Source organism: Octopus sinensis, unplaced genomic scaffold (genome assembly GCF_006345805.1).
Source record: "Octopus sinensis unplaced genomic scaffold, ASM634580v1 Contig13644, whole genome shotgun sequence".
In the NCBI taxonomy this organism is placed as follows: Eukaryota; Metazoa; Mollusca; class Cephalopoda; order Octopoda; family Octopodidae; genus Octopus; species Octopus sinensis.
The window spans coordinates 53,204-125,292 of record NW_021833024.1 but is presented as its reverse complement, the minus strand read 5'-3'; the positions used below and the strand labels follow the sequence as shown (position 1 = coordinate 125,292).

At 37.3% G+C, this 72,089-nt stretch overlaps 4 protein-coding genes across 4 annotated transcripts; 1 reads left to right on the top strand and 3 right to left on the bottom strand.

Moving 5' to 3' along the window:
* Positions 1–28,780: 28,780 nt before the first annotated feature.
* LOC115229732 (WD repeat-containing protein 5-like) lies at positions 28,781–29,698 on the top strand. Its single transcript, XM_036499325.1, has one exon. It carries the CDS (start codon positions 28,781–28,783, stop codon positions 29,696–29,698), a length of 918 nt encoding a protein of 305 aa, XP_036355218.1.
* A 9,774-nt stretch (positions 29,699–39,472) lies between these two features.
* Positions 39,473–40,279, bottom strand: LOC115229731 (aldehyde dehydrogenase 9-like). The gene has a single exon (XM_036499330.1). The coding sequence runs from the start codon at positions 40,033–40,035 to the stop codon at positions 39,493–39,495; it is 543 nt and encodes a 180-aa protein (XP_036355223.1). The 5' UTR covers positions 40,036–40,279; the 3' UTR covers positions 39,473–39,492.
* Positions 40,280–56,011: 15,732 nt separating this feature from the next.
* Positions 56,012–56,596, bottom strand: LOC115229730 (protein lin-32-like). The gene has a single exon (XM_029800041.1). It carries the CDS (start codon positions 56,594–56,596, stop codon positions 56,012–56,014), a length of 585 nt encoding a protein of 194 aa, XP_029655901.1.
* A 9,941-nt stretch (positions 56,597–66,537) lies between these two features.
* LOC115229729 (bifunctional protein FolD-like) lies at positions 66,538–68,031 on the bottom strand. Its single transcript, XM_036499323.1, has 4 exons — positions 67,991–68,031; positions 67,324–67,490; positions 66,778–67,002; positions 66,538–66,650 (listed from the first exon to the last, which is right to left on the bottom strand). The coding sequence occupies exons 1-4, from the start codon at positions 68,029–68,031 to the stop codon at positions 66,538–66,540; spliced, it is 546 nt and encodes a 181-aa protein (XP_036355216.1).
* Positions 68,032–72,089: the final 4,058 nt, after the last annotated feature.

The following is a 72,089-nucleotide window of genomic DNA, read 5'->3' as shown; positions in this document are numbered from 1 at the left end:
TCTACAACGTGTTAAATATAAATAACGTGACTAAGTGAGACCTCAGTACGTTCTTTCCGCATCTCTTCAGGAAGTAGTTGATATGCTTTGTTTCTAACTGGGTTTGGGCTTTGAATAAATTTTCCTGCAGAATCAATCCACGATTTCCCCTATTATTTTATTCGGGAAAAAACAAACCATTTCTTCGTCTCGGAATAGTTTTTTGATTAATTTATTATTTTTTAAAGCCAAGTTCTGATCTCCAACATATATTCCCTCATCGGCCAGATCTGTAAGAGTGGATATCCCCACAGGAATATCTTTGATTCAACTCTAAGAATATTACTTTTAGGAAGCTCGTAGGGAACCACGGACGATGGTTCACTAAAGAGAACGAAACGGGATTTATAAATCGCAGGAGCATTTGGTTGTTCTTCATCACCTTATTAATAAAAATAAGTAATCTACCAGCAACTTGTACCATATTTTCTGTTTCGATGTCGTCGAATTTTGTTTTACAGAAAAATTCTCGTGCTTCGTTAATTTCCATTCTTTTTTTCTTAATCTGTCATTTTATCAATTCAGAAATGACCTCCTCCATAAAATCCAGAACTATTTGAGGAGATTTGGTTTCCCCAATTAACGTATTGACAATCTAATGTTGAATCGACTGAAATACTCTAGAGTCTTCTTCAAGATTAATAATCGTCTCTTCCTCGAATGAATCATTTTTTGATGCTTTAAGTCGCTTTTTAATTTCTTGCAATCTGGCCATTAAACCGAATGCTGTGGATTTAATTAATATTTTTATACATTTATTTGTTTTATCAAATGATTCATCTGCATCTTTTTTACCTTCGTTTGTTTGAGCAAGATTTTCTGTCTGGGTCTAAAAATAAAAATTCAAGTAAATACATGGACGCGGGAAAGTATATTTTTAATATTAATCTCTTTCGTAGATTTTTCTGACATGATTGAATTATATATCAAGCTTTGTGAGGTGGTTTCTATAGAAATATTTTTAATCACTTATTTAAAATGTGTTTTATTACAAAATAAGTAGTTTAAAAAAAGAGAATGTTTTATGGCGGATAGCTCTGACGATAGTTAGTGAGACTCGTTCGGTCAGATACCGGTCCTCGGATAGGTTGCTGGTAATCTTTTCAAATAGTGACCCGATGTGTCAGAGCAGGCTGAAGTTGAAAAATTGGTAATATATGTCGTCATATGAGAAAGCAAAAATCAAAACATTGTTGAAATTCCCTCTAAAACTATTTTAGCTTCAAAATAAATCGTTTTCAATCCCGAAAATTTTTGTAAATAAAAAAGCAATGATTTTAATAGAAGTACGAGTTGATTCGTTGACAAAACTTTGTTCATAAAAAGATTCACCTCTTATGCACATTTATATTTTCCGCACAAGAGTCTTTGTTGGTTAATAGGTATTATTAATTACAAAAAGTTATCTAAGCTGAATAAAATAGTTTGTTCATATTTCACCCCATTCTTTCCATTTCCGGATAGAATGGCTTTTACCTAGCATTTGTTAAAATGTGGCACTTAAGATTAGTAAAAATATGGCACCTTCTAGGCATTGTTTCTAAAATTCCTTAAAAGGCGCATCATTTGAAAATAAGTGAATTATTATGTTGTAACAATAGACTGAATATTTGAGAACAGGCCCATTTATTTCTACCAGAATACATCAACTTTTATAGTGTCTCGCAATCGTTTGATTAACGCGCTCAACTTTTTTCACAAAATATTTTATTCCTTAATTATCTACAGTTTTGATTTATCTACAGTGTAGATTCTAAACCATTGCATAAATTGCTTTATGACATATTCAATATTTTTTGTTGCGGCTGTCACGGTAGTGCGTAACAGATTTTCATTAAAATTTAAATACTTTTTATTGCTAATTTATAAAAATTAATTAATTTGTAATAATTAATTTGTTAAAGAATAAATTACCCGGCTTATTTTTATGACGTTATTGTGAATAGGTCATATGAATGAACAACTTATAAATGAACTTGATAATTTTTTTGAAAAAGTTGACCTACCAATTATCAAAACAAACATTTTAATTCAAAATGATATCAGAAATATTTTCAAAATAGCAATTAAAATAATGAAGGATAACATTTACTGTCCAATAGCCACCCAAATATGTATCATTCTGGATGAATATGTATGACCCTATCATTAGTCTAGACCTGTGACCTCACTAATGATCAAAAACAGGAGGTTGAGGATCTTTTATGGGAAGTGTTACTGAATAGTGAATATCCAGCCGAAATGTCTTTAAAAATAATATTTTTAGAACGGATTTTGAACATGTTTCGTCACATCGTTGCTTTTCACTGATAAAAATGATAATTAACACAAACAAAGAATTATCCTCCTTTATTTCATTATCAAAGAGTGTTCCTCGGCCAATCGTCGACGAAATAATAAACAGGTTTGATTTCTAAATATTTTTGACTTTCTGTGGCCAATTTAGGGCCTGTGATCAACGTGACTAATAAACTTGGATTATCCGGCGACGAATATCCACAAATTATAGAAAAGGCACTTTGTTTGGTTGATAATATTCCATTGTGTTATATTAAACATGTGATAACAGTTTTATTACAAATTCCGGCGACCGTTTGCTTTTTTTTTACATATTTTAAAGAATAATGCCATATTTTTGCTCAAATCGTTGATTAAAAAACTTGATATGATTTTTGCTGATGATTCCAATAAGTTTATGTTATTTTTATTTTTTAGGGATTTAATGTTCGAGTGTATGGATGTTCTGATAGAAAAGCTTGAATCTCTAAAAATCGAGACATTTCGCATTTTTTGCAACAATATTCGAGTTTTTTTATATTTCATTTCAAGAGCCTTCCAACTTTCGACGAGTCTCTTTTATGCACTTTTTTGGTGGCGTTTATACTTTATTGGAACCTGAAATCAAATCGAATACACGAAAATGTGAATTTCTATCAAAAAATTATATTTCAGATTATAAAAATTATCGCACAATCCATTTTAGGAGTTTTTGATAGTTCTAATCGCTCAAAACGCTGTTTTTGGCTCAAAAAACTACTTCCATCTGCCTCGCCCGTGGAGGAAATTGTTTTAAAAATATGCAGACGCTGGTTTTTGCAGTTTTTAGAATTTTTAGTGACTTTACTTTTTCTCTAATTTCCAGAGAAGTGGTAAAATTGGCACAGGAACTGATTAATTTGTCAATTTCGTGTGAAGACGCCGTTCGAAGACCAATTGTGCGTTTATCAACTCATATTTTCCTCAAAATATTCTCAGTTAAGGTTTTTGTTACTTTAAGGTAAATAACGACGAGTGTCGGGTATTTATGCTTGAAAAAATATGTCAAAATATTGTTCCCTACTCCGAAAAGTTAAGTAAACACTACATCGGTCTGTTAGCTTTATTATTTGTGTAGATATTCTCAATTATATGCAAAAATATAATATTTCTGCAGTTGTTAGGTGTTGTAGTCCTGTTTCAAATTTTTTTGAAAATTTGGTCATTCTTCCTCGTGCTTTGATTAGTCCGTTGGTGCGTTGTTGCCTTCCTCTGCTCAAAGAAGTCGAGCAAATGAGGTCCACTCTTTTTCAAAATCTGAAAAAAATGTTAATATCAAAGTTTTTGATCATCATTTTTTATTTAAGTAATCCTGAGGCTAAAAAGGCAGCGGTTGCTAGTTATATACATATTATACGTTATATGCCGGAGAATGCCTCATCTTTATCCCAATTCAGCATGTCTTTCAACATCACTCGGTCAATTCAGGTTGTAATTTGGTTTATAATTTATAAAAGGCATCGGAATCTAAATTAACATCTCGACAGTCCAGTCTTTACTACGATGCTGTGTATTCAGAGATCTCTGCATATCTCAAATCCTCGATTAGCCACGATTTTGAGGCGAGAAAGTCGCTATATTCGGTTATTTGTGATTTTTGAAAAAAAGAGTCTTCCTTTGGCTGTGGGCAACAATGAGGTTGTCGACGGACTTGTTTATCACATTGTTATGTCTCAGTTGGAGAAATACTACGAAGCAGATGAGGAACTTCTCCCACCTCTGGACTTTGGTTGTGTGTATGACTTGACAGAAACAGGATTGGTCCCAAAAGAGTCATTAGTAATTATTTTGGAATATTTTCAGGATGGGCTCTTGCAGTGTGCAATGCTGGTTCAGACACGTGTTGGGGGCGAATGTGGGAAGTTGGAATCGATGATCTCTTCCATCGCGATTAGAATGGTTAAATGTAGCCCAGAATGTTTTGATTTGGTATTTTGAATTTTTTATTAAAAAAGGTCAAATCAGTGGAATCGAATGAGAATTATCAGCAGAAGGATTTACTTTTAGTGTCGGCGATTTGTCGAGTTTGTGATGTTCTTTTGGAGTGGTCTCTTCTCAGAAATGACCCCGAGGAACGGGCAGTCGAGTTTTTGGAGATGCAAAAAAATATAAAAAATCATTTCTATAACTCACAACAAAAAGTAATGGGCAAAAAACCAATAAATTTATCAATATCCGGACTTTTGACGTTTGAAGGAATGGTTGATATTACAACAGGCAGATTTGGGTGAGAGTTACTGTTTTATTTAGTTTGAAACATGAAAAGTACGATTTTGTGAATATTCGGCTCATAAATTACATTTTGAGTACAATTATTCAACAAGTTGAGGAAATTAATCGAAATTGTGACGTTTTTTACTGTCGACATCAGCTCCGTGAAAATCTTTTGGACATTTCCAGGTTTTTATTGTTTTTGTACCGGTTGGTACTGCTTGGGTTATTTGATGATGTCATCGTCTCTTAAAAACACGCGAGAAAACGAAAAACGTGTTGATTTGCTTGTTTTGGCGACAGAATGTCTTGCTGGTGTGCTTAAAACGATTTTCGAAAATTTAAATTTTGTTTTTTGGGATTTTTTGGAGTCTTTGGCGGATGTCCTTGAGGGGGACGAGTCACAAGATGCCAATAATGTCCTCGTTTCTACATTTCAAGTTATCTTGCGAGCCTCTCAATAACTTAGAGGCTTTTTGTTTCTACACTTGAATTCAGAGCGGGAAGAAGTAGTTTCCGCGAATTACTTGCACTTTTAGCACTCATTAGGATTTTTGTAGTCCACACTGACTTGGCCGGAGACACAGTGACTAAACTTGTAGAATGGTTTTCAAGAATTTGTTCGCAGTATACTTTTAGTTTGTTTTTTATTTCTTAATTTTAGGTGATTTGAGACTTCTCCGTGAATTCTTGTGGCTTTATTTTAACTGTGTTCGTCGAACGGCGACATTTTTTGTCCTGGCAAGTGACATTTCCTCCCATTTGCACACTTTCTTTGGAGATATTGACAAAGCTTGTACTTTGAGTGTTATTTGTTATAGACAGTCGATGTTTCTGACGTTGGAGACAAATTTGGAGTGGTTTGTGATCTTCCTTCTGCCTCGGCTACCTTGAACATTCTCCTGCGTCAAGTTAGTTTGGAATTGGACGAAATAAATTGGCTTTACTCTTCCCTAAAGTCAGAACAAACCAGTCTTTCCTCCGTTGGTAATAACGTAAAATTCTAACAGGCTTAGTACCGTTACTACTATCGAAATTGTCATACAATTTTGGTTCTGTTCTTTCCCTCATTTATGATATTGTACAAATTGCCTTGCCTTCGTCCACTCTGATTTGCTTTCTTCTTCGTCTGATAACTCGGTTTTACTCACAGGCCTCAGATATTATTCGTTATGTATTTGTCATTAGTAAATTTAAACAGGTTTTGAGTTGTTTGGGTGACAATCCGGGGATTATGAGTGATAGGTTTGTCCGTTTTTTGAATGCATTGTCGCACGATTTTACTCCTCGTGTGTATATTTTGCTCACATATGTTCAGGTTTAAAATATATGTTATTTCAGGCATTCGAGAGTGAAAGAATTGGGAATTCTGCTTCTAAGAAGAGAAAATTAAATTCCATTAAAATTCAACCACGTCGGAATGTGGTTTGATTCTAAAATTTATTTTCAGGATTGTTGTGAGTCAAAACTGCTACCAAAATTGGTGTATTCGATTGAATCTTTTGAACACCAACTGTTGACTTTGTCAGTTAAGTCAAAGGTTTCATTTTATGATGAATGGCAGATCGATTTAATAAAGGGAATGAAAATGTCAAAATCACGTGATTTTAAGATTGACCAATCTTTAATCGCAGACGAATTGGATGAAACTAGTTCTGGTTTAGTCTCTGATTCTTTGTGATTGCTGCTTTTTAAAACATATTTTAGTTAGGGATGGTTTTGTAATGACGAGATTCAAATATTGTATGGTTCTGTTTTAATCTTTGTGATAGCTGTATTGAGCATTTAGCGTGAAATAAACAACAGGAAAATAACGAAAAAGACTTTGTCAATGCTTCATCTGTGCTGACAGTACAAAACCTCTTTAATAAGAATTTGGTAATTATCAAGAAAGCGAATTTCTAAAGCAGTTATTTTAAGGCACTTTGTATTATTTTTACCAAGTGTTTTAATTCCAAACTGGCCGTTTTGTCAAGTCATTTGGATTAATTTCAAACAATCATCTTTGGACAAAAAGCAATCTCAAGGTGTTAAAAAGCAATTTTTTATTATAAAAATCTCATGTTGGAATCGATCATTTTATGTGGGCTTGCATTGTCCAAAAGCATCAAAATTTTTATATTTTCTAATTTTATTTTATCTCAAATTTGTAATATGAGGTAACTATTGACCTATTTTTTAAATCATCTTACCCATAAGGGAATTTATCCAATTCAAATTTTGAGAATCCCAATTCTCTAGAACGGCCATAGAACCTCTTTTCTCTCAAAGCTGACCGCAATTCTTTCAGAGCGAGAAAGTAGTTGATATTCATTTTTTTAACCCAAGAATCACCAACAGTTAATTAGGGTAATTAATTAGGTGATTCCAACAATCCTCAAAATCTTTCTCAGCTTTTCCCGATGTTGGAATCTGGACCCAACGCAAGTGCGGGACGGGCGGGGAGCAGTTTTTGTGAGGAATTGGAGTGGGGTGATTTGCTTTTGATTGTTGAAGTCTTTTGGCAGGTGTTTTTGTTGGATAGCTAAGAAACCCTTTCCATCTTTCTTAATAAGTTGGTCAAGCGGAGTTGGGGTAATGTTGTTCAGTTTGGAAATTTTCGTTATGCTAGCCGCGGCTCGGCATAGTGTAGTCTCAATTTTAAGGCGGTTAGACCATGAGAGATTAGAACTCCAAGCGGCGCAGGCATAGCTAATTGTTGGTTCGATGAATTGTTTGTAGAGAGTGCCGAGACCCGGGAACGGTGTTTTTAGTCTACCAAAAATCGATTTGATTAGTCCAATCTTTCTCTGACTGGATCCGATAGCCTTCTCTAAATGGGCAGTAAAACACATGTGGGTGTCAAAAGTGACCCCCAGAATTTTAGGGTTCTTCGAGAATGGGATCTTTTCGTTGTCCAGAAAAAGATCAACAGTAAGGCTTCCAAGTCTCTTGTCCGACGTAAATAGGGTAGTGGACGATTTTTCGGAGGAGATGTTCATCCTGTTTTGATATAGCAAGTTCGAATTTCTAATAAGAGATCTTGTGTTCTTTTGGAAGCCTTCGAGAGGTCTTGGTCACGTGATCCAATGAGTAGGTCGTCAGCGTAGGCGAAAATGATTGAGTCTTCCATTTCAGGGTTAGGGATGTCGGATAGGTATAAATTGAATAGAGCAGAAGAGAGGGGGAGCCTTGGGGAACTCTGTTTGGAAGTAATCTCGAGATTGATTTGATTCCATTCAGCCATACACGCCCTCTTCTTCCGCTGAGGAAATTTGAAAGCAAGAGTTTTATATTCGAGTCGATCGATAGGTCGAATATTTTTCGGGTCAGTATATTTCTAGAGACCGAATCAAAGGCCTTCTGAAAATCGAGTGAGCACACAATTGATTTGAGATGTGGTCTAGTTGCAAAACCTTCCATTCATCTGTTCTAAAAAATTATTATTTTAGTTAATTATTTTGTAAAATGTGACTTTAGATGATTATTGTATTTTGTGAATTATTATTGTTAATACTATTTTAAATTATTATAAATGGAAAACCAGAAAATCTTGAAAACAATAAAATAATGATAAATAGAATGTTGACCTTATTTAGTACTGTTTTGTTAATAAGTGTTCTATTTAGTATTATTCCTCATCAGTTTTGAAGCAGTAACTATTTAGTGAGTTAGGGTTAATATAGTGCACTATGGTTTTGCTGGAAGGTTATCCCAATCCGTTATTCAGGGAGAAAGATGTGTCAGATTTTCACAATTCGAGAACATCATTTGATAAAATATTGTCAAATTTGCCAGAGGTAAGTGAGATTGGTATGAATCTGCTGTCAAGTAATATTCTTCCACAAAATATTTTCAATAAAATTGAAAAATTGGTTTAAATGTCCTTTTAATGAATTATAGAAAAATAAAATAAGTGAAAATCACCAAAAATCCTTACAATTTCAGATTTGCGAGAAGATTGTTGAGATTTTTCAATCTAATCCTGGTGTCGTTGTATGGAATTATGCTTCATTTAAAGGACTTTACGAAAAAGATTATCAGCAATAGCGATTTTTTCGAATACGAGAATCTTTTTGACGAGGCAATTATTATGGACAAAAAAGTCTTGTGTGAAATTCTTGCAAATTAATTATTCGGATATTCCTAACTAATTCAGAATTACTAATAAAGCTTGTTTTCCTTTATTTTAATTGGCAAAATCCATACAAAAATGTGGATATTTAGTTTACACCTGTCCTCCAAACTTCTAAGTTACATTATAAAGGGTACTGTAGGATTGGCTGGCAGTAACTATTACTGTAGAAAAACACGTTTCGTTTATACCTTGGTTATTTTTTTAATTAAATTTAAGTTCTTTTTGTTCAACTATAATTCGAATTCAAACAATTATTTGTTTTTGTAACAAAGGGATCAATGTAAGAAAAGCGAAAATGGAAAAAGGATTTGAATTTTGGTCAAAAATGCATTATTTTTTGCAAAAAAATTAAAATCAATAGTCGGCCGAGAAATGATAATAACATATTATGTGACATGGGCTGCGCGATACCTATGGGCCGCGTGATACCTGACGTGACCTTGAAATGTGCAATTATGAAATTGATGGGATTAAATTATAAATCTTTTAATTAGACCGCGACTCATTCTTATCATTAAATAATTTACTAAATTAGCTAAAGACTCTCTCATTTTGACAAAAAATTATATTTGTAGGAATTTAATTATCAGAAATTAATTTTTTTGGTGGAAAACCTAAATTTCTTGAGTTATTTCTAGCGTGCAAGTATATTTTGCAGCAATGTCCTCGTACAAAGGTTATGTAAAGAATAGTTTGGAATTTCAAATTTTAAAAGATGCTTTACAGGATAGATTTCCTGAACATCTTACAAAGCAAAAAAAATATAGACTAGTTAAGAAAATTGAAAATTTTACTGTAATTAATGAAAGGTATCATACAAATTGTAAATGCATAGATTGTATCTTAAATGTTCGAATTCAGATCACAAGCTAGTGATTTGTCTAGACAATGAACCCGAAATGGAGATCGTTGCTAAAAGTTTGCATTACTTCTCGCATGGAGGAGTTAACAAAATTGAATATGAATGTCGACAACGATATTTCACATTTAAAAATGAGATTATTCGAAAAGTCATTCGAAACTGTGAAATTTGTAAATTTGCGCGACCCTTAAAAGTTTTAACTTTTTTAAATCCTAGATTGGAGATATAAATAACCATGTCTTTGCATCTTGCCCAAATGAAAGATTTCAGATAGATCTTATAGATCTGAAAAGTTTTTCTACTATAAATAAAAATTTTAAATGGATTTTAACGGTCAACGGTCATAACCTCAGATCATTATTTTTCTTAAATGGTCCGTGTCAATTTCTTCAGTCCGATAATGGGACTGAATTCAAGAATCGTGAAATGACCAATCTATGTGAGGAATTCAATATCAAACGAATTCACGGAAGGCCAAACAATCCCCGCTCACAAGGGATTGTCGAACGCTTCAACCAGTCAATTACAAGAAAAATGGCAAAAATGATCGACAATGATAATAAAAAGTGGCTGGAAAAATTAGAAAATGCAGTGTACAGTTATAACATTCATGTCCACTCATCTTCTAATGAGAGCCCTTTTGAAAGACAACGGGGAATAAGTGGAATAAATACAATATTTTATGGTTGTAATTATAAAATTATTCCTTAGATAATTCAAGATTTGTTGAGTCCTGATCAAGTTGATGATGCAAACAATTGTCCGAGTCCAATTGAAAATTCATGTAATTTGAATTTCTATATGTAGATGATGGTAATTATTCGTTTGCAAGTCCGAAAAGATTTCAGTTCGAAATCAACCCCATTGATCCTAATTCTAATTATTACAAAGCGATGAACAGAAAAATGAATGTTCACAATAGTAAGTATGAATTTAGTGTTGGTGATAAAGTATGCATAAAAATTGATGTTTAGGTTCGAGTTAAAAAAAACTTTGGAACAAATTCTTCGTTGCGACTGGATAAGTTTGAATCTCCATATTATCCATCTGCAGAAATTATCAGTATTTTATCAAACAATCGCGTTGAGGTAGTTTAAACATTTAAATTTAATAGATAAAAAATTCGATGAGCGAAATTTCGATTGTGCCAATGTCCAGACTTAAAAAATAATTAACAAGTTATTCTTTGAAGTTTAATATATTTTTTTTTAATTTATAAGTATTTAATTACAAGTTAATTAATTAAAAGCTTCATGGGCGGGAAGCCGACGCGATCGAGAAAGAATTAGAGCGTACTATCGCAAGGGATATCCGCTCGAAAAACCATCTCGATTCGCTGGCGTCGCCTGTGATAGCAGACATGCGGGACCCGATCTCCTGAACGAAGCTGATTGCCTTACTGCCCAAGGAACCGGAAGTCTCAACCGCGAATGGAAGGAATTGGAACTTCTCCGTAAGTGAGGAGTACTTCCGCATCTTTTTGCATTCCGCGGTTGTGACAATAGATCCAGGAGCGGAGGCGGACATCAGCAGGTTCTGAGGCGAGAAAGAGTCCACACACGTAATATTAATTACAATATTGACATTAAGTTAAGCTTCAAGGTCACGTCAGGTATCACGCGGCCCATAGGTATCACGCAAACCATGTCACATATTATAACTATAAAAATATATCTTTCATGAATCAGAATCAAATCGAAATAAATGAAGAAATTCTTTGATTTGAAATTTGTATACAAATGTTTTAGAAATAATATATTGCCTATATTACATTTTATTAACTAAAATAAACTCCAACAGTTCTTTCATGTTCTTTTAACATCTAAAAAAACTTTGAAAACTAAGATAACCAAAACAAATTCACAAGCTAGATTAATTTGAATCAAATTTTATTCAATTAGTAAAACAATTAAGAGAACTTTAACATATATTTCCAAATCAACTAAAAAGCTTTCTCTAATCTAAGCTCCGTGTTACTTTAAAAAACGTTGATATCTTTTTATCAATCAAAAAGTATTGTAGTATGATCTATATCGGAAACTTAACTTAAATTTTCTAATAAAATTTTATTAGAATCTCTCAAATTTGTTTCTAGGGTCACAAATAAATTCAGCCATGTCAATGATGTGAGCGAAGACTTTCCAACATTAACGGTCAGAACAAATGATGAATATAAATGCAGTAAAGACTCTCGATCCAGCCAATTATAACTAATAAATGCTTCAATCCGGCAATTTTTTAAGAAAATTTCTCGAATTCACCAGATTTTTTGATTAACAAATCCACCATGTTTCTCAATTTTAAATATTTTTTAATTAATTTTACAGGTAAATAGTAATTATTAACACGTTTTCATTGTTTATTGTTTTTTTAATGAAACGTAACTGTATACAATTAAAAAAACAAACAAAAATTGCTATTTTAAACATCATTGAATTGAATTACCTTCCATAAAAATTTCAGAAATTTTTTCCAAAAAATATAATTTACTTATATATCGTAGATCTATAGATGATCTGAGAAATAAGAGAGGAAATATGTTGAATAACTTAAGATCTGACATATCTCGTAAAGAATATTTAAAGTTCCTGGAAAATCTGCAACTTTAAATTTTGGCCCTAATTTAATATCAAATTTTATTGAATTAATCAAAAATAAAATGGAGTTAAAAATGTTTACAATACTTATTTCAAAATGGCTTATTTTTCAAAATCATCCCGTCCAAAAGTGTTTGTAAAAAGACAGAGTTTCAGTCATGTTTTGTACAAATGTGGATGGTACAGATAAACGAGCACTCTTACTAATCGGGATATTTAAAAATTAACTTAAAAATGTTATATTATTCACACATTATGCATGGAACAAGATTGATAGCTTCTTAATATTCAAATTCTTCACACACGCAAAATGGATTTAAAACATGGAAACTATAAATTATAAAAATCAGGGTTTTTTTGACGATTTCTCTTATTCATTAAAAAAAAGATTTTGATTTAAAACAAAATCAAGAATATATTCTAAAAAATAAACATAAGTGAGTCTTTAGAAGAATTTATATCGAAATTGATTACAATTAAAATGAATTCACCAGATTCGGCCTGGCCATTGTTCGGGGCAACGCACACTGCGTCCTTGCCGCTGGGACTTAACGATTTTCGTTGTCTTATTTACACAGGAATTGCTAAATGTCAACTTTCAAAAAAAAATTAAAATGAAGAATTTGATTTTAATGATTCCGAGACAATAGAACAAGAAATCGATAGTGAAGAACCATTAGAGGAAAGTAGAAAGGTGTAACTTATAACAAGGCTTTTCAAGCTCTAAATAAATTAAAAGAATTCTATAATCAATAAGAATTCTTCAATGTCAAAAATCTTGAATCCACAAAAGCTTGGATCTTTAACGATCCGAACTCTAAAAAACTAATTAAATTTATTTATTTTTTGTTATAAATAATTTTTTTTCTTTACATTTTTAATGGATGAAAAAATCAGTAAGTCTCTTAAATCCCCAAATTCTCGAATCGGCCAGATTTTTTCAATCCCTGAAATTGGCGGATTCGAGGGATTTTTGGTGAGTAACCTAATTAAAAAATTTAACTAATAATTTAATTTTTTAAAATAGTTACTTAATATAACTTATAATATGTCTACCCATTCTAAGTAAATACATTCTGTTGTTTATCGACATTGATGAGTTTGAGCGGCTTTGTTGGTGTTGGACTTCCCTTTGTTGTGTCATTTCCGTTTGCCAGAATAAGTGGCACTGTTTATGAGCAACACTACAAGACTTTAGCCCCTCCCTGGGCTCCCCCTCGATGGCTGTTTGCTCCAATGTGGAGTTATCTCTACGCAAGTAGCACTATCAATTACCACATATAGCAATGGGATATGCATCCTATCTAATTTGGACTTCCGGAGATATCACATCCCCACCAATCAGAGATGCACTTATTGCCTACGGAGTTCAGTTATTCCTCAATGCTATTTGGACTCCTATATTCTTCGGACTAAGAAGACCGGGACTTGCCATGATTGACATTGGGGCTCTCCTTGCCTCTATTGGAGCTTGCATTGGCCTATTTTATCCAATCAATAGGGTTGCCTCTTATTTGATGATTCCCTACTTTCTGTGGGTCTCATTTGCCTCCACTGTTAATTTCGCGGTGTTTTGGAACGGCCGGAATGCCCGGACTGACTAATTAATATTCTAATACACTAACTAGTGCATTAATTTATATATAATAACTACTTTCACTATGTATTGTTTTAAATATACGTCATAGTAAGTCAATAGGTGATTAGAATGGTCATTGGACTGTCTCACGTTTTCCATTTGATTGATTTAGTTACTTTTTGAGTCATGAATGATTGTTCTAATAGTAGTAGAATAATACCAAGAGAGCAGGCTTATTCCCATTTGAATTAATGGTTGCAGCGTAGGTGGATTTATTCGACATTAGATTAAGGGAGATTTTATAGCCGATTTGACTGTAGTTATTTTGCATTTTTTATTTAATTGGTTTAGTAACTTTTGTGGTATGCGTTATAAATCGACCAAACATTATTATTAGTAATTTGTCATTAAAAATGAAAAGATTTCAAAATACAAGATAAACCAAAATAATATCAAAAACGTGAAATTTCCACGCAAAGTTTTTATTGCATTGGACACTTCCATGGCTGATTTTAGCAATAATAAAAACGTCTAAAAAAACTTGGAAAATAAATCAAAGCCACCAAAAGCCATGCGTAATTTTTGTTCTTATAGACATAATAACTTGGACTTTGTGTCGGACAACGGAGAAAATCTCAAATATAGATATAATATGCTCCCGAACAAATTCGAAAAATGGTTTCTCACTGTGAACACCGAAAAAACCTTAAGCCGATCGGAAAGACGCATTGATGAATCATGGAGAAGGCACAAAAAGTTGGGAACGCTCCTGGGAGACACAGAGGATGTTACCCGAAGGAAAATCCTTTCAAATGGAGCCTTTAGAAAGCTTATATCTTTATGTGGAACTAAAAAGAAGCTAACTGGAAAAACGAAAATAAGGATATACAACTCGTTTTTATTGCCAATCCTTACTTACAACTGTGGAACCTGGGGACTCACAAAACTGGAAAATCAGAAACTAAACATTTTCCATAGATCTCAATTACGTGCAGCACTTAACATCCGCTACCCGCAGAAGATCACAAACGACAACCTATACAAATTATGTAATTCTGAGTAATTTTTAGATTTTTGTATACTATTTTTGAGGTTTAGCGTATCAGCGAATTCAACTTGACCTGCTAAATTTTATGCAGAATTTTTGATAAAAACGCCAAAATCAAATAATCAAAGTTAAAATCCAAGTCAAAAGTGTAACGAGGTAGAATGTGTAATTCAAATAGTTTTCCACATGGATTAATGTAAAAAAATAAGAAAAAAACTGATCGAGGAACACCTACCGAATATGGCATAAAAATAACGAATAAATGGTATTCGAAATTAAAATTTAAGAAGTACTTAACGAAAAATATGTTATCCGTGATTTGATGTCACTCATGACAACAATTAGTACTAATGTCGAAATAAGACAACCTATAAATATAAAATCTCAAAAATACAGTAAAGACAAGCCAAAAAGAACAAATTCATCATCAGAAATCCAAATCTATCAACAATTGCCCCCACTATAACTGTAGCAGTCGAAAGGCCCAGGTTCTGTATTGACTGAAGCCTAAAAATGCGTATAACCAGCACATACACTCCATAAGCGGTCGTAAGGTGGGCAGGCCTGACTACTTTGACTACCAACGGCCATAACGAGCACGAGAAAATGGCATAACTGAAACCAATGCACACCATTAGCCCCATGGGAGGTACAAATGTGAATGAAAAGAGTAAAATTGGAATTATTGTAAGCAGAATAGCAATTAAGAGCCAAATAACATTTTTTCCTGTCTTGTCAATGGCCAGTCCAACAAAAGGCGAAATAATTCCCGAGATCACGTAGATTGCACTGTGGTTTTAAACAATATTATAACCTTGTTAATGTTGTAGCCTGTGTCAGTCCAGTCTGGTATTTTGACTGGAAATAAGCCCTATAAATAAGGAAACGTGGTTACATGGAAATGGATATAAACGGAGTTATCACAACGAAATAACTGGCACAGATTATTGCCAATAGCCAGAGTTTATGACCGAAATGTATCACGTCTGAGAAGTGAATATTATTGTATTCCCCCTCAACTACAACACATCAAACAACTAACCTTTTTGAGGACTAGTCAGTAATAAAAATGAACTAAATAATGGAAATATGCAAATTGATGACACTGTTCTAATAAAAGACGTAAAATATACCAAAAAAGAGGGCAATTCCCAATTGGTGATATCCCGACTGTACTCTGTGTGCCAAATAGTAGAAATATATCATGGTCTTTATCGATGTAGTGCTCCCCTAAAATACTCCTAATGTTACGTACAATTCGAGATAAGCCAAGTTGAAGACCAAAAATCAAGTTCAGTTGAGTTTTTTCAAACATGAGACCGGAATACGTGTGGATGACACTGGTCAATGTTTCTCCACCAATTCTAAGATAAAGAGAATTAAAAAACCCAAAAATAACTCTCCCGAGGTACATGAGCCATACTTTATGGATGTATGCTCCTGTGGAAAATACAAACTGCCCTACCAAGAGTAGAATGCAACAAATGATCCCTCCGAGTGGGAGACCAGTCCATCGGTTGACCAGAAATGAGCCGACATAGCACATGAAGATATTGCAGACTGAGTACCAGGCATATAGTCCCATAAAAGTCTTTGAATTTATGCCCAAGTCATGTTTGATGACTGATTGAATGCCACCCGGAATATCAAAGCAATAATAAGTGACTGCAATCTACCAAAAGTGGTGTACCAAAAGTGCTAAAGCAGATAAATGTGAGAAAAGCATTTCGAGATGATTTTTTGAAGGGATAGAGAATACTGTCAGTGTATGTGTCCATTAATTCAAAATCAAAAAATGTTTTGTTAATAAGTAATTTAGGGTCACCAAACTAAATGAATATTAAGAGGATTATTAATTTAACTATTAGAGATTATTGAAGAATAATAATTCGACAATTTAATCCTTGTGTAAGCACGTGTTTTTATTCAATTTATATTAATAACCAAATTAGAAAGATTTTTCTTAAGATAATTTTTATTGGTTAAAATTAATAAATTAAAAATATTTAAAAAATTAATAAACTAACTTTGGTTTTTACAGATGGGATTAACTGGACTCCTTCCTTATGTGCACGGAATAGATTTTAGTTTTAACGATTTTACTGTATTACTTACTTAAATACTCACTCAATCAGGACCAGACCTTTCAAGGCCGTCTCGACCACCTCCAATCTCTTCGTTGGGTAAATCTAAACAATATGAAGTTATGTAAACTCCCCTCTGACTTGTGGAAACTGCATAAATTGGTTTATTTCTCCATTTTAAAGTGCTAGGAACACCTTTCCGTTGCCAATAATCAACTTGTGAGTATTCATGGAGATCTTTCGAGTCTCGCTTCTCTCCGTTCGATCAATCTGTCCAGAAATAAGCTCAAGGACTACGGAATTCCCCCAGATTTGTTCTCCCTCAAAGACCTGTCTATTCTGGTTTGTTTTCCTTGCTTTGATTAATAGGATTTAAGCCATAACGAGTTGTCCAAGGTCCCCAATAATCTGGAAGACGCCACCTCTTTGTTGGTCCTCAATTTGAGTCACAACGGGTACTCAGATTTGTCCACTAATTTAGAATCGGTGCCATTTCTGGGAATATTTTCAAAAAAGTGAACGGTCTGATTTACCTGAATTTGAGCGGAAATGAATTGGGTCACTTTATGTTTATAAAATGTAGAAAACGTGCCACCACAATTGCGACGACTCCTTAATTTGAAAGTGCTGGTTTTGAGTGGAAATCCACTCGACAAGTCCCAACTGAGGTGGATTGTGTGATGTGTACTTTTCAGGCAATTGGTGGGACTGAGGTCACTCCATACACTCGAATTGAGTGCCACGTACAGGACGGACGACAACCTCCCGTCCAAACTGAGTCGTCTTTCCAATCTGACTAGTATTTTGCTGTTGTGATGTGCCAGAATTGGACTTGTCGTATAATCAACTTACGTGTATTCCCGAATGTGTATGTTTGATGACTCAGTTGGTTTATCTCAATATGTCTGATAATGTTATCCCTTCGATTACTACGTCAATTGGTAGGGACTGTCCTTATTTGTAGAATCCTTGACAAATCTCAAATATTTGAACTTGTCCAGGAATAAGCTCTCACTACTTCCGGTTGATTAGTGTAGTAATTTGAAGAGTTCGATATATCATTTGGTGGAGTTGCATACTCTAGTTTTGGCGGGAAATATGCTTGACCAGAGTGGACTTCCGAGTGGACTAAACCGACTTGTGTCACTCACTCACCTCAATTTATCCGCTAATCATTTGGTCAGTCTTCCCGACAGTCTTTTTCGGTCTAAAATTGTTTATAAACGCAGATGTAAGAATCTTCGTAAACTGAACGTGTCCGACAACCAGCTGACCACACTTCCAGTGGCGTTTCATAAACGAAAGGACATTTCTGTAGACACCTGTCCATATTGTAGATCGACTACTCGGGGAATGCGGATATGGTCCTTCCTCCCTTTCCTCTGACTATTCGACCGAGGGAGGACACCACACGTGGAATTGATTTTTCGTTGTCGGCCCAACTGCAGTCATCGGGGATATTCACTTCCAAACAGACAGAGGGTTGGTGGATTTGGTTATGCAAGTCAAGTCTTCTGGCCCGGAGACAATTCACAAACGACTCAGATTGTTACGTAATAAGAACGACGAGTCCACGTCGAGTGATAAAGTCTTGGAGGTTATTATTGTCCTGCATTGCCAGGGAATGAAGAATGTGGCCAAAATGAGTCAACCTTCCAACACAGAAGTGCAAGTTCAAAAAAAACGGTGGGATGACTACTTGGAACGTCCAAACATTGACTATTGTAGTATTTTCGAACCAGGACTTGGAGACACTGAAGGTATATTGGAGTGATTTACCCAGGGTTGACCATTTTTGAAATCAACGAGTTTTATCCGACGGAATTGAACCAAGGTTGGTGTATTTCCACATCCCAGATCTCCATGGGCATTTCTTCACGGAGGATTGCTACATAGTGCTGAATAATGTGATGAAGGAGAGTGGGGAGTTGGTGAGGGATATATACTACCTCGTCAGTCCCACTGCTACTGTTAGCCCAGTCATGTGACCAATAGATTGATAAAAAATCAGCCGCAGCAATGCATGCGGTTAATTTGAGGAATTTCTTGAACGCGTCGTGTCGTACAGTCAGGGAGGAGGTGGGGGATGAGTCGGCCGAGTTTCGTCTCCTCTTTGAAGATCGGAATCTCCCCTTTGAGTACATTGAGGGGGAAAGGTGCTCATCCGGGCTGTTCTCCGCTATTGATGACTCCACGTTTACTGACCGATGTTACCTCCTTGTTCTGAATAAGAAAAAATCTCGCGCTATTCCTGTATTTTTTTGCCCTTACTTGTTAGATGCCAATGAATGGGCGGTTGTTGAGTGAAAAGGAAGGAATATATTTAGTGGAGTGCAGTGACGTAATATATGTATATATTCCGCCTCGATGTGGTGATTTTGTGGTTTCCAAGTCGAGGTGTGTGCTTGGGAATGATTCTTAGACTTATTGCTGAGAATATTGTCAAACACGAGCATAAGAAGGGAAGGGTGGAGATAGTCCATCAAAGTGATGACAATGCTGATTTCTGGAAGCGTTTTGAAGGAAAGGAACAAGAAATTGTATTTTTATTATTTTATTGTAGACTGAGGAGGAGATTGCTCAGATTGTGAGTTGTGTTCCCAAATTATACCGAGTCAACTTTTCTAATCGTTTTTTGGAGTTACCGCAGGGTGGTGAGTGTGGTCGTATTTTTAGCTGTGAATGGAAGGGTACCATTGAAGAAAGGAGTGTTGGATACTACTCAAATCTATATATTGGACACGATAGCAGTCATTTATATATGGTCTAACAAATTCTCTGATTTATAGGAGTGGAAAAAAGTCCCCCAATTTATTGTACAATGCAGCACTCAAGTTGTCAGAGGAGTTGTTTGTGATGATTCCACGACCCCGACACAGTTCTATCAAGTACTTTCGCGAGGGGTAGACCTGTAATGACACGTTAAGAGATGAGAGTATATTCTTCAAGTCCTTTTTCTCTGATTGGGAAAGTCTCCTCTCGCTTGGTAGTCCTTCCCGTCTCCCACCTCCCGTGGAGGAAAAGACTGCAGAAAAACTAAAGCACGACACGGGGGCTTTATTTCTGCCTCGGAAGAGTGACTTGAGTAGAGAGGAATGCCAAGCTCTGTTGATGGACTCGAAGGAGAGTTGTGAAGTTTTGATTGCCTTTGTCTTTTCTGGACGACGAAAGTTTGTGCAATTGCCCAAGGAAGATTGGGGTAGATTCTTGTTCTCATTTTAGGACATTTTTTTGAGGACACGTGTTATTTGTACATATGTCGGGAGATGTTGTGTGATGGAGAAGGAGAGTTTTCTTATTGGGCTTATTTCTGGCAAGGGAGTCGTGGACCTGTGGGAGCATGGCTGCAGTTTTCCCTCAGTTTGAAGAACACACTCGAAAACACCCTCAACGACTCATTGGAAGTTGTCAGACTCGAACAGGTAATGATTTGGGTTTATTTCGAAGCAAAAAGAGGAGTTTAAATTCCTCGCTTTGTTTGATCGTCGTTTTGTGATTCATTCGACTCCTGAGAGTGAGGTTGTCCCCAGAATGTTCCAACTGCGATGCACGGCAGGACCGATAACTTTGCGGTGTGTCGAAGTAAGTCCATCAGTCTATGTAAGGTCGATGTGAATGTGGTTCATCTCAACCCACGACTGTGTTTATTGTTGAGTATTCCCTTCAAGTCTGAGGGAGACATGAAGGGAATTGTCTACGTGTGGATTGGGAGTCAGTCTGTCGAGGAGGAAGCGGACATTGCTCAAGACATTGCTGAGAATTATTATGCAGTCCGGGGATATGCTGTTTCCGTTATTGACGAGGGGTCTGAACCAGACGACTATTTTTGGAATATTGTCGGACGCGGAGAATATGTTCGGGTATGGCAGATTTGACATTTATTTAAGGATACGTACTTTTTGGGAGGGTTGAGACTATTTCGTGGCTTTACGGAGAACGAGTGTTTCACAGTGGTAGAGAAATGTACTGATTTCAGTCAGGTTGGCAATGATGATGCAAAGGCAGGCTGATTTGTCGGATAAACATGGAATGATTGTGGATGACAAGATGAACGTGTTTGTGTGGCTTCCGAATAATGTGAACAATAAGGATGCACGTCTGTTACTCCATTCTGCATCAGTATTATATTTGGGTCATTTTAGGTGTACATAAAACACTTGGCACGTGTGGAGGCGACCATGCCTCGAAAATTGACGATTCAGAGACAAGGAAAGGAGTCGGGTCTTTTTAAGCGTTGTTTCCATGGGTGGAGGGGATAGTGAGAATGTATAATAAAGAATGACTATATTTATACTAACATGGTTATTATGCATAGCTATGAAGAGGGAGTTATGTTTTGTTAGTAATTGCCCAAATCTAACACATCCCGCAGGTTGCCCTGCAGCGATGTTGGATTGTTTTTGCTGTTGGACAAATGTCTGCTAATGTCGAACAGCGGTTATCGAGATCTTCACATACTACCAATGTCAAAGACTTTGTACTGTTGCAGGTGTTGCACGTTTTTCGACAAATCATAATCCTGGCAATCCTATTTGTTTCACAAAGTCCATATTTTGCTATTTGGTCGCATTTATTCGACAAGTTTTTGCATTCGTTTTCTTTTTATTAATTTAAATGTAAACTTGTTTTCAAAATATTGCAAACATTGCACGACTTTGGACAAATTTTAGAAATCATATTTGACTCGTTACAATATCCTTGTTTTGCCAATTCTGAACACTGTTCATACGAGTCGGCGCACTCTTAGCACTACAGTTATATATTATACTCATTCCAATCACATTTTCCCCCAGAATTAGAAGTACCACTAGTATTTTACAGTGAATGGTTTCCATTGTCGGTCTACATTAAAAAGTGTTATATTTTTGACAAAGGCAACACATTACCACTACGTCATGTCTGTTTTGCATATTTAATTTACAATTCCATCTGTCAACTATAGAAAATCGTTCTTCAACAACTCTAAAATTAGTTCATTACCTTTTGCTGCATTTTTCCAGAATAAACCAAGTTTGAAACTCAGTAAAAATATTTTGACTAGATTTTAGTCAAAAAATATTTTTAAACAAATTAGAAACCCGTTTTATAGTTTTTTGTTTTTTCGTGTTTAATAATCTGCGAAGAATTTATTTATGAGAAAATGTTTTTAATCGTTAAATTAAATATTTCAATCAAGTAAGAATAGTGTTCTACCTCAGTCTTCTCCTTCACGAATTTTTGAACACTTAATAGTGCAATCCGAGCCAGAACTGCGATTGGAAATGGAACTAGTTTTTCTAGTGAGATGTAATTTTAGATATTCGATTGCAGCGGTACGTTTGAACGCAATTGAATTACTTCTAGATTTTGTTGAAAATGATTGACTGTTAATTTAGTATAAACTTTAACACATTTTTTGTATGTTTTCTGCCAAATTTAACGAATTGTTCCAGTTTGAAGTTTTGTGGACTTTACTATTCTGAGCAGATTTATTTTCTGTCGACTGTAAGTCGTCAATTATTAAATCAAAACCTTCATGCATAAGCTATAGTCAGTAATTTCATCGAATGAAGACGACACCGAAGTTCCCAGAGATTCTGAACGTTTTTCAGTACGTCGATCATTGATTTTATTTAAATTGAAATTTTCATCTTCAGAGACTTCAAGAGAATATGAACTGTTAAATGAACAGTCTGAAATTGAGCTGAGATGATCATTTTTTTGTTTTGATATCTAATTTGGTGTTAAATGCACTATTAAATTATCTAAGTGGTTGCTATTCTAAAAGTGCCTATTCAATGCATAAAATTGTGTTTTCACAAAAATAGATTCAAACAGATTTCTCAATTTCTACCTGTCGTGGGATTTTACTCCTGAATAACTCAGATTTGTGTTTTTCGTAGAGAAAACAGACCATTTCTTCTCCGCAGAAAAGACGGTCAGAGTTTGTGATGAGATATTCAACAAAGTCAATCATCTAAAATATTGCTTTTACAAAACAAAACAATTTTTATTGTTTGTCCACATTGGCTTGAAAGCAAAGACGGGGCAATACAAACAGCCAACGACTTTGCCGACATTGAATTGTCTATTTCTCTATTTGAAATCCTCTGGAGAAGACACAAAATGTAGCGCAGCAAGTGGTAATTCTCAGGACGCAGTCTTCCAATAATTCTGAAATGTATAATTTCATGGTTTTGCTGTGGTTAATTTAAGCACAATTGACTTTCACCACAAAACTAACTAAATGTTTTATGCAACGCGCATCTTCATTATACTGCTATCTAACCTTTGAAACTGCAATTCTGTTTCTCCTGATGTGAATTCTACTGCTTTCTTTAAATAAACAAGATTTTCTTCAGTAAAAAGAGTCTCGGGCAAACTCCTGAGATATCGCTAGAATATAAACTCAGCATATTTAACTTTGAAAACAGTCGCGACTGACAAAATGTCGTATTTACTAGAATTTATTGGATCGAATTTAGATAGTTCTAAGTTCAGTATTTCGATGTCTTCTGTCAATCCGGGCTTCCGAAAAATAAATTTCGTCGATGGGCCCCGATGACACAAATCTATCCACAGTGACTATTTAGTGCAGAAATGACATTTACAAGCAGTGGTTGTGACATTTCGTTGTCTAACATGAGCATTTCCAGTGATTGAGCGTCAAGCGAGTTGTGCAAAGAAAATTTTGCTTTTTTTGTTGAAACTTTCTTTGAACCGGATTTGAAATATGAATCAAATAATTTTGATTTTGCAATTTTTTGCCGAAAGTGGAAATATTTTCTGTCTTCATTTGAGATTGAAGAATCAATTGAGGAATCAGACACTTTAGGCGTTGGGGGCATTTTAATGAGAGGAGCTTCAAAGTTTTTATAAGAATTGATACAATTTTCAGACATTTCATTCGATTTTACCAAGTCTCCGCTGTGATTACTTTCTGAATCGCCTTCGTTCTTTATCAGAGACTTGATGTGCTTTAAAATGATTTTTTTCATGTTGGTTTAATTCAAATTAATGAATTAACTTTATTAATTTGGTTATTCAAAATAATCAATAAATAAATTATTAATTAACAAATAATAAATCTGGCTGTCCAAAATTAACATTATTAGACCAAATATGTTTATATTAAAAAATAAATAACTAAAAAATCTATCGACTAAAATTATTTAGATGCCAAGGAGTACGCGAACCAAACAAATTTGACTACCACTGTACTAAAACATCGCAGAACAGACTCAAAAGGAAAAAGTGATAGCAAAAACTCAAAAGAAATATATTACTATAGATGTTTGCAATGAAGCAAATAATTGATCATAAAAACAGTAAAAATTGTTTAACCAACAATACAAGTTTGTCAGAAGACTATAATTTTAGTGGAAATTTAATAAAAATAGGAAAAACGTTTATACGTGCCAGTAAACGTTCTCTGTTAACGAATAAAGTCAAGAGATTTGTTTTGATAATTCATAATATGGTGGTTAGAAAATGTTAAAAAACCATTCAGTTAAATTTGTTACCATCAACGAATTTCTGGAAATCCGAGCTGACACAAACTCTCCTACAGATACTGGTATCCCAAACAACGAATTTGTTTGACGACAAATCAAGCAACACAATTACACTTATCGAGGTGGAGATCACTTGAAATGGAGACGATGCACAGGCAAAACTGAAAATCGTTTCTGTCGTTATGACCAGGGAGGAAATTGTATAAAAATTCTCCAAGAATCATCGCTCGGAGTGGAGGACAGGGTAAAGGCATATATCCAGACAGTGGTGTTGTGGAAGACCTTAGAGAGCATGCAAGCCGAGACGAGGCACGGGTTATCAATGCTTGTTGAGTGGGTAATCCCTGAATCTAGACTGCGCGTCGACATGGATCTGCCCATCCTTGCATTGAACGTGGGCCCTGAGAGGATGAGGCCCTAACAAAATACATCAAACAGAAAGAGAGACTTACAAACTTCAGGCTAATTAAATGTTTGTAAAAAAGTCGAAAAAAGAGAGAGAAAGAGTGGGATGCCGTTATCAAAGACATTGTATTTCTCTACTTTGCTCGTAGCCAAGTTACATCGCTTCCAGTTAAAATTATCAATTTCTACAGGCTCTGAAATAACCGAGTCACAACTATTTACAATGTTTAATGTAATATAAAAATTAAATATATTCCAATTGATTCTATTGATATCATATACAATAAATGAGTTCTCAATGTAATTGTTTGTGGAATGTGGTCATTCTATGTTATTTTTCACATAAGGAAAACCGCACATATTGCTCACGTATAATTATTCAAATAGCCAAATAGCGCAAGCGTATCTCTATTTTTTAATTATTTCAACTGAGGTTGATATTTGAAATTTTTTGGACTTATTTAACTTCAAACAAGAATAGAATTAACGTTGTTGTTATTTTTTTTAACAATTCACAGATAGTCACGAAGTATCTTAGAGTAGATTCCATCCACAATTATCCATCTCCTGATGGTCTGTATCTGCACTTTGACTAACTTACAAATATCTTGTTTAAAAATTTTAAGCATTTTAGTATTTAGGTTCTTTTTTTAATAAATTGAAATGCCAGTTCCAGTTTTAATGAGCTGCATTTTAGAGGCTTTAATGAAACACGGAGGCATGTAAAAATGAACTAGCGGGCATTTATTGACCAGACTTGCTCCCTAAGGACACATCGCCAGAAATAACCAACAAAATTGTTAAGAAACCACCTTATATAGGACAACATTTAATCCACAAAAAAGCCAATTAGTTAGTAAGAAATTAAACAGTACTAAGGAAAATATTATTCTGTTTTGAACGGAGAGAACAGCCTCTAGAAGCATCCTCTGACTTCTATACGTAATTCGACAAAAACAACCAGAATGTAAGAATAAGGACGAAGAATATGAGTAAAGCAACTGTTGTGCAAATAATCGAGCATTCGAGTGTCGGACAAATCAGTGTTTACTATCACAGTAGATAAATATTCCTCCCATTCCCTCGACGTATTCTACCATTCACAGCAGCAAAAAACCGCTTCATTTGCCAAAATCCTGGACATGTCGACAATCACCTTCCCAACTGTAGTCATCACCAATGAAAGAAAGCGCGGATCTCCACCGTAGAGAATCTCATTTGAACAAACTAGAAGCTACGGCTCTTCCAAATCCCTCGACCTGATTTCAGTCCAATGACGTAACTCTTCTGGCAAAACGCGGAGGCAATGGCGACCGTCCAACTCATGTACCTCACTTTGGGGAAGGCAGGCAGATTGGAGTCGGCGAGAGTTTGGACAAATCCCAGTAAATGATCCAACATACCTCCAGTGGGGTCATCCTGCTTTGTTTGGACGGAAATACCGGGACGAGCAAAGTCGAGGACAGGAAGGCTGCCACACAATCATCTGCTCGTTTATGACTATAATCAGTAAAAAGAATCTTCAAATCTCTGAGCATCAACTCGACAAAGGCGTGCCCTGAAATGAAACAACAATTCAACCCTGTCCCACACTCCGGGCCAAAAAGGCGGTCTGAAGACACAGAGAGGACAGACTCAGTCTCTCGCACACGTCGGTGAGGGAGGGGATTGTTATCAGCAGGAAGGACGAACAGGACTTCATCAACTCTTCATCCACCTTCGAACGGACAATTGAAATAAGTATTTTGACAACTGAATGGATTATCCCGACTATTATTCGAGGGAACTTAAAAGCACGTGCTCTTAAATCACCAAAAAATTCAAGTTGTTGACTAAAATCGGCCACAGATGAAATTCTGTGGAGAAATGCGAGAATATCTGCCTCGACAGTCCCCTCGGAGTCACACCTCGAATGATGAGGACAACCCACCTTGTATTCGCATTGACTACACTGATGGCCTCCAATACGGCATCCACCGAACTGCGGTCAAACTCCGTGTCCAGTCTCACATAACGCGACAATACCTTCCCACAGACTTGCAACTCCCCTCCGGAATCCGTGATCATTTGCAACAGAATACGGAAACTCGTCTGAGTTGAAAACCAAAAGGGAACCAGCAGATAACAGGAAATAAAGTCTTGTGAGTATTGGACTACATTTTGGAGTATTTGGGACAACAAAGTCTGGTGGGCGTCTTCAGGGTCCCCCGACAGTCTGTCCACCACCGCGGAAATAAGCAAGTCGATTTGTTTAATTTGGAAATGACGAGCCACAAACTCAGACCAGACGACAACAACAGACAAATATTCCTTAAATATAACCACCAACAAACCGTCAATGAAGAAATGGACTCAACGAACACCCACATCTGTTTGAGGTAGTCCATGTGATTAGAAATATATCCACCCAGTCGAATGAGTGATTTGCCCACATGGACACACCCAATGTACTACAATAACACCACTCCTCTACACTGCTCAGTCTGCACAGAATTGTCGAGTAATTATCCACCACATCCTGGTCAGACACACATCGAATAAGCGAACACACCAAAAAACGACTGCACTCTCTAAAAACAGATACCTCGTCTTGTATTCCATCAGAAGGAGGAGGTACTGTCTGCTCTCCGAGGGGGGACAGTCAGCCAGGAGTGCGTGGACTATCCAATAGAGGGCAGGCACTGCTTTCTCGTAGGGAATATCCATCTGAGACACTTCTTTCTCAAAGTCGCTTAAAAACAACAAAAAATGTTCTTTTTGGTGGGGAAAAAACAAACGGGCGACTCTGGTGGCGTAGTAGCGGACATACAAGGCCAAGAGAGGACAACCAATTCCGCGAATTGACTTGAAAAGGGACACCAAGGACTGATGAGAGTCACTGAAGGACACACAAACAGGACTAACTAGTCAGGCACGATTATTTGGAAGCATTTGAAGATGGACAGTTTTATGAGAATTCTGGCAAAGGGACACTCAAGTGACTCCACTTTGAATATCCAATTCCACCCAATTTCGAACAGAGTGTCCTCTCGGTAGGCATTCCTGTCCAGTTCTAAGCTACAGTGTCGAGTTCCCAACTGTTTTCCAGCAGTGCGGACACCCGATTAGGCAGAGTGCCCAAAGCAAGCATCCTCTCATACACCAAAGAAGAGAATTTCTCCAAAACATCAACAACCATCACAAAAAGTGGTACAAAATACGGAGAATCGCCCATTTCCCCAACAAACGAAAGACACTGCGGTCACCCAACCATTCTCACCTCGTTAAGTTGAATAAATGAGGCGAGCTTGTTGTCCGTCCAATGGAAGAGAATATTATTAAGGACTGAATACATGTAGTCAATGCAGCCTGTCGTGTTCTCACAACTCTTATTGAGTGTCAACAACTCCTAACGATTACTCAACCAGACAAACCGACGGAGGGTTGCTCACCACAAACAAATCGTGTTCGAATTTGTACGGGACGGAATAAGAGCCTTTATATAGACACGGAGAGTACCTGGAAGGGTAGTTTCTAGAATAAAACAGTCCTCTATGAAGGTTTGGCCAGGTTGGAGGAATTGGTGGATTATGGATCCCTTTTGACGAGTCCAATCAGGGTCACGTGTATTCACTGCCTTCTCCAGTTCGTGGATAACCTCAAATGTGAGTGGAAGATTACGTTTCTGTTATTAACACATTCTTTTCTTAGATAGGCCAATGAGAGGGGGTCGTCCATGGTCTTTGTCTCTTCCAGAGTGACTTTCTGGGTATCCAGCGAGGGTTCTTTAGTCAGGTGAAATTCCTAGAGGTAATTGGACTTTTGACTTGTTTTTTTATCAAAGGATGCTGAGTTGTTTTTGTCCCTGGTAGACGGAATGATGAGTTTTCTCGGGCGTAGTTTCTATTCAATGGTTTCCTAAGTGAGGTTAAAAATTAATGAGGACCATTCCACCTGATTCATTTAAATGGGTTATTTATTTAAATTATTTAATACATTTAAAAAAGTATTAATTAATTTAAAAATAAATATTGTCTTGTTATATATTAAATGACTACAAGTAAATATATCAAGAAATATTCTCTATCTGGAATGTTAAAGCCAGTATCCCGCGTTCGGTTCAGTTTGTGCGGAAACTGGCTGGCCGTGGCTTCCGGTGATTCAATTCTCCGCATTTTCAACGCCCACGACGGCAATTTCGAGAAATCCTTCGGGGGACACAAACTGGGACTGTCGGACGTCTGCTGGTCCCCCGACAGTCGTTACCTGATTACAGCCTCGGACGACAACACGTTAAAAATATGGGACTTTATCACCGGGAAATGTCTGAAGACTCTTCGGGGACATTCGAGCTTTGTCTTCTGCTGTGTGGTGAACCCTCAGTGCAATATTATTGCCTCGGGGTCATTCGATGAGACAGTCCTCGTGTGGGATGTCCGCGGAGGGACTCCACTCAGGACATTGCCTGCCCATTCCGACCCAATTTCCGCGGTCGACTTTATAACCGACGGGTCTCTCATTCTGTCGGGCAGTCTTGATGGACTTTCACGGATTTGGGACACTGCGACTGGCCAGTGTCTGAGAACTCTCCTCAGTGGGGACACTCCGCCAGTCTCGGCTGCCCTGTTCTCGCCCAATGGGAAGTACATGTTGATTGCCACGGTGGATTCGCGGATTAAACTGTGGGATCTCTCCTCCTCGAAGGTTGTGAGGACGTTTGAAGGACATGTCAACAACAAATTTTGTTTGTCGGTTATTTTTGGGGGACGTGAGGAGGGGCAGTCAGTGATGAGTGCATCTGAAGATGGGGCATTCTATAAGTGGGATGTTCGGTCGGCCAGGATTTGTGAGTGTATTCCAACCGGCCCCAATCCTCTTCTTTCTCTTGATTTACACCCAACTCTCCCCGTCATTGCCACCTCCGCTCTTGAGCCTAACAAAACTGTCACACTCTGGCACTATTCCTAATATATATTCTTCCTATATGTTTTTAAGTCACGATATCTCAAAGGCGTTTGACCCCGTCCGTTGGTGTGGACTCGACAAAATTTTAAAGGCAGACTCAAACTTCAAATCCTGGCTTGCAAACTTGTTATCGGGTCGAATGGGATACGTCTCTCTTATGGAACACGGTTCAAAACAACGCTGTCTTCTAAATGGGGTGCCGCAGGGTTCTGGGTTGTCTCCGTCCCTGTTCAACTTGTATTTGCATGACTTTGTAGATGACATTATTATTGTTTTTAAACACGCTGACTACATATCAGCTTCTTGTTACATTCAGCAATAGCTATATTCCTTTGAGAATTGGCTCATCGAGAACAGGCTCGAGGCTTTGTCCTCAAATCATCGTTCACTTTATTATCTTTCGATAGAAGACAATCAAACCTACCCCCGAAGTTATCTCTCTTTAGTTCTGGCCTTTCATCCAACTACGTCTTTAAAAAAACATTTCTCAAATATTTCTGAATAGGCAAACAGGCATATAAACATCCTAAAACCAAAAAGTGGTCAAAATATTAAGAATGTTCATAATTTTGTATAAACATATATTCCAGGACAAATCAAAACACAAATCAAACTTCTTTTATTTTTGAAAGATCTTTGAAAAGTCGAAAATGATTATTAAAATGATTTAATTTTATACCCAGAAGGCACTCCTCAAACCAGTTTACACTTTTTTTAATATCAAAAAAAGTGTGTCAGAAAAGGAGAAAGTTTGTTGAAGACTACGCAGTTTAGGACTCCCTCCCAGCCTCAGGGATTGAGAAACAGTTTCCGCGGATTATGGCTTTCGATAAATCGACTATCAACGAGTCCTAAAAAATCGGTCACTACGCTTCTGACTTCAGCAAGGAAGCTTGGGAAAATGGTGGTAAACTTATATCTAAACAACATGGAAATCCCTTTTAAAAAATCCCAGAAAATTCTCGGCGCGACTTACGATAGTCATATGTGTTTCTCCCAACAAGTTGAAAATGTTACAAGTTGGATAATGAAACTGGACATCTTAAAAGTGTTCCTCCGAAAACGCAAACAATGGATCAGCTTCCCTACACGTCAATCAATCTACCGGCAATACATCAAACCCTCCATTAGTTATACTTGTGGGGAGGGTTTGTCAGTGAAACGAACCGTGAAAAAATCGAAAAAACTTAAGAAAGATTTCGGGGAGCACTAAAGGGCCGAATGAACATCTATTCATCGCCTCATTCAAAGAAATCTTGGGAAGGAACCTTGGGCCTACAGGCCCTAAAACTGCATTACTGCGCCCTCATAGAAATTGTGTCGGGACTAGGGAGGAGCACCCGGCAGAGATGAGGACCCTCCTCAAAGAAGCAGCTGATTAATTAGTTCTATGTTCTGGACGGTGATCTTGGTTCTAATAATAATTCCTAGCTGGGCGCCCTGCCTATCTACAAGCTTCACTTAATTATCTTCCGAATGTGCTAAACGAAATCCCTGGTTGACCAACCTCAATAAACTCATAAAATTAATAGAATAAACGTGTCTATAAATGCATTCATTCATCACCAATCCACATTAAAGTGACAAATTCCTCCCCAAAAATCAACTCGACTCCCTGTTTGACTCGTGTTTCGTGCATCTCCAACAATTTACAAGCATTATTCCACATCGTCCTCATCCTTGCTCTACCAATGAGTGCCCCCCAAACCTGTCCTCCAGTTTGATCAACTCATCCCGAATGTGGAGAAGTGGAATGGAGGGGGACACCCCACTACACGCCCGAATACGCCGTTTTTTCAAAAAGTCAGTCATCAAAACTAAACTAACCAACCAATAATCTCCAATGCCAGTTTCTCCACGTTTTCACTCTCAATTCTCCTTCTTCTACTCCAAAATCTAACCAAAAGCAACCCCAGCAATACTAGTAAACATTATTTGCTACTAGTACCCAAAACTAGTATTATAAAGTATGTCAAAACTCGCCAAACTGCGAAATATATTCGACACCACAGCGGTTTGTGGGATATCCTCGATTTGAGAGTCCAAACGTGACTGATTTGGTCAGTTTGGTCTCCCAGGTGGGTCAGACAGCTGATTTTATGACACAACTCGACCTGATTCCGAGACTTCTCTCACTGATAGCCCATTGGATGACTTGATTGAATGTTTCTGTCCCCAATTTGAACTGGCTAATGTTTATAGGCTCATATTCGACACCCCAACATTCCAGGTCTCCTAAATGGTGGAAAAACGTGGGAAAACCGACTTGTCTTCTCAGTTGGTGGATTATTGAGAGAAGGACTGACTTGGCTTCCTCCAAATCGCAGTTCTATATTATTAAAGGGTGGATATACGGGGGAGAGGGAACAGTTCGAGCTGGTCAGACCTAATATTAGGATGTGGAGGGATACCGCGGACAATTGGATCGTTGACTATCATTTTGGTGACGGACGTGGATTTTGTGTAGAAGTAGACTGAAATGAGAATTATAATTCCAATTGATATTAAAAATGTGTCCAGTTTGGTCAATAAGCTATATTTGTTTTCTGCTGCTTTAATTCCAGCGGTTCTTGAATATGATTTCCGCAAATTGTCAAAAAAATATCCGCGGGACCCACGATACATATGTGCCACAAAAATTAAATTAGAACCCGATATTTTATTAATATTTCTGATCATTTAAATACTAATTTGTGATTAAATTAAATTATTGTAATAATTCATCTCACCTTTCAAAGATCTATATGTTTGACTAATTTTTATAAGAATTTTTCAAAAATCAAAAAAGTAAGATTTGTGTTTTAATTTAAATTTGGAATTCATGTAGTAGAATATAATATATATTTTATAAAAAATTATTAACATTATTTTTATAATATTTTCAAATAAAATGGATCAGTTGGTAAAAGAGTTAGTTGAGTGTAAAATCAAAATCAAGCAGACGACCTCAATTTTAGTAGAAAACTGCGAGGTTTTTTGAATTACGAATAGCAGGGGGCCATCAACTCGATCAACAGAATGAATGCTAATGTTCAGGATTTGTCGTTTATAGACAACATTGAAAAGCAATTTAATGAACTTAATTCACGACTTATTTCTTCCCTGGATGCCTCCTCGAGACTATCAACTAAATTTTTTAAACTGACACAGTGATTATTTATTTTTTGTATTATTGCACACGTTTTTGTTAGAATTACCGTGTAGTCGGATGTTTAGGCGATTTTTCGATTCGATCACAAATTTCTTTACATTCAACTAAATTAGTGATTTCTGCTGACCTAAATTGGTATCCCCTTGTGTATGGAAATTTCTCTTTTGCTAGCCCTCTTTCCTTTCCGTTCTTTTTTAATTCTGTTTCATTTTGTAAATGCTGTTCCTTTTCTTAACTTTGTTTCAATTGCGGCAGGGGGTATGATTGGGCGACCTGGAAGAGAATTCTGTCTATAATTGGGAAATTGATCGGAAAGAAGATCTTTCAACACCGGGAAACCAGCTGGCTGTACCATAGAATATTTTGCAAGGTAACTTCTTTGTTATTCGCAGTGCAGCCACTGGCGAATCCTGATTGTTTTCCTGTCCTATCAAGAAACATGTTTCTTAGAATAAATTATTTAGTTAACCTTAATAGATTGTTACGAATTCAAAGTCGCAAAATCAAATTAACAGAATATTGGAGAGATTTCCTGGGTTTATTTTTTCTGCAGGTTGACAGCAATCCCATGCAGAATAGTCAACCCAACTTGAACTGAATGACCATACCAAATAAAGTATCACTCTAATTTGTTCGATTGCAAATATATTTTGATGACTAATCTTACTATAAATTTATCCCTGGTTATTGATAGCATACTAACTACGACAATCCCAGTGGAAAATTGAATATCAAAAAGCAAGCGGAAAATTCGTTTTATTTACTTTATTCAGAAAAATAAAACGCGTTCTCTCAAAAGATGGAATAGTTTAAGGATGTTGAATAAACAGTCGATTTATTAAATTAAAGAAAAGTCAAACTGGGTTACTGAGTGAGCGAGCATCCGAGTAATACTCGCATATGGCGTTGATCAAATAGGTGATAAGGAAATTAAATAGAATAATACAAATCAAGTGAGTTTGAAGCTAAAAATGAATCCATCAAATAAACTGGAACAGGAATGTCGATCACAGACAAACTCTGCTGCATCTGTGGAAATAATCCCAGAATAAGTGACAAGACAAAGCCGTGAATAGCCAGGAAGGCATACAAAAGAGACTTTTGTTGGACACAACTCTTCATGAAGGGACGTCCCTATAGTCAAACTACTCAGAGGACAACTCGATAATTAACAAAGCAGGCGTTCACATCCATTGCCACTGACAACAGCCAAATGCAAGAATTGGTCAGACTGGGAGCAAATGTCAGAGAATCACCCAAAATGCTGGAATACTACCGACACACAGTACCTGGTCGTGTTGGAATGAGTAAAGTTAGTGATTGACACGTTATTATTGGCCCTGAAATAATCGAGTTCAGTACGGACAGCCAAAAGTGATCCAAAGTGGACAAAGAACTGTCCAAACACACTGAGGAGACAACTAAGCGTGAAGAATGTCCCCTGTGGTCTGATTGAAGACAATATATCTGCAGACTAGACTAATAAAACTTGACATTACTTGGCTATTTGTGACTGTCACGACCAAATAAGTACAACAGAGCCCCTGGACTGTCGCCTGCATGTCCCCAATCCTCACTCCTTCCAAATAAAGCACGCTCTGGCCGTAAGAACTGATAAAAGCGCTGATGGCCAGAATTTTAAACATTTGCAAGTTTTTGACAAGGGCTCCACGACCTTCGCGGATTATGTCCCTGACTGGTCGTCATCTCAAACACACAAACCACACATCGGGGATGACTTTTTGGACGAAAAGGGTGCCGCAATGCTGGCATCCCCCAACTTCTTGAGCACGTTTCCGTCCTCGTCAGGCACGACTTGTTCCACAATGTCAACGGAGGCAACCGCAACCCCTGTGAATATAGGACTACAACTACCGATGTGGGCTTGTTTGAGTGCCCCCACGTCGTTGGTCCCATCTCCACACATTGTAATAAAGTACCCCATCTGGGTCATCTCGGATATCAGGGATTGCTTGTGTTGTGGGTCAGTCCTGGCAAACACACACACGTGAGGCAACACCAGTCGGAATAAGTCGGGATTGGACATTGCCAGCATATCCGAGGCCTACGGGCATCAGACGGAAACAAGTCACGTTTCCTGTCATACAAACCGACCACTCCCTCCACGACTGCTCAAAGCATTCCAAACTCGTCTCAGCATACTCTGCCTCAGATAGTCCGAATACTAATTTGTCCCCATCATCTAATATATCACAACAAGTGGACCTTCGACGAGGACTTTGGGACCACTCCGTGTTATTCCGAGTCGTGAGGCAACGTAGCAGGCAGTGTGAAGACTGTCCCCAGTGATCATCATAACCTAAGGAATAGTCCACAATACGCACGTGATGGGACGACTGCTGTAACTGGCCAACAGTGCTGAATGAATCAGACTTTATCTCGGACGAAAAATTGGCGAATCCACAAAACTCCAACTGGACTGAAAGGTCGTTTTGGGGACATTTATCACAGAGACGGTACCCAATGGCCAACAGTCGGTAACCGAGGGACATGCTCTGTTTGACAATCTTGTCATAATCGGAAGGAATGGAGGCAAACTATGGTTAGACAGGATAAATACACAATCCTTGAGTGCTTCAGGGGCACCTTTGACTGCCACGAAATATTTCGTCACGTTGGAATTCCGTGGAATAAAACGACCAATAACCGTCATTCTACGCAAAGTCGAGCTAAAATGGAATCTCCGAACAATCTCCAGTTGTGGAGGAATCGTTCTCCCCTTTCCACGTTGGAGGGACAGTTTATCTAACATTACAAACAAAAACACACTTTTGCCAGTAAAACTGTAATCAGTGAAGTCGAGGAGAGCCTTTTCGAGGACATCTCCGACGACCGTGTTGTTGTGAGTGTGGAGTGAATTGCAGGCAGCAATGGCCACCAGGAGATTGTCAGGACAGTCGGAGGAGCCCAGAAGAGTTGCCGAATTACTAAACCTCACTTCATGGAGACAACTTGAGACCGTTGACTCCTGCCAGAATGAGTTGTTCGCTCGTGAGTGTCCCCGTCTTGTCAAAACAACAAATTCCAGTTCTCCCCGCAAAGGGAATTCTGTGCGACTCAGTGCAAAATATGCCTTTGTCTCAACTCAGAAGAATACCCAGTTTGGAAAGAGACCTGAGACTGGCATTGACTGCCATAGTCAGTTCGAGGGGGAGTTCAGAAGGGAGAATTGATGTCAGAATGAACATGCATTTCAAAAGCAGTTTGTACTGGTTGTTGGCATACTCCTCCGCGACTGGAATATTCCTCAAAACACAACCAGAGACCCACACATGGATGGCAGCGGCGATACCAAAGCAGAGAAGGAGGAGAATAAGATAGAATGAGTCAGAGCTATGAAGATGACTGTTCTGGGCGTTTTGGAGAATAATCTTGAGAAGACGTCCCTGAAATGTGGAGAATCCAGTACGGGCCACAACACAGAGACAGCCCTTTGTACAACCCAAAGGAAGTGGCCCGTCAGTGGTGGTGTCGATTAGACTGGTCCCTGAATAAAGCAAATGCAGTTTCCCGTGAATATTAACATCAAATTCATCCACTGAAAAGTCAATTGGTTCCTTAAAATGAGAGTTTGGAAATACTTTCATGACTGGAAGAGATTCCCCCGTCAGTAAAGCCTCGTTGGTGACACAGGAGCCGTGGAGGAGGAGAAGATCACAAGGAATGGTGGCCAGTTGAGTGTCTGCCCATTAGAAGGGTGGAATAACCAATAAAGACCACATCCCTCGGAACAAGCAGAGTCGAGGATATTGAGGACCACTTTCCGAATCGAAATACTTTTACTGTTTGTCTACAATTCCCCAATTGCCTTATTTCTTTCATATAGCCGAGTTGTTGCACAGAATTGATGGCTTCGAGGGCAACCAGCATGGCGAGGGAGGTGAGGGGAAATGCCCAATACTCGTCCAGACACCACAACAGCATGCAGATTGACTGGAAAACGAAGAAGGGAGATGTTGCCTTCTCCAAAAACACTTTTTTGAAACTTGGAAGGTCGATGGTCATTTCGTTCTGGTCAAAGGACCACCTCAGTTGGTCAATCTCGTCCTGATTTTGAATTGGTGGAGGAAGGGGACCGTCACGTGGCACAAGTTGGGCATCGGGGTGACTGGGGATGTCGAATTGTTGAGAAATGGGATTGAAAATAAATTTGACTTTCATATATATAAAATATCGCCCATTTTTGTCATTTGAAAGCTATAAATATGATCGGGGACTTACAATTGGCTCGATTGACTTGACCCCCTTATTGGGGTGTGGGGTAGCCAGCACGTGGGAGGCCTCCTCCTCACTAGTCTAACAGGGTTTATGAGGAATGCACATACAAAGGAGTAATTGCATATTCTGTCCAACTCGACGTACCAGAGGCAGGAGAGGATTGTTAGTGCATGGAGACAGATAAGGGTGCCCAGTGCGATGGTGGTGAGGAAGGGATTGTTTGCCAGGGGAGGAAGCCGGGAAAGGCCCACGAAAATGCAGTAAATCAAAACAAAAAGTGAAACATAAAGGCGTTGAAATAGTTTTTTTGATTTTAGAAACTCGACAGATTTTATTTCATCCGTGAAGTGATCCATGTCAACGTGTATAGTCAGAATAAATTATAAATTAAAGATTAAATATAATTAATTAAACTTCAGTTTTAATATGGACTTTGCTGCTTTGACCAATTTCACGGTGTTATGTCGGGATGAAGAATATTCTGACATGTTTGAACTATCCAGATTATTTGTACTACTCACTGAGTGACCTAGATTGCCCTAATAGACACCCCGGATGAGTGCTCTTATATTTTTGCAGCCAACAGTCTATTGCAGTCTTCCCATTTAGAGGTAGAATTCGAACTTTGTTACCTGTAGACACTTCTGGCCACTGGATTGCTTGCAGGCGCTCTTGTAGGAGAGTTTAGAGAGGCTTGTCTGGTAACCAAAAGACGAATTTTTAACTTTTTTTCTAAAATTGTCGAGAAAAGATACGACAGGGTTGATATTGTTAACATTTCTAGATTTTGGATTACTTTTTGGATTTTTTGATTAAAAGCGACGTCTGCACTGCCGATTGTGACTTTATATGGGAATACCTCAGTCTCAGTCAGGCAGTACTCAGACTGACGAGAAATGACTTTGGAACTTGCATATACCAATCATTGAGTAAGCATGTGGACATTATATTCTCGACGAAAACTGATTACTTAATATATAAGTTGATAGAAGTGTTCTCACTTCTCATCAAGTTCTCGATCCCCTCCTTTGACACTCTTTTGGATATCCTTCCTCGGACATTGATGCTCATTGAGGGCTCAGGGTTTGTACATTTTGCGGGAAATGTGAGTGTTCCCCACTCCGAGTTCACTTCCATGTACAAAACAGCAGTTCGGCATGTGCTAATGTTTGCTGTAAGAATATACGATTACGTCGATATTGATTGTAGGCTTGTCTCTCCATTTTAGACTGTCCTTCTGTCTGGAATGTCATCAATTTGTGTTGTGGAGGGGAAGACGTGGGGGTTACTGTCATCTCCCATTTCATAGACGACGATCATAGAATGGGCGAAATTATGCTACTCATCCACAAAGTGTTCTCAAAGTCAGACGACATTCCCCACCCTCTGAATATGCTGTGGCTGTATTCTCTCGCCATCAATTTTGATGCCGACCTTTTCGTGAGTCTAATGCATATTGATAGCTTTGGGAGTGATGAATCGACCTCTTTCCTTATTTTTGTACTCAAAGCTTTAAAAATGATTATTCAAGTCGACTTGTCCCCACTGATTGGCGAGTTTGTAGCAATGGATATTACTCGAAATGAATTACTGGGGAGGTCAGATTTGGGGGAGACCAAGTGGACTGCATTATCCTTTGCCACTTTTCTCTTGGAATGTCACCAACTCCTCCAAAGAAAAGGAGCCATTCAAATTGCTGCCCGCTTTCTGAAATCTGTTCACGTCTTTAAAAACAGCACATTTTTACAATAAATAAATCGGAAACTTGTTAGTAAATGACCGATTAGTGAATGATTAGCGTGTTTAATAAGTTAATTGGCTTGATTGGGTGTCCTAATGACAATCTAGGAATGACACGGACTGATAACCGTCTTGACTTCAGTGTAGTTGGCAAGACCATAGGAACCCAACTCCCTTCCCTGCCCCGACTGTTTGAATCCTCCAAAGGGGGCTGCCGCGTCGAGTGCGTCATAACAATTAACCCTAAATTGATTACTCTTTGATGCCCACCAAAAAGTGCCAGCTCGAACGGCCTGAGACAAATACATGGCCTTGTCGATATCCTGAGTGAACACGGAGGCTGCTAGTCCATACTTTGTGTCATTACTCCTCTCAATCACCTCCTCCATACTGCTGAATTTGAGTATTTGCATGACAGGGCCGAAAATCTGTCGTGAAGAAAAAACTTACTTCTGTCCGAGCAATCTCCATGTTGTCCTCGACGCCCTTGAAGACCGTAGGCTCGACAAAATAGCCCCTATCCATTGCCCTCGAACCACCAGTACACACAGTGGCCCCCGCCCTCTTTCCGGACTCAATCAGTCTCATATTTTGTTGAACTGTTCTTGGTCAACCTGCCAGTTGAGTCCACTCCTGACTTGCCTGGGCCCCCTGTTTTGTCCCCTCGTCAAAGGGGTCCCCCACTGTCCGTTTCCTGGCCATTTCCACGCTTCTTTCCACAAACTCGTCGTAGATTTTGTCCTCCACAAAAATACGAGACCCCGCACAACAACACTGTCCTTGGTTTAGGAATAGTCCCACGTGACTTTGAGCCACTGCTAGGTCCACTAGACATAAGACTGACTGCATTACAGTTGGCATCCGCAAATACAATATTCGGAGACTTGCCCCCCAATTCGAGGGTCACTCTTTTCAGGTTGCTTTGCATGGCTGCTTGTACGACCACTTGGCCGACCTGAAATGGGGAATATAAAATGACCTCATTCGACCCGGTAAAGGCCACTTTGTCAATGTCGGGATGGGCGGCGATGGCAGCTCCGGCGGTCTCCCCATATCCCGTGAGGACGTTGAGGACTCCGGGAGGCAGTCCGGCCTGTCGGAATAGGTCGGCCACAAACAGTCCGGAAAGGGGTGTCTGTTCGGCCAATTTCATGACAACAGTGCATCCATTGCTCAAGGCAGGCCCCAATTTCCATGCCTGCATTAACATTGGGAAATTCCACTACAATGTTGTGGGAAATGTACCGGAATGATCTGCCCACACACACCCACTGGTTCGTGTCGAGTCATCCCCATAAACTTGCCATCTTTGATATTCACGAATGACTACCCATTTCAAATGTCTGCCCAAAGTTCTTTCCAGCCCACCCAGCGTAGTACCGATAGCACTGAGTCACCAAATTTATGTCCGCGTTGAACGCCTCCAAAAAGGGCTTTCCGTTATCCACGCTTTCCAGGCTCTACAGATTGACGCAGTGGACATAACAGCCAAGTAGTTCCTGTTTTCTTCAATCAGGTCGGCCACTTTGTAGAGGATTCTGCCTCTCTCAGTAGGAGAAAGAGTTCGCCACGGAGACCCAAATCTGAAGGCTTCTCGGGCTGCTCGAACTGCAATGTCCACGTCGTTCTGACAATGTTTAGAGCCCAACACCTTGTCTGCCTCCGCGACATTGCAAATGACTTGTTCCGTGGCCGGGTTTATTGTGGGGAAAGTTCGGCCGCTTTGTGCGTCGACAAATTCGTTGTTTATGAAATTCTGATTTATAGAGGACTGCTTACTTGATTAAAGTATATCTGAGGGTTTCTTATTGGGGCAGCTGCTGTGCTTTTAAAGCAGAACAAATTTTGCGAAATACTCGAAAATCTCAGCAGTCGTGACATTTTTGTGTTTTATTTCTTGTATTCTTTTAAACTTTTTGGCGTACCAAGCTAATATAAAATATTTAAAAATCGTTTTTAAAGTGCAATTGACGATATATTTACCACAGAAACAGTTATTGTGGTCGAGATAAATTATTTCAAACCACAAAGAGAAGTACCAATGAGTTGTCAGTATTTTGCCGATAACCCTGCAGAAGATTCCGGTTCGCGTGCTCTGACAGACTACATATTATTTTTAGAGATTTCCTTTCTCTTAAATACATCAATAAACCTTTTCTAATTAATTATCAAACAATACCTTTAATTTTATTGTTTAATAATATATTCTAATAATTGTAATCGATTTTAATTCGAATTTTATTGCCACTAGAAACATTTTGGACTATAAGGTGTCTCATGCACGAGGAAACATCTGACGACAGTTCATGTGGGAATACAGTCAGACTAATGTACTCACATTTACGACAAATACAAATAGAGACTTTTCCCAACGATGTGGAAGCGACTCCAAATACATCACCAACAGAAAAATATTCATTTTAGCCCAGCAAAGCTCAGATATCTCAAATATTGATGACTCGGTCGTATTCTCAGACAGAAACCCAGCCTACACTGTCATGTCCCAATCAGGGAGTCCCAACACACTCTACATATACTTCAAAGAGGAGGACATACTCCAGGAATTCCCCATCGACTCGAAGGGCAAGCAAATATTCCAGATTTGTTCGTCAGTGTCGGCCAACCAGTCAATAATTGCATTGTCTTACACCACCCGGCAAGTCGACTATTTCATGCTGAATACATCAATAAAACAGTAGGCTGCAATCTCACTGTAGAATGCACTTGTTGGCCACCTACAAGTCCTCCAAAGACAACGCAGGGCCAATCACGACCTCCTTCTCCCACCTGTGCTCGAATGACACGACCTACACTGCCCTCATTGACGAAAACGAGGCACTCCTTTATCAACAGTTTTCAGGTCTTTTGCTTCACTTTGAACTGCACGTCCACGAGATTCCGATTTTTAAATTCTGCGGATAACTTTTTATATTACAACACGAGTGCGCTGGTTTGGTCACGTGGTTATTTTAACAGAAATTTACCGCCATTTCTTTTTTTCCAGAAAGTGTGGATTTGATATTCTCTGACTCGGCTGGGGTTGTCCGACTGATGGATGGCGGGAAGGAACTTGTCTGGATCCCCCACGATGGGTCTCCTGTCGACGATTTCAGCTTTTTTGGCACGTGGTTTGGGGGTTGATTGGCATGGTAGGGGACTGGTCACCACTTGTGAGGCAAATTCGGAAATCAAAGTGTGGGACATTACTTCATGGTGGTGTCTCAATTCTATTCGGTGGGTTAAAGTGACATTTATCTAGATTTCAATATTTGCCTAAAGAATCGGCTGAATTTGACGATTTCTCTACTAATTTACGCCTGATAGTTTGCTCGGACAACTTGCTGATAGTAAAGGATTCATTTAATGTGTTTCTCGGAATAATAATGCTTAGCATCTCTTCATTTTCTCAATCCAAGAGAATGAATCCCAAAGAGGGGCATCCCATGTGACGTTCATTACAAGAGGCCCACAAAACATACTCGCTCGTACTAACCGATCACTAGAGACCATCTCAGAATGTTGTTTTATTTGCTTATTGATTAACCATAGCAAACAAGGGTAGAGAACATAAATTTGATTTATTAAAATATCATTCTTTTCCATCAAAAATGTATTTTATCATATAATAAAAATACTAGATTGAATGATCAAGACTATTCCTTCGTTCTACCATCGACCAATCCTGTAGTCTTTAGCAGTTTTCCAGCAAAAAACAGTACAGAAAATAATAAAACGTAGAGCCTGGCCTAAAAGAACTCCGCAGCGCCTCAATGTTACAAATGATCAGCGACGCTTTGGAATTAGAGACAGATCTGGTGGAGACTGATCTCAAAGAAGTGACCCTGACTATCGATAGTGAGAAGAGCGAGTTCGATCCCCCATTATTGTGTAGACAAACCCGAGTGGAGGAACCCCCTGAAATAGAAATGCTTCAAACAAATGAGGTTTGTGTGCAAAAAATGGCAGAATCCGTCGAAGCGACGTAATTTGTTGATTTGATTCTCAGCCCGTTTAGTTCTCCCAGAGAGCCGCCTCCCCCAGCCGAGGAACCTGTCATGAAGCCTGAAAGGACTGAAGAATTGTTGAAAGAAATCGAATTTTTAAAACAAGAGGTGATCGATTTGAAAAACGTGGTGAAATGTTCGGAAAATAAGTTTTCCGAGTTGTCTCAATGTTGTGGACATTTGACTAAAACATAGATTTTGAAAGAGTTTTGGAGAACAATTCCAGGAATGTGATAAATCGAATAAACCAAGTGAGTGCCTTCTCCAACAGGCAATCACCAGACACAGAAGATGTGTCAAATAGTACAATACGAGTGTTACATCAAACAGTTATCCACAGTCTGCTCGATCGGGGGTTTGAGACCTTGAGAGAGGACATTCACACTGTCGTAGTGAGCGACATGCAGACAATCAAAGAGGAGTTGCCCAAAATGCTTGATTATGATGTATTGGTTCACTCAAAGTGCTCATTTAGAGACTCACTCTTGCTATTTTCGATAAAATTAAAAATTGGTTGGAAGTTTATTTGTTGGGGGTGATGAGAACTGCCCTCAGTGAATTATCCGCGGAATTGTCGGACTCTGGTTAGTCTTATTTCTTTACTTTTTAGTACTTGTGGGACTCAAATCGAGCATAAGTGCCGAATTCGAAGGACTAGCACGAGAACAGACACGTCATTTCTCCCAATTGGAAACCAGTTTTAAAAAGTCGAGTTTTTATGGGTTGTCGGAGAAAATCAGTGAGTTGGTGGAGACTAACCAGCTCAAGAAAGCTTTTGAACTGGTTTGGACAAAAAAGGATATTTTCAGGCACTGAACAGCACAAACTCTGAGTATGTCCGTGACCTCTGCAAGAAGGTCGACGACTTTGGGGTCATGTTCGACGGCGGAGAGTTCTCACAGGAGGAATACCTGTCGATTATCTCAGGCCTCTCTACTGGAGTCCCCGATTGGGATGAGGTGGAAATAGGGTGGTTGAGGACAATTGGAGTTGTAGTTGTTTGTTTGAGACATTGTCGAGGCTCGATTTGGAAGATCCTCAAGTGAGAGCTCATGCTCTGTCTCTTCTAACCCCACTTCAAGACCAGTTGGCGAGGCATAAACCACTCAAGTCCAAAAGTGCCCGTCAATTTGCACAGTTTTTGGATAATTTTATTCGTGTTGTCAATTTAAAAAAATGATGGTTTTTTCTTAATGTTTTGATTTGTGATTAATCCATATTAATTGTGTTGGATTTTTACATGTTTACCTCTTTTCGACTGAAAGAAGGCTCTGGCTGGACTGAGTAGTTTTTGTCAGATTCTGAGTTGTCGTGTTTTTTTGAATTTAAAAAACCGACTTGCACTGTTTTGACACAAGGTGGATTGACTCGTCATAGACTACTTATCAAGATTTATTCGTGAATTGGAAATTGGCCATAATCTCCTTTGATGTTCATTTTTGGTCCAAATAAAGTTTTTAGATAGAAATTAAATAATAAAATATTTTTTTAACTTTTGAATTTAAAATATATTTACTACATTGGTTAACCAACGCTATGCACGATGAAGAGTTTGAATTATATTCCTTTCTGAATGTCTCAAAATCTGTAGGAATTATTTTCCACAAACTAAATTTTTAACCAGGCGACATCCGAAGAGATCAATGCAGCCTACAAACTCTACAGTCTTCGCTACCACCCGGACAAACATCAAGAAGAGAACAAGACCACTGCAAAGGAACTCTTCAACAAAGTCAAATATGCCCGCGATGGTCTCCACGTGCACTTCCTGACTTCCCAGTTCTCTGCGATGCCAACCGAAGGGCAATTTACGACACTCTGGGACACCAGGGACTCCGTTCGTTGGGTCGGGAGTTGATTCTCCGGACCAAATCCCCCGAAGAAATCCACGAGGAGTTCGCTTACATCGAAAAACTAAGAAAACGAAAACTCCAAGAAGACTCCGTCGACCCAAAAGTGAAGGAAATGTGTTCTATAAATTTTAGGGCTCCGTCACTGTGTCGGTCGATGCGCAGGACATTTTTGAGGGAGACCACGAAGGGTGACTTTATTCCGTGATTTCCTCAGGGATGAGTTTCCTCGGGTGTTTCTGAACAAAATGTGCGTCAGTCAATCTCTGTCTTTTTCTGTCGGCGGAAGTGACCGTATTTCTCTACAAAGTCAGTGCGACACTCGCGGCGACTACGGATTTACACTTCTTTCCAATTTCGCGGAATTCTGGCCCGGGAATGTGTGTCTTGTTGTTGTGGAGTCCTAAGTTATAGATCCAACTTTCTGGCGGGAAAAATAATTCCGTGATGGGGACCGTGTCCAGGAATTTGACGGATTTTATGTTTTTTTGTTTTTTGACTTTCAAGTCACGGAACGGGGGGACTCTTGTTGCGGATTTCGGGGGGAATATCCCCAATCCTAATCGGAGGCATCATTTTCACTTTTTCTCAGTTTTAGGACTCACGTGGAGACTTTCGCCAAAGTTGGTGCTCAAAGTTCAGCTGAATGTCTCGTTCTCGTCCGTTGCACGTGCACAGCTGCTCTGGAACTGGTCGGGAGTCGACGTTTCTTTTGCTTCCGATGTTTATTGTCATAAATTTACACAGATTGGTCAATCAAGTTATATTTTCGCTTTAAAATGTGCCAAAAATATTGAAAAAGTCGACCTCAGTGTGTCGTCAACTGTCCAGTATGTCCAATTTCTGATTTTTGAAGATATGGAAATATTTGCGGGGTGGTGGCCAATCTGGGACTGTCCAAAAAAATTAACGAGTACACAACTCTATCCTCAAAACTGTCCATCTCTGCCATCGCCGGAGTTTCCCTGAACTGTCGGTTTGATCTGTCGATTTGATCTGTTTTCTGAGTGTAGACTAAAACGTGGAAACCAGCAATTTGCACTTCCAATTCAGCTTTCCTCCAGTTTTCTACCCGCGAGTGTTTTTTACGGAATTATACTTCCGCCAATTATTTTCACGGCCATGACTCGACTCTACAGAAGAATGACCGGTCCTTCTGATAAGAACAAGTTCGGCTTGTAATTTAGTGAAGCAAATTTGAATTTGGGGAGTTGAACCGACGGAGTGAGCTGAGAGCCCGAAGTGAGAATATAAACCTGTTAATGAGAAACGAGGCCGCGAAAGTCCGTGCCTTCGAACTGTCGAGGGACGGACTTGTTATTATCAAAGCCACGTGGGGAAGTCTAAAGGGGGAAGAGTAGTCTGAGCATATAAACCTGCTTAGAAATACTTATTTGGATGTCACAAATGCTGTGCAATTGCTTGTTAAGCGTTCTTCGTTGTACATCAGTGGGGATGTCAATAAGGTGACTGTGTTTATAATGTGTAGTCTGATTTGCCTGGTTTTCACGACTGTTCAGAGTGGGGGACTCAGTATTTATACATCCAGTATTCTTATCGCAATGAACAACGTGATGCTCTATTCAATCACTCTGAGACTGTTAACATTCCATAAAGTTATTTTTGGAGTTACTTTATCGTGCTGCTTTAATGAATTTTACCTGTTTTTAATTTTGTTAAAATAAGGCGACTTGTAGTGGAAGTCCCGTGTTTTTAAAGACTGGCAGAAGGTGGTTTCTGACGTGCAGAGTTGGAAAAGAAAGGGGAAAATATTATTCTATATTTTAAGACTAAAATCTCTCATTTGTTAACGTTCTGTTCAATTTTTGTCTGAATTTGGTACAAATACTAATTTACTGAATTTGATTTTTATATTTGTATTATTAATCATAGTTTTAGGTTTATAATAAATATATAATTAGACTACATAAAATAAGTGATGGATGTTGCTTTCGACACTCATGACAGTCAAAGCGAGAAAAATATACTTCAAGGTCTAATTTCAACCAAAAGCCGAAAATAGATTTAGCCAGAGAGAAATCATTGAACGAATTAGAGAACCACATGAAGCTCTATATCAAACATCTCCACGAAAAGTCCCAGAATTCACCTTTAAACATCTCAGATCCAAATTACTGCGCATTCCACATTGAGGTGACCTAATTCGGAGGACATTTAGAGTTCAATCACGGAAAACATATCTGCAGCCAAACTCATCTCAACCGAGAACCAATCTCTCCGCAAAATTCTCCTCGCCACCACTGTCCTGTGTGAGGAAGTGGACAAACTCGTTTTTGACGCAGAAAAACGTTTTTTTACCCCAATCCTACTTTTCGAAATGAACGGTGACCTTTTTATCTGATTTGGGTAGAGTACAGAAATCCAGACTGTAATGTCAGCTTGGAGTTTCAGGGAGGATTTATTCTCCAGTTTCTGAACGTTGGTGGCCATTTGACATTTGGTAGGACTTGAGGTGCTTTCTGATCCACGTCGAAGGTGTTTGTGTCAACATGTTCTCCCAGCTTTGTGGACTATATTCTGAATCGGCAAATAAGCAGGCCAAGTTTATTATTTTCAATTCACATAAATAGGAAAAAATATGACGCCGTCGGCATTCATTTTCAGGCTTACAACAATTTTTATTTTTAGATTTTTGTTCGTAAGTTTTCTTCACTTTTGTCAGTTCCCGCCATTTTGAACAAATTAATGCAGAATTCTGTTCTTCTGAAAATGTCGCTTGAGTCGTTTGACAGGTTTTTGTGTCCTCTCATCAAAGGATCGTCAAAGCCTCTGCGGACCCTCAAAATAATTTTGGAATTTCAACCGAAAATGTTTTCAAGATTAAACTTTTGATTAACGAAATAAACCATATTTTATTCAAAGAGTCGTTTTTTGCGGTTTGAAAATGTTTTGGGTATTTTTAGAGGGTTGTGGCTTCCATTTGCAAGATAGAAGGGACAAGGATGCCTCAGGTAGAGGAACAGTTGGAAATTGCCATTTCTTTACTTCTAAACAATTTAAAAGACTGTAGTCACGTGTTTTCAATTTTAGCGGGGGACAGTGGAAAGTCATTTTTGTATGCTTCCGTGCTTTTTGTTTTGCACTCAAAAATCAGTTTCGGGGTCGACAAAAAGATTTTGAGCGATTTGTTTGCCGCCAATGAAAAGGTATGTTGTAAAAAGTGTTTTATAATCAGGTCATTGGAGTGGAATTGGGCGGGAATATTGTGTGGACACTGGTCGAGTTTTTGGATGTGTTTTGTCCGAAATATTCACATTTCTTGGATAAAAAAGTGTTGAATCGGTCAAAAAACATGAGCAAGGAATGGATGGATAAAACGACATTGACATTGGAAAGGTGAGTTTGTCTGTAATTTACGAACAGCTTTGCTCTTTCCATGCAAACAAATGTCGTCAGGTGGGCTGCAAATTTCAAATTAGGAAAGAATTCATTTGAGGGAGACCTCATTCGAGAGGTTTATTAAATTGTCTATTTTTAGGGCTTTTCATATTTGTTGAATATTCGCAAGACTGTCACTTGTTTTCTTTCTTTCTCGTCTTTGATAGCTGAAAATGATCGGGAAAAAATCCTGCCTTCACTGGGGAGGTTGATATGCAGTCTTAAGGTGGGTTTTTTGAGATATTGCAGTTCGCTCAACATTTTATATTCAGTCATAAAGTATATTTTGTTCGGTTCAGTGTGGCGGGAATCCAAGCATTGCAGCAAAAATTCATAAAAATGATCAAAGACATCAAAGTCATTCTCAGTTTTTGAAATTAAGGTGCTGATTACCAAATCCCCCTCCAAGTCGACCCCTACTGACGTGCGCATCGACGTCCTCTCGTGCATTAACCTGCTTCTGTCTGTGAGTGAGGGTCCCATCACGACTCGGAGATTGATTGTGCTTAATCTCGCCCTCAATGGCTGTCGTAAGCTGGTTTTGCTTAAATTTGTCTATTTCAGTCACTGAAGGGCGTTGATTTTGCTAAAATTGAACGTATTTTGTCCCGAATCGAGTTTCTTTACAAAGTTTTTTCGCTGTACTTAAAAGACAGTCATTTTGTAGATTTCGTGAGGTGTGTGATTCTGGTTTTCTTTTGTGGCACCTCTCTCTGTTCGGCGAAATGTTTTACCCTGCAAGACAGTCACACGGGGACACACAGGTTGACTTTATTCTGTATTGCTTTCAGTGTGTTCTGGCAGTTCTTCGTGACATTCTGCGTATTTCTTTCCTCCATCCTTCCTCTGACCAGTTGACATTCTCCAGTCAAGTTTTGTGTTCAAAAATGTTTTCTCTTTTCGAAAAGGTTGTTTTCAGCAGTTTTATTTGAGAATTTTTTATCCACGTTTTGTGCACTTGTTGAACAGGAACTTCGATATGCTTCCCACATCCATCTACAGCTGGGCAAATCTTTCGAATCAACCAGCAATCAGGATTTGAGGAGTTTTCTGACCTGGGAATCCTCGATGAGTCTGCCTGACTGTGTTCTATCCCTCAAAGGTGTGTTTTGAGTAAGTACAACAGACTACCTCGACAATTACTTGGATTCTACTTTTTATACATTCACGGCAATGGCCCTCCACGACTCCTCCACATACCAACGGATGGAGATCATTGCGGGGTCAAAATATTCCGTGGATCTTGTCAAACGTCAACTTCCTCGGCATAGCAATGTACTTTTTTTATTAATTTGGGAAATTGACGTTCTGAATTTGATAGAGAAATTGGAGATTTTGTCTCGGATTATTGTTATAATTTGAATAACCAGGTTTTGCCCCTTCTTTTGTTTTTTAGATTTTCGTGCAGAGGACGAGTCCCAACAAACATTTGATGACCATTGGGATTGACCAGATTTCCAACTCAATACGGACTTACGGCAACGGAATCATCAACACAACGGTTTGTGTCCAACTTATACTGCAGGTTAACTTTATTTATCAGTTTTTGTGTGGAAAGTTGTTCATTTTTTCACAGTTTTTGTACGATTCGCACATAAAATCGCGCGTTTTCAAAGTTTTTTTAAACTTGGCCATTTTTTGTAGGAAATAAAGTATTGCGAGGAAAACAACTCCAAAAATGACTTGAAAGTATTTTGCATCATTATTTTGAGTACCCCTTCAACCGGGCTGAGAGATTCAATTCTGAAATCCGCCAACTAGGAATGGAGGGCGGGAAAACATACCTCGATCGATTTCGTGTGCTCATAACCCAAATCGGTATTGAGGCTTTCCGACTGTAGGCAATGCACTGGCTTTGGTTAGACTGATCAGATCTGGGTCGATGCACATTTCTGGCGACTCTGTGAAATTTGTCCCCAATTTAAAATCACGTGTTTCCTTTCCTGATATGGTTTCGTCCGACGGCTTTGGGCCGACTGTCGTTGACGCTGCACAGTTATTGCCCACTTTATAGTCCAAGGAATCTACAGGACGTGCTTTCGTCACTGACCGAGAGTTCTCCGGGACACAACGAGTACTTTAAGGTATTTCGGAGATTTGTGTTGGAGATTTTGGGGGATGTGTTTTCGGCGGAGTTCAGTTCAGTCAAACATGCTCATTTGGCCGACTTTTACATGATTTTGCCATCCTCAGTTTGCGTGACGTAATAATGTAGACATTGAACTATGTTGAGTATATTGTTTGTTGCAAGGAAAAGATCAACAGGAAACAAGTCGACGACGCCGTCTTTTCGGACGACGGATTTGCTTTGGGTCTAGTTTTGTAGTTATTGAAGGACTTGTCTTTATTTTGCGGGTTCTCGGCCAATTTGACAAGTTTGATTCTCTTCATTGGTTTACGTCTGTCTCGGAATATTACTCCAAAGAGATTGTTCTGTTGTTGAGTTATCGCTAGGAGAAGGAGACTGCCAATCGTGCTATGAGACAGGATGCCAACTTGCAAAAGGCAATGTCTCTTACTTTGAAGAGACTTGAGACTTTTAAACAAGTTGTGCTTGTTTTTAATCTTTAGGAATATTCATTGCTCTATTTCTCGATTACTAGTGCACGGATATTTTTTTAATTCTAATATTACTAATATTGATTATTTTTATATATTTGGGAAAGTTATGTTCTGAATTAATTAATTCATTATGCCTATTAGTTGCAGCCTAAAAGTCAATTTATATACTTCTACCACTATTCCCAGTAGTATGAACCTCGTTGATAAGTCATATTTTAATGTGAAAATATTTTTATAAAGTTTACAGAAACAGCGAAATTTAACGCTGACTATTTGTTTTACTACTATTTAAAAATGATCTTTACTTATTACTAACATCAGAGCTTAGAATAAGTATTTCATAAGTTTAAAATTGTGGAAAGTCCGTGAGATGTTGATTACTTTGAATGCCTAGTGATTTGGTGACTGGTAGATTTTTATTCTTTGAGGATTGGAGCATTTTTTGTCTTCAAATAAGTGTGTTTGTGACCTATATGTCGACCTATATGGTTAGTCCTGTTAGGTTTTTATGCGGGCGGATCTCTTAAATGTTTTAATCAGTTGTTTTCCAGCTATGTACTGTGTTAGTTGTATTAGCTTCGGTTCAATGTTGTTGATCGATTGTGATAATAGTGGTTTTAATTTAGATCAAAGAATTAGATGAATTGTTACATTTAAAAATTTATAATTTTAATGAATTAATTTTATAAATTTAAAATACAAATCATTAATTTCATCACATTTATTCAACACATGCCCGTAAAATATTTCTTACACCCAAATTCTTCGCATTTTTACGAATGCAAAAATTGCAAAGTGCCCTTTGCTAATAAGGACGACATCAAGTCATATGTTTATAACGGCACGGAAGCTATCGGCTACCTTTTTTCAATCGTTGTAAACATCAAATATGGCAATGTACCTTTTATATCACATTTCTAGATAGAAAGAGTGGAGATGCCCACTGGTACTCACCTCATTCAATATGCTTTTTGTCGCGGCTGCAATACAAGAATTGGTTTCAGATTCGAATACGCCTTCCGAGACGATCAGCAGTATAAAGAAGATATGACAGTCATCAAAAAAGAATTTATTCAGTCTCGGGTCGAGAACTTGGGGTGATTTATACAATTATTCTATATTTTATTTTGAACTTTTCATGTCGAATCGTTTTATTTATTAAAAGACTTTTCCACTTTTTAGTTTTGTTACTTTCCGTCAGTGCAAATACTATCCTCGCCGGTGTTCTAACAGAAACACAGAAATTGTGTCATCCCCCACTCTGTAGGACAGTCGGGGCCAATCAAATATTAAATTTGATGAGTCATCACATTAACAAAACATTATCATTAATGTGACAAACAAGTGTTCATAAAGCACCAAAATAAACATTAAATCGCATATATTTATTTTATATTTTAAGTCTCGTTTTTGCTTTGTAGTCAATCAGGCCGGATAAACTAGCAACTTTGTAATCTACAAGTAGATTTACACGGAGGGTAGTTATTTACTGGTATTTTAGACAAGGGACTGTTTAATCAAAAATCCATGCCAACTGATAATTAGTTAAACCACAAACTTCAAAAGTCGTTATTTTTATTATTAAAATAAACAACATTAGAAAAAATTAATGGTACACGATTCTCAATAACCACCATAATTACGGTTTTGTGTCTCAGACTCGCTTCAATAATCAAAATAATGAACATATTCATACTCGGCCTTTATAATCATCGACACACTCACAACTAATAATGTATAACAATAAGTAATTTTATAAAATCAAACCAACACCAAAATTAAATCAACCACGTTTGAATATGACACGCTACATACTTAATTAACACTTTGTAAATAAAATTTTATTAATTTATAATGAAATCGCTGAAAAGCAAAATTATTAAAAAATCTCAAATTCTACGTACTTTTCTAGTCTTTTTCCCACTGGGAACCGGAGTGGCATCAGTCAGAGAAATAACTTTGAGTCCCGATTCTGCCAAACCGTCCACAGCAGCCTACGGGCAATATCCCCAACCAATACATCTCTCCCATTGCTGAAACCCCTCAGGAACACCCTTATCCCGTCTGTGAATCCGAGTGACACTATTCTCTAAAATTACTCCACTTTTTCAAGAAAACCTTTCCGACCGCCTTTCCGGCCAATTGGGAGGCAATTGTGGTCTTTTTCTTGGCATTTTTGAACCCTTCAGTTCCCTACAAATGTGGGATTAGTCTTTACCATAGTCCGATGGAATATCATTCGACCACGCGAGTTGGCCAGAACCATGTGACAGTTATTTTTAGAGAAGGTCATGTGGAGGATAGGCAGCGAGGTGAATGGAGTACCATCGAACGTCATTTCTGCCGGATTGGAGCGTAGTGCTGTGTTTCTGGGTGTAAGAACTGACATTTACTCTATATTTTCCATAAATTGATGTTTTGCTGGACTTAGTTGTTTATATCCGTCAGGTCGGATTTCAGTAATCTCGTTTTTGGGAAGATTATACAACAATTTTAAATGCTCTTTATTCGAGTGCATCGCTCGGATAAAAAGCGTCGCAGTGCTTGCTTTTTGAGTAAGAAAGTTGAACAATCCGTTGCACAACAAGTTCATCGGATAAGTGTATTAGGTATTTTCAATTTTATTTATATATTATTTTATTTAGTTGACCAAAGGACCATGGTGAACCAGTTTATTAAAAACACCGTGATTCCCGATACACTTTCCAAGCGACCGAGATCTTTTCAAAAGGTTCGATCCTACGCAAAGAAATCATCATGGAGCAGTGTTCTAGATGTCCTTTTTCGGAGAGCATTAGGTGCCCCTTTAGCGTTTCTAAATCGAATTGAAAGCCTATACCAGTGTCTGAAAAGCACGAACTTCGTCAATCGGCAGTGTGGCTAAATAACTTCTCACCAGTTGAAGAAATGCTGTGCTTAGTCCAATCTGTACTTTGGGTATTGTGAAAATAAATGCAACTACTGCAATTCAGGAAAAGGCCATCTTGCGGCGACACTGCTGTGGAAAACAACAAATCCGAAATCTTTGTCCATGACAAGACCGATTACTCTTATCGACGTCGCAATAACGTTTCAGAGTCGTTTGAAACATGTCGAAGTGGAAAAATTACAAATCGACTTAAAAATAATATGACATAATTCATTGAATCGTTTCTATCTACGTGACATTAAATATGACATTAAAAGGCCAATTGACTTATTTTCCACAAATTTTTTAAAGTATGAATAATCTTGAGATCACCCTAGTTTTTTTTACATCAAAGTCTTTACTCATTAAAGGATCAAAAATATCAGTTCCTTCAATTTCATTATCATGGTGTTCAAATATTAAATTTTCGTGATTAGAATCTTAAAACAATTTCGAATGGTTTCAGTAGATACTCTACACAACCCATATTAACAAACAAAATTGCATCTTTTAATGTCAATTTTTTGTATGAATTTTATACAGAAACATTTTCTGTATCGAGCAAATCAGTTAAGTATTTCAGCTTTCTTCTCATGAAATGAGTCTTGTATGTTTTTATAATTCCAATATCCATTGGTTGAAGTAATCCAATTGAAATTTTAGGAAAGAATAAAATCTTAATACAATCCAAGTTTTTAGGGATACAATGTGAAGACAGTGTTCTATCAGTAATAAAATGTTCTTTTTAATTTTAAGCTGGAGATCAGAACTAATAATCCAATAAATAAAAATAGATCCAGTCATCCAAGCTTTTTGTGAGCTATAATAGAGACTAGACATCCATAGTCAAAATTTCTAAAGCATCTAGGCATATTTTGTTTTCTAATCATCGCTGGTTCTAAGTTGTGACTTTCGGCCATGTTTGAACAAAATATAATAGACACACGGTCTTTATAATTTTGTATCCTTGGAATCGGTTTTTGCATATGCTTTTCGATGGAATAAGCTTGTAGTATAATGGAGTTTCATCCAGATTATAGATTTGATCAGGCTTATACAATTTAGAAACTTCTTTCAATTCTTGACGAAAAGAATTAATGTCAACTATTTTATCAGTTCGCATCTCTGTGTAATTTTAGCATTCTAAAATCATGCCTCTTTTTGAATTTTGCCAGAAATCCATTAGAATTTCCAAAGTTACTAAGTTGTAACTCTTTGGCAAAATGCGCAGCCTTACATGATATTAAAGAATGATTAAAAAAACCGCCTGGAAATTAAATTTCGATTAATACCTTTAGACTCTAATGTATCCTTCATTCTACCAATTTTTCTTCGAGCATAGGAAATTTTTGTTTGTGAGCAGCTTTAAACAAATTTTTGTAGATTTTTGAATCCCGTAAAATAGAGTCTTTATTAAGCAGAAGATTATTAATCGTTTTTCTCGAGATAGTTTTGCGGAATTAGAATCTGCCAGCCAAAAGCTTACATTTTCTTCATTGTAGTTTATGATTTGTGTTTTTTCATAAAAAGTGAGCCGAGTATACAAGAAATTTTATAAGACATGTGATTGAAAAAATAGTTTAAAACATTAAGACATTTATCGACTAAAGTACCAGTTAGTTATAATCCTCGCGATCCTCGATTCATTTCGCAAGCGACAGAGATCCTTCTGAAAGGTTCGATCCTCTCGACGGTGATCTGTCTGGGACGACGATGTCTCAGGGTCAGAGTTCTAGTTCTTTTTTGTTAGGCATTAGGTGCCTCCTGAGCGTTTCCATATCCGATTAAAAGTTCCAGATGGTATGGTGGATCACATAACGCCAAGAAGGTAAGAGATCCCCATTTTTAACTTTGTCGTGCCAGAAGGACTCGTTGCCTCGCGGGCAAAGGAAAGATGACGAGAATTGAAAAATAGTTTATTTTCTAATTAAAAAACCAATTAAAAATTGTGGCCAATTTGAAAATCGGCTAATTTACTAAGAAAATTAATTTTTTCTAGTAGATTGTTAAAAAAATTGGTCAATTTGCGAAAATTCACTGTCTATAGAATCTTATAACCATATTTTATCAGTAGAAATATGTTCAAAAATTAATTTTGATATCGAAAAAATATTGCAAAAATAATGAGAATAATAAAGAAAGTCATTGTGATCGAAGCCACTTGATCGCACTTATCTAATAGAACAATTCTCACTCTTATGCACCACTGTGTTGTCTGTCATCTGGGTCATTCGTGAATAATGAAAATTGTTAACAAAAATTCAAAACAGAAAAAAATTAATTAGATATTGGAATCGTTACTTGTTGATGTATTGATTTCGATATACTTTGGCAACAGAGTGTCCGGAGACATATGGTCTAAAATTATTCACAATTGCTATTTATTGGATTTAGCTGTTAAAATTATTTTAACAGTTTTATTAAAAATTACTCATTTTTACTGTTAAAAACTAAGATACAAAATCAGTGCAATCGCAGTTCGTCAAGGTCGATCGGGAGTTGCTCATTCGTGTTTATTTTGTAGAGGATCATGATATAGAATATGGACAATCTCAAAGTGTCAATTCTAGACAGTTTCTTTTCATATGAAAATTTGGGGATTAGGTCTCGTAGTTGGTCGAATGCTTGGTTTAGACTAAACATTCGTTTCCTTTCTCGTTGGTTTGCTGCTTTTCGTTGAATTGAATTTTGCATTCTTTTTCGTTTTGGTTTCTTTTTCTCAAAAAGACAGTCCGAACCAAAACCCGAGTTGTTTGAAATGGAATGGACGGGTTCTGGGATGTATGCTTGCTGAGGATACTCGTCAACAGGGAAATTATACTGACCTTCCCCATAATATTGCAAATTTCCTTCGATGTGCGGCATTTTCTGATAAGTTAGATCAGGGTGGAAGTCAGTTAAAAATTCTGCTTGATGTTTTTCTATTGCATTTTCATTTTCAGAAAAGTCAATCGCCGAAGGAAAGTAAATTGAATTTTCTTGGTGGTGTTGATCCACGTTTTGCCTGTAGTCATTCCAGCCATATTCGTCCATATTTTTCTTTATCATTCGCATTAGTTTTTTTATTCTTTTTTTGGAGCGTCATTCCCGTATGTTCAATTGGATTTCGATCATCGTTCTCGGCGCATTCTTCCCTATATTTACAATAATATGAACAATTTTTATTTTATTTTTTCACTTTTTGTATGTGACGAATTTGATCAGGACCTCATCTAAAGGAATTTTTCCATTAATAGAGGAAACAAGTTGTGCCTTATTGGTCTCAAAATAAGTTTTCCGCTTCATATTTAATTTCAGAGATGAATTTAACTGTGCCCATAAAAATGAACATGAACAGTTTCTAGAACAAACACCTCAAATTTTAGAACAAAAGTTTTCTAAGAATTAAAAATTGTTTTTATATTGATTTTATATAATTTTGGAATTTTTAATTGGAATATTAAGCAAGTTAAGGAATATTTTTTATTTGGATTACGTAATGATTTGACCAACTGACGACGGGACTTTATAGTAATTTATTGAAATCAGTTTGATTGACCATTCGATACTTATTTTGAAATCTTGAAGTTTTTTAAGGAGCATGAGGTGGTTATGTGAAGGGTTTGAAAATTTGGCAAAAAAACCTAGTTAGTTTATGATTTTCCAGAAATGCTTAATAATAAAAGTTAATCGGACTAGTATAGGTTGAATTCTGATTTCTATTTTTATAAATGAATCTTGATTGACTAGAAATTTTATTGATTTAGGAGAGCGGGTAATTGTCTTGTTTCCAATCCTCATACCTCGTAGTCATGCATCCCCTTTAGCTGCACTGAATAAAGCTGGTGGGAGAAAAGGTTAGTTCTACAGCAGTCTCATTAATCCGTGTTTTCAACATTGTATTTCGTTTGATTAGACTAGAAGATTCCAACAACAAACTGCCTCAAGAACCTTGTTGTTCGTCTGGAGTCTTTTGCCTGCATGTAGTATGAACTGAATTCCGCCCATACATACAAATATGCACTTTGCAGGACTCCAAAACATTTGCTCTAAAGGAGGGTGTTGAGGCTAAACGTGGTCATTTGGTTTATCTTTCCATTTTGGATTAATTCCAGCTTAGTGATAGTTGCTCAAAACTGTATATGAAAACCTAATAATAATTGTATTTCAAATTCAGTTGAATAAAAATTATTTTGGATATTACTGTCGATTTGTAGACTTGAGTGTGATAACCATTATCATTAATAATAGAAATTGTTAAATAAATCACAGGACAGACTGAAATATACTTAAAGAGATAAGTTTACTTATACAGTACGGGGGACTCATCGACGGGGGCACAAAATGTACTCAAGCTAAAGTTTTGTAGTTTTTATCTCACCACAATCTGTTTTTTGATACAAAAATTGTTTAATAATTAGTTTAAAGATGGAGATTTATAAAAGATTGGACGTGATTTTTGACTTAATTGATACTCAAAAATCTAACTTAAATATGATGTCTAAGGAAATGCACCCGTTTATGTAGAATTTTATTATTTGGACAAAAAACGACTAATTAATAAAAAAATGTTTTTTATTATTTGTATTATTAAATAAATATTATAGTGGAAAACACACTTATAAATACTAAATAGTGAAATCAAATAGTAAAATGGTATAACTTAGATTAATATAAAATTAGGCGAATAATTTGACAGAAGAACAAATCCTCGGTACATTCAATGTTCTCTTATTAAGAGAATTCAAAGAAGCCTTTTCGCTGTTCGACAAAGACGGGGACGGGACGATAAGCACGAAGGAACTGGGGACTGTGATGCGATCTTTAGGACAAAACCCGACGGAGATGGAGATAGAAGTGATAATCAACGAATACGACATTGACGGGAACGGCAACATTGACTTTCCCGAGTTTCTGGAACTCATGTCCAAAAAGTTGTTGGTGGAGGACTACGAGGACGACATTCGGGAGGCCTTCCGTGTTTTCGACAAGAACAATGACGGCAAAATAAGCGCAGAAGAACTGAGGAATGTCCTCACGAACTTAGGGGAGAAGATGACGGACGAGGAAGTCGAGGACATGATCAAGGAGGCCGACGTGGACGGGGATGGTCACGTGGATTACGAGGGTTGTTGGTTGGTCGCTTTATTTTAGAATTCGTTGCTATGATGTCTGGAAAGTGATCAATATCTTTATTACTTTTCACTAATAAATGTATTAATTACTTGATTCAAACAATAATATTAAATCAGGTTTTAATTCTTGGTATATTGATTTATTGTATTGGCAATTTATGTTTGATTCTAATTAGTACTTCAGTAAAGACCGAATTTAGCTTATTTTAGTTGGTCATCTTCTATTTTGACTTTAAATCACTTTTTAAATACTTAAAATTACTCAATCAATCAAACATAAATAAATAATCGTTAAACAGAAGTGGTGACAATGTACAAGTTGTCGGAGGATGACGTCAAGTAATGAAATAATTAGCAATTGATTGTTTCCTTTCGAAATACTAGTACAGATTTGCTAATAATTCTCCAAATTATCAAAGCCAAATATTCACATTTTTTGGAGAATTTTACTTGTTTTGAAGGTGGATTTCATCAACAGACAAATCATCTTAATCGAATATTTAGAATTTCTCTTTTTATAAAATTAAACGATTGCCTTTTCATGCTCCTATATCTGTCCTCGTCATAAGGTCACCACTCTTATTTTGGCATGACACAATCGATTAAATTTTCATTATTCAAACTTATTTATTCTAAACTAGGCACAAATGGAGTATTCTGTTACTCTTTTGCCAAACGTTTCACTTCTAAACACATATTAGACTCACTAATACCGACATGTTCATCAATTTTCGTCTATCCGCTTTTTTAGTATTCATGTTTTATAAAAACGGGGAACGCGATTAGTCCTTAAGCAAATATCCCTGCTTTTCCATATACTGTTTATTTTCTGGAAAACACTCGGTCCAATGGCAATTCGCCTCTTCACTATTCCGATTAATCAGGCATCCTTGAAAGATAAATTATTGAAACTCTATTTTCTCATTCCAAATTTTTAGTTCAATTATTAGCAGTCGTCATAATTTTAGTCTTACTGACATTCAGCAGTAAACAATAAGCTCTCTTCTCTGAGTTTTAAAATCAACTTACTGAGGCCATCCTCTGTTGTATTGGCAGCATAGTGCAAATTATTTATTTTCCTGCCTCCAATTTTCATCTCTACATTCAATACAATATCCAATTTAGACATAAATATTAAATAAATGGAAGATATTTAACAATCTTGTCTTACTCCTTTACCAATACTGGGTATCTTTATATACTGGTTCTTGGTCCTTATAAAGAGATTTGATAAGAAATATTTAAATGGGCATCGAATACAAATTCATTTAAAGCGGACCACATCTTGTCGTGTATCAAAAGCTTTCCGATAGTCAATGTATACACTCTTTTGGATTCATGGGCTTTCTCGATAATCCATCGGACATTTCCTATATTGTCACGGGTACCCAGTTCCTTCCTGAATCCTGCTTGGACATTCGGTAAAATCATTTCGACATGTTGTATTCTTAAGAAGTATTTTGCTGGCGTAAGGAATTGAGCAGTCCTTGCTATCGTTTTATCCAGAAGTGGGATAAATATAGATTTTTAAAAAAATTTACTAAGAACCCATAGGACCAAATAACAAACGTCGATAGGGGGGATACGGACATTTCGCTAAAAGGGAACATCGTAAAACACAGATTGGGTTTATTAGGACATGTCGTTCGTTCTGATTCATTAGAAAGAACTATTATGCTGAGCAATATTACTGGGAAGAAAAGTCCCGGTCGACCAGGACTCGATGGATATCAACGGTAAAAGACGTCACGGAATTGCCTTTATTAAGGCTTCTCAAAATTACGAATGGCCAGAAGAGGCTCATATTTAGGGTTTTTGTTTACGGATCCATCATCAAGTTGAAAAAATTACATTCACTACGTCAAAATATTTCTCTTAAAAAACAAACGCATAAATATCCATTGAAACTGTTAAAAAATAGGATTATTATTTTTTCAATTAATTCTATTTTATCCAATTATTCGATAAAATAAACTATATTTCACGTGTTTGGTTACATGCAGGTTTCTTGTTGCACATTCTTATCATTTAAATATCAATATTTTAAATATGATTGTAGCTAAAAGAATACGTCGTGATTGGAAGAAAGACGCCTGTTGGGGACGAAGTACCACCCCTAGTCAAAATGAACATCTTTTCAAAAAACGAGGTCACTGCCAAATCCAAATTCTGGTCTTACATGCGGAAATTAAAGAAAATCAAAAAATCTGGAGGCGACCTTATCCAAATAAGGAGGTCGGATTTTATAGTGTGATGGTCATAGATCCAATCCAACAAACAAGTTGTGCGAAATTATGGCATCTGGGTGCGTGTTCGCTCACACAGGAACATCCAAAACATGTCCTTCGAATTTCGAGACACTTCTCGTGTGGGGGCTGTCACCAAATGCTGTTGTTTTGGCGGGTTATTGGTGTAGATCAAACATTGGCGGGAAACCATTCAGCGAGGTCATACGCGATTGATATCATCAGAGTGGAGGTGGTCCCTGCTGGGGAGTGTCGACGGGATGCAGTGAAGCAGTTTCATGTAGTGTTGTGTTGTATTGGGTCGTATAGAATCCAAAGTTGAAATATCGGCCTTATAGAAATGTGAACAAGGCACTCATTGCTAATAGGTTCAGTACTACCAGGCCTTCTACTTATTATTAATGTCTTTTTCTGGTTTTAATGTCCTTGTCTTATTCAATACGTTGTCAAATTATTCTTGAGCGTGTTCCAGTGGTTTTAATGCTAGGAGTCTCGAAGTTAGTGTTTTGCTAACATATACTTGGTCGTGAATTAGTGCGCATTGATTTTGCGTTACGCCGATTTCGTGTTATTTTATGAGTCCTGCAGCTAGCACAAACAACAGTGCCTTTTCAGGTTGTCTTATATGACCTCGGGGAGTGAATATCAAATTTAGGCGGATTAAAAGAGGACCAGGACAGCGATGAGCAGTTGAGTGTTTATCAGCACAGCAAATATTACAGAAGGGGGAGATGTCCATTTTGTGTGAATAGTGGTTTAGTGAGTGGTGATGGCCAGAGCAGAAACGAGCAAGGTTTACTTAAGCGGAACAGTCAAGAAACATTTCTGAAGAGTGAACATTCGGTGGGAGTTTATTGAGGATCGAATTAGGCTTGAGAATTGCTGACGTTGAGATGGAATCGTGAATTGTTTTCATTGGATGTGAACATCTGTGCAGGCCATAAATTTTAGCAAGGATCCGGAAATATAGAATCGCTGGCCTATTCTTTAGTGAACGACCATTTCCGTTTAGCACATTTAGAGTGGAACAAGCAGTCAATTATGAGATGCGTGTTTTTTAATCTGGAGATATTAAATTTCAACATGAAATTTGGTATGAAAACAGCCTAATGAAAACCACATTTTTGAATCTTTAGTCAAAGAACAGATTTGGGTGATGACTCGTTTTGGTCATCAAGAAACAACTGCATTGAATGCATTTTTTAAATAGTCACAAAAAACTACTCAATTAAAATGGTTTTCAGGACGTCGCCCTTGCACACCTATTAGCCAAGGCATGCAAGTTCAGTGCAGGGTAGTCAATTAAGTTATCAAAGAAGATGCACTCGACTCCGCAACATTTGGCTGAGAGTAGTAAAACTTGAACTAACCTCTGTTTTGAGGTTAAAATAGTTGTCGCACTACATCTTAAACACAGGGAATAAGGCACGTTCAAACTGATCGCAGGCTTTTTCAGGACACTCTAAAATATGGAGAACCGTTTCCGGTCAACGTAGTAAAGAGTAAAGTCAGACTCTCTCCCAAACTACCATATCCAGTTTCTGTCGTCACTCATAACCTCGAGGTAACGATAGTTGAAATAGAAAGAGCAGACGTGGAAGTTTTGCTTAAAATAAATGTCAAAAATTAAAAGGAATGAACTATCACACTGATTTGTGTCACAAAGAACCGACTGTCGTCCTCCCCAAAATCGGAGTGCTTATTATCCTTAATCGACTGTTCTTTTATTGTAGCTTTATGGAAGCTAATGCATCAGAAGATAACTTTCCCATCATTCTTGACATATAGACTCTACATTGTTCAATCATTCGCCCGTCCTTTAGTGACAGCTTCGTCCTTTCTTTTTATTTCGATCTCATAAACAATTATTAATACCGCCTAATGAAAACCACTTGGTCGTGAATTTGTGACGCCAATCTCACATAAGATTATGAGACCAGCAGCTAGCACAAACAACAGTGCCTTTTCAGGTTGTCTCATATTATAGAACGAGAATTACGGACAATCATCTTAATAATGTTTTAATTTTAGCGTCAACGACCCATGCACCTAATATTGATGAATTCTCGAACAATAAACGACAGTATATGAAAAATTAAACAGCAAATTCAATTAAAATGAAATTTACTCGTTGTTTGGTTAAATAAAGTTTTATTCAATTAATTAATATTAGCCTTAAATAAGTAAAAAATTATCCGATTATAATAATTTTTTATAATCCGACCCGTGAAGTCGGAAATTCTGCCGACCCGTGATTTAGCAATTCAATATTTTTAAAACGTTTGAACTTGTTTGAGAAATAGATTTTTGACAATATTCATTTACTCCACGTAATCAGTTTTCCCTCGGATAGCCATGTGTTCCCTCCTCTTCTAAAATTATCCTGATTATTGAACAAGCATTTTCTCACAAATTTACTATGAAATAATATCTAAAAAAATAACTTAGATTTATTTAAAACATTAAATAAAGTATTGTTTATTTTTTTGCTTTTCGAAAAAATATTATATTTATATACCCTTTTTCATTCATTGATAATCCAGAATCCAAAAAAAACTGAACAAATTTATTTAATATCTACTATGTCTTCCATTAGCTATAATTAAAGTATTCGGCCTGGCATGCTATTAATAAAACTTTTTGCGTATTCTATTTTGAGTTCATTCCAAATGGGTGATATTTCTGAAAATTATAGGGTTTAAATCTGGGCTTTGTTCAGGCCATAGAGCAATTCAATATTATTTATTCAAAAAAGCGCCTTGCTATTGCCGAAGTATGTTTCGGATCATTGTCTTGTTGGTAAATAGGATCTTCAAGTTGATTTGGTTCAGAAATGAAATAAGATTATTCGTGAGTATGCTAACATATCTAGCTCCATCCATCTTCTCTTTCATCCAAACCAAATTACTGAATCCATTTATTATATGGAACCCCATACCATGATATTTCCTTTACTGAATTTTACTGTTTTTGTCACTGTTTTTTTTTCCATGCGATTTCTCCATACAAAACTTTTTCCATCACAATTGTAAATTTTAAATTTACTTTCATCACTTAAAATAACTCGCTCCCCAAAATATCTTGGAAGCATATTTATGTTTGGTATAGGGTCAATCGTCGGAGTTTATGTTTTTTGGTAAGAAGTGGCCTTTTCGTGGGCGGATAATCATTCAAACCAATTTTTTCATTGTATTTCTTACTATTTTAGCTGTTACTGATTTCCCTGCTTTTTCTGTAAAAGTTTTGGCATATTTAACACAGCTGAAATGGACATCCACTTTTCGAGCCACATTCATTTGAAATATTTCTTGACAATTAAGCATCGATGATCGACCAAACCCGGCATTTCTGTCCGTCAAGCAGTTGTTTTAGTAGCTTCTGATAGCGATCTTTTGGTGATATCTTGTATTTCTCTGTGTGTTTTTCCATGTTTCTCAAAAAATAAAAATATAAAATACTTTATTCCATGTTAAAAATAAATTTGATACATATTTTTGATATTGTCCGATTGTAAATTTATAAAAAAGCAAGCATTTTGTTCACTGTATTTTACAAATGTAGAACTTGGCGGCTTTTCACGTGATAAAATAAATAACCCGAGTTTTTTATTTGAATGAATTTAGTTTGAAAACAACATTTTAAATGAACATATTGTCAATGACATATTTAATCAAGAGAGGCGACACCAAACCAATATCGGTGTAGAACATTGTGACATATTCCTTATCAACAATATCAAAATTCCCCTCAAAATACTCCGAACTCGCCTTGACTGCAACAAAATCAAAACCTCGCTCAAATAGTGATTGGAGACGAGTGTTCCCGGATTAAACTTGTAGGACTCGACCACGACATAAATTGGCAATTCCAATTTCTTGGCAATGATGAGGAAGGGGAGTAGCCCGCCCTGCAAATCACAGGACTCTCAGACCTCCGTAATGAATTCTCCCGAAGAAAAAACAGCCTCCGCCCCCACCAGCAAGAAATCATATTTTTTAATACATTTGCAAAATATGTTTATGTCTATTAAATTGTTTTCAACTTTTCCATTAATTCCAGTTAAACTAATTATTATTTCATGATTAAATAAATTATTTTAATAAATTTTACATACAGTTGTTCATGTGTGTGGTTAACCATCGGAGTCGAACCCTCACTTTGGGCAACTTTTTGAATCAAATCGAAAAGTGCCTGATTAGTCCCGAGGATGACGAGTTCCTAACATAAATAAAAAATAAAACTTTGGCCTTCCTCACTAAAGTGACCAAAGTGAAGGCAGTGTTGAGGGACGCCTCTTTGACCAAACACAAATAAGAATGTGCTCTAAGAAAAAGCGCCTGTCTGAACTCGGAGTAGTTCTACAGTCGAGTACACACACCAACGGGGTTGTGGATGGACGTGGAACTGCAGATAAATCGTGTGCAAATGTCCCCTGCTGAATGGACTGCGAATTTGTGTGGAGAAAGCGAACTCATCCGCTTATAGGCGATGACGAGTTCTTCGCTCAGACCTTTGAGACTGGCAGCTGCCAATAGAGAGATGTGCTTACAGTGGGATGTGGCCATTATGTCAACGAGTACTCTAACACAGCTGTATGGGTGGGGGAAAAGTTTGGTGTATTCAGAAAAACGTGTTTCGACGTCTATTTCTGGTTATTATTACTTACCATTGACTGTGCTAAAATTGCGAGATGAAAAGTCGGGCAACTACAATTAGTTATTACACACATCGTACACTATCAAGAAAACTCATTTTAAATATTTATTAAAAATTAATCGTTCATTTAAAATATGTATTTATAATTAATTTATTATTTTTTCGAGTAAACATCATGTTTTACCCCAAACTCATGTGAACAAACACGGGCAGCAGTAAACAAGTAATCACTAAGCCTATACAATAACCACAAAAGAAATAACCTGTTCAAAAATTTTTGACAAATGAGAGGATGAGTGTCCCCCCCTTCGAGCAAGGACACGACTCGTCTCTCCGCCCGCCGACAGACCGTGCGGGCCATGTGGAGAGAGGCAGCGGATATCCCCCCCGACTGGGAGTCACATTGTGTGGATACAGGGATTATAAAGACGCGGAGAGGGGGCAGTCCTTCTGTGTGCTTGTCGATCAACTCCTCCAGTTGAGTGATATGTCCACTGGTTATGAGGGACTGCACTAATGGTCGACAGTGGGAGGGGACTTTTGGTGATTGAGGGGGAGGCAATGACTGAGCCCACGTCCTGGAGAAGACACTGGATTGAGAGTAGTTCTGAGTCCAGGTGTGGGAGGGTAGAGCAGTGACAGCGAGCTATTCTACGAAAATGTGAGGTCTGGAATACCCGATGGCCGAGGAGAGTTCGTCGATGGTCCCCAATGTCTCAAAAATTGAGTCATTTTTGTGGCGGCGTTCTCCTGAGAAAAGACTCGACTTTCCGAAATCCCCGCGCCGTGTATAAATTTTTGAGAAATGTCGAAGTAGCATTCACACCAAATATTTAAAAATATATTAGTTTATTATTTTGTGGATAAGTTATATTTATGAGGAAATATTGACTAAATGAGTAAATGTACTCAGCAAAGACAGAAATAAAAGAACTGACATTTTGAACTTAAACCTCAATTTATAAAAAGCACATCAATAATATTTCTGAATATGTAGTTTAACAACATTCTGAACAAGCATAGAAACAGTGACAGGCCCCACTCCTCCGGGCACGGGGGTGATGAAACTGCACTTGGGGGCAACGCCTACAAACCAACAAATATTGCAAACTAGCAAAATGACAATCCCCGACAACCCTGGATTGTCCCCTCTCCCCCTTCACATGAGTGGTCCCCACATCGACAACACATGTCCCCGCAGACACCATGTCACCCCGAATCAGTCCCGGAATGCCACAAACACTGACCACAACACTCGCCCCCAGAATATGCCGTTTCAAGTCATCCAAATTACAACTGGAACTCAACATTGTCACATTGGCCTTGCCTAGACTACAAAACAGGAATGAACCAGCAGATTTGAGAATGGAGGCAATGGGCATTCCAAGTTGGGGGGAGTGCCCCACCACGGTCACGTTCTTCCCGTAGAGGGATATGTCTACTTCATTAGATCAGGGCACCGTGGGACGACAGAATGTGGAGAATGGCCGCGACGGGAGGAGGGAGGATGTGATTCCCACAAAAGAGGAGATTCGATAGATTAGTTCTTCCAATTCCGTCGACATCCTTGGAGAAAGTGACGGAATCCAATATTCGACGAGTCGACATGTGACCCGGCAATGGCAGCTGTACCATAATTGTGTCCACAGTGGAATCCGCGTTCAAATCCTCAATCTGGGCCACTAGTTGCCCTTCCGATGTATTCTCAGATATATTTTGTACATTCACGTCAATCCCTATTTCGAAATAATAAGGCAACCCATATTCCGACAGACTGATACTTTTTTATTGATGTAGAGAGAACTGGCTTTGTTGTCCCCCACCTGGACAATGTGGAGAGTGGGGTTGTGTTTGGCTTCTTCCAAGAGTTTTTTTGTCTGTCGATTGACTTGTTTTGCTAGTTCAAAACCATTACATATAATCGATCTATACAATGGTAGTCATAAATGACTTGCTACTAAGAGAACTCATCATGCGACGGAACAAACACATTAAAAATGAATCGTTTTGTAAATTAAAAATAATAAAATATTAATTTTCATATTTGTTCACAATTTTAGTAATTACGTTTTATGTATAAATTTAAAAATCTGACATTCGAACCTAGTTGAGCTTTTTTTAATAGTCAGTATTTTTCAAATAAACAGTCGTTAATTCTGTGACTGAGAGGACGAGTGAATGGACAGGAAGTTTTGTGTTTAATATCAGTTGTCTGCCGTATAACGTTTTATTAGTGGCTAAAATATTTGATTTGGTAATTATCAAAAAAGCCATTCAAAAATATTTTTTGAAAAATAAAAAGATTGCGCATCTAATGTAATTATGCATCATTTTTCTAAAATTCCTATTTTTCAAAAAGTATTTTTGAACATAAATTGGTACGACAAAGTAACAAATGTCGTTGTTCTCGAAAGGATTAAACCTACACTGTCGCTTGTGGCGAAAGTTTGGAAGCAACAATTATCATATTTGGGGCACGTGCTTCGGGTGAATGGTATAGGAAAAGAAATCCTGCTGTCTTTTTTCATTCGCTGGAAAAAGGAAGCAGGGTAGACCGAAATTAAACTGGACATCTGAAGTAATGAAACTTACCGGACATCATTTGTCGGAAATAGCAGAGCTGGTGGGGGATAGAGCTTCGTGGAGGGACTTGTCTTACACAATCGCCAATGGCCGGAATCGACTGAATATGGCTTAACTTAACTAACTTAACTTAATGCTAACAGTGATACATTATGTCTTAATCAACATAAGGTCAACATGAATTGATTTACTTAAATCATTTAATTCTAGATTGTTGCCGTTTTGATAAACGAAACACTCATTATGTTAAATAACTAAAACTGTGCAACCACCTCTAACATGTGAGGCAAAGTTAGTTTGAATCTAAAACTACTTATGATCGAGACGTTGCCCTCAGTATCAAATTGTTTACAAATTATAAAAAAAATGACTATCACTACAAAATATAATTGGATCTGAAAGTCGTCATTAATACCACTGACAGTCGAATTATGATTGATATTTGTTAGGATTATATTATCTAATAACAATAATCTGGAATTATAAAACTGTCGAATTTCAAAAAAATGGAGTTCTGGATCGCAGTCTATTGGTACTGATTGCAGACTCGACAGCCTTCAAATATATAAAAATCACTTACCAAAACGTCTTGAGAATCGATAATTAGAATAAAATTAAAAGTTAAACGAATTAATTACGAAGGTCATGGATAAACTATTCAGCAAAAGTTTATCCAATCAGGCTTTGATGTGGTCATACTTGTTCAAAAAAGAGTAACCACTAAAACTGATTAAAGTGTATTTCGGAGAACTTTCTATCAATCCGATAAGCAAAGATAAACTGAAAACACATCAAACATTGTTTTAGCATAATTGAAAAGGTCTAAAATTGACCGAATTACAAATTTCAATTTTCGATTGATTTCTGAATCAAGAATAATTTTACAGATTGGAATTATATTTCCAAATTACAATTTTGTTACATTTTTTAAAATATACTTAATTTCCGTTTAGCAAAATGTATTTGTCGGTCAATTTACGAACTTTTTCAATAAGATTAGTATAAAATGCATTTCTTCGCTAAAGTATCAATTACTAATATGGGTATCTGTGATTGATTAGTGGCTTTTCCATTTTACTAATTTAACATTTTTTAGATGCGATGAATGATCTAATATGCCCCATTTGCCAAGATCAGACCTCAGGTTTCCACTACGGAATAAAGACCTGTGAAAGCTGTAAAGGTATGTTTTTAAATTATATTTTGAAGGGTTTTTCAAAAGAACCATTCAACGGAAACGCACTTTTAAGTGCAATATGGAAGACTGTATAATTACAATCCAGTCTAGAAAGAAATGTGCTGCTTGTCGGTTCAAAAAGTGTATCAAGGCCGGAATGAGACAAGACCGTACTTCTTAATTAACTACTTTTAGTCGTTCGTGGGAATCGTTCAAGGGGAGGACGGAATATTCTCTGTGGTTATTATCGGAAAAAAAGACAGCAAGCTCTGGGCACTCAAATGGTAATGAAATGGGAGATACAAGAGGACTTGAATTTTATTCCTGAAATATTCTCGACAATCAATCCAATAATCGATTATGAATTGGCTTTTCTTTATCATCTTGTTTCGAATTTCGAAGTATGCGTTTGTTGATAATTTGTAGCAAATTATTCAGATAAACACAATAAAGGAATATTTGCCAGTTTTCGTCATTTTTGGACTGATGCATGAATCTCAAATTAATCGAGAAAATTCTCTCATTTCGGTTTAAATTGTTGAAATAATTTTAAAAGATGATCAAAAGACGCTTAGGAAACAACGTCGCCGAGCTTGTAGGTCTCAGTCCTTCGATTATCAACTCCTTTACAATATATTCTGATCACTTTTTGTGGAAACTGGATCATCATCACATTTATAACATAAAATGCGAGATTCTGTTAAACTCAGGTATTGCATTCTCTAAATGTGTAGTATTTTATAGTGAGGCAATGTTTAGTCTCCACGTATATCGAGAGACTGTTCTGGAAGTAATGTCCTTTTATGATTTCTGCAGTTCGTTGCGTAAATTAGTGCAGGATTTAATGTGCTCTTCGTATATCCTCCAAATTTGGATTCACAAAAATAGACAGTTTTTACCACAAAATCTTAGATATTTTTATGAGTAATTTCATTTATAATAAATTCCATTTAAATTAATGGCAAGCACTGCCATATTCTCTGAGTACAATACATTATGTAAATGACCATTTGTAAAATAAATACAAGTTTCTAAAACAGTTGATTGATGACATTTCTAGATCTCTTTAAATATTTCATCGGTTCTTATTTTATTTATTTTTAGTTATTTATTAAAGACCAAAGACGAATAAGCCAGTTAATTATAATAATCCCCGTGATCGCCGATCCAAACGAGGGAGATCCTACTGAAAGGTTCGATCCTACCCGCATGATCGGCCTGAGACGACGATGTCCCAGGGTCTGAGATCTAGAAGTCCTTTTTCGGTAGATATTAAGTGCCTCCTGAGCGTTGCCATATCCGATTGGAATTTTCCAACTGACATGGTGGACCCCATAACGCCACGCTAAGACCGGAAGGAAGGTAAGAGATCCCCATTTCCAACTGTGTCGTGCCAGAAGTACTCGTTGCCTTGGCTCTTCGCAATTATCGGAGGGACCATTATGTGGGGCGATAACACAGGAAGAGGTTGAAAAGGCAATTGCTGGGTTGAAGAACAAGGCGCCTGGCTTCGACTACATCCCTCAGATGTTGTTAAAGAAGGCCCCCGAAATCTTGATACGAGCACTGACTATGTTGTTTCACGCCAGCTGGACGTTCGGACACCTTCCATCGGCGTGGAAGCATACGATTGTTCGAATGATTCCAAAATCTGGTAAATCGACACTGCTAGCACAGAACTACCGGCCAATTAGCCTCATTTGTGCTTTCTCTAAGACAATGGAAAAGATTGTCTTTAACAGACTCTCTGGTCATATAGAATCACAAATTAAATCATTTAATTCTAGATTGTTGCCGTTATGATAAACGAAATTCCAATTCTACTTTAAGAACATTAATAATGCTTAATTACTTAAAATTTTCTGGATAAAAGTTGTTCTTATTCAAAATTTAATTTACACAAAAGATTGATTTTATTTCTCAAATTGGCCATTTCTCGAATTGACCACAAAAACACGTGGAACCAAAAATGGCCAATTTCAGAGAAGTCACTGTATTTGTTAAATACATTAAAGTTTCTAAAACAGTCGATTTATGACATTTCTAGATCTCTTTAAATATTTTATCGGTTCTTAACTATCAGAATAGAGCAAGTAATATTGAAATGGAGAGGATTACAGTTTAATTAATTATAATTAGTCTCAAATAATATTCCCTGAATAGATTAAACCAATTAATTAATCATTCGTTGTAGCTAATTCTAAAATATGGAAGATGGAGACAAATGTTTGGCCAAAGCAGAAAAGCTGTATTCATATTTCTAATATTCACGTAGACTCAAAACTGGCTTCTTTCGCCCCTTCCCAGATACACAGGGAGCCCTAACGAAGTACGAGGAAGCTTGTATGCCAACATGACCTACCAAGTAGTACAATTCTACAAACAAGCGACGTGTCCGGAGAAGGAGATCAAGGCAAGACTGGGCATCAAATCTGTTTATGACCAGTCTTCTCTCCCGTAAAATTGTTTGTTTAATTTGCAGATGTTTGGACAGTGCCAAGTAATAGTCTCTAAGCAAAGTAGTAATTTGCTGTCTCTGGGGTTCCTCCACCTGCCCCAGTCCACCAAGGAGGCTGTGGAATACTTTAAAAAGGCCTCCTATGACTATCAAATTGGGGGGAAATATTCTGTTGCCCTGAGAAACATGTTATCTGCCGCAAGGTCCACAAGAACCGATTATTTAATTAATAATTTTATTGACATGAAGAAATAACCATTTATAGAGAGTGTGAGAAATACGACGTGATTAACGCATTCGAGATATA

Bases quoted from the DNA above. Each gene is read 5' to 3' on its own strand.
- LOC115229732 (XM_036499325.1), top strand. From the start codon at position 28,781: ATGACTACAAGTAAATATATCAAGAAATATTCTCTATCTGGAATGTTA.
- LOC115229731 (XM_036499330.1), bottom strand. From the start codon at position 40,035: ATGTTAATGCAGGCATGGAAATTGGGGCCTGCCTTGAGCAATGGATGC.
- LOC115229730 (XM_029800041.1), bottom strand. From the start codon at position 56,596: ATGATAAAGAAAAATATGGACGAATATGGCTGGAATGACTACAGGCAA.
- LOC115229729 (XM_036499323.1), bottom strand. From the start codon at position 68,031: ATGATAATTGTTGCTTCCAAACTTTCGCCACAAGCGACAGT. The intron at 67,491-67,990 runs GTAGGTTTAATC...ACCATTGTATAG, and splicing joins CTTTCGCCACAAGCGACAGT to ATCGATTATATGTAATGGTT. The intron at 67,003-67,323 runs GTTGCCTTATTA...CTAATGAAGTAG, and splicing joins ATCAGTCTGTCGGAATATGG to ACATATCCCTCTACGGGAAG.